Source organism: Nicotiana sylvestris, chromosome 2 (assembly GCF_000393655.2).
Source record: "Nicotiana sylvestris chromosome 2, ASM39365v2, whole genome shotgun sequence".
In the NCBI taxonomy this organism is placed as follows: Eukaryota; Viridiplantae; Streptophyta; class Magnoliopsida; order Solanales; family Solanaceae; genus Nicotiana; species Nicotiana sylvestris.
Window position 1 is genome coordinate 149,253,695 of NC_091058.1, and position 72,089 is coordinate 149,325,783.

The 72,089-nt window shown below is 38.8% G+C and overlaps 2 protein-coding genes across 2 annotated transcripts; one reads left to right on the forward strand and one right to left on the reverse strand.

Annotated features, from left to right (window-relative positions):
* The first annotated feature begins 24,304 nt into the window (after window positions 1–24,304).
* LOC138885772 (uncharacterized) lies at window positions 24,305–26,240 on the forward strand. Its single transcript, XM_070166751.1, has 2 exons — window positions 24,305–24,437; window positions 25,729–26,240. Exons 1-2 carry the CDS (start codon window positions 24,305–24,307, stop codon window positions 26,238–26,240), a joined length of 645 nt encoding a protein of 214 aa, XP_070022852.1.
* Window positions 26,241–34,354: 8,114 nt separating this feature from the next.
* Window positions 34,355–36,945, reverse strand: LOC104212423 (anthocyanidin 3-O-glucosyltransferase 5-like). The gene is made up of 2 exons (XM_009761670.2): window positions 36,080–36,945; window positions 34,355–35,149 (listed from the first exon to the last, which is right to left on the reverse strand). The coding sequence occupies exons 1-2, from the start codon at window positions 36,860–36,862 to the stop codon at window positions 34,493–34,495; spliced, it is 1,440 nt and encodes a 479-aa protein (XP_009759972.1). The 5' UTR covers window positions 36,863–36,945; the 3' UTR covers window positions 34,355–34,492.
* Window positions 36,946–72,089: the final 35,144 nt, after the last annotated feature.

The window sequence follows — 72,089 nt, forward strand, 5'->3', positions numbered from 1 at the left end:
TTACTAGCTCGTCTAAATGGCATACAGAATTCCAAAAATTATGCTACCAGCATTTTCCTTCAAAATCTTGAAAAGGACTTAAAAAGGGGTTATAATGATCTTCTGATGATTGAAAAAGATTATTGGAAAATTAGATCTAGGGTAATGTGGCTAAATGAAGGTGATGCCAATACAAAAATCTTCCACATTTGTGCCTCAAATAGGAAGAAATGAAATAAGATTAATTTTTTCAAAGATGATGCTGCAAATTGGATCAATGATCCCCTTTTAATCATGTCTTATGTCCAAAATTATTTTGAAAATATTTTCACCACTTCACACAACAATACAAGTAGGAGAAATCCTCTAAACCATAGTTCAAATATTGGTCTTGTAAACCTTAGTGCATTAGACAGACCCTTGCTAGACATAGAAATTAAAAGGGCCATTTTTTCCTTCAAACCCTTTAATGCTCTAGGACCAGATGGACTACACCCTTTTTTTTACCAAAAATACTGGAATATTGTAGGCTCTTCAGTTGTAAAACTATGTCATGACATTTTTAATACGCAAGTAATCCCCCCAATAATTAACAAAACCTAGCTTTGTCTAATATCGAAATTCCAAATGCTAACAACATTAGGAATTTTAGGCCAATTGGGCTCTGTACCACCATTTATAAAATTATCACAAAAATTCTAGCAAATAGGCTAAAATCATTCCTTGATCACCTAATTATCCCCTTTCAATCTAGCTTCATGAAAAATAGAAGAGCTTCTGATAATGCTCTCATTATCCAAGACCTTGTTTCTAACTTAAAAAAATTAAAAGGAAAACAAGGCAAATGATTCTTAAAATCGATTTGGAAAAGGCTTTCGATCGACTTAAGTGGTCCTTTGTACATTAGACCCTCCAATATTCCAAATTTCCCCCAAATTTTTGAAAACTCCTACCAAATTTTATCTCACCAAGTTCAATAGCATTCCTAGTTAATGGCTCCATTACAAACTCTTTTGAGCCAAGTAGGGGGATTAGGCAAGGGACCCCATTTATCCCTATATCTTCATCCTTTTGTTTGGAAATGCTATCAAGATACATAAACTATCAAGTAGATATTAGGAATTGGGATCCAATAACCGCAGGGAGGAATTGTCTAAATTGTCCCCACTTATTCTTCGTAAATAATCTCACTTTGATGGCCAAAGCCAATAAAAAATCATGCCATACCATCAATGGAGGACTAGACTATTTCAGTAATATTTCAGGACAAAAAGTTAACCTAACCAAATCAAAAATAATGTTTTCAAAAAATTGTTCTAAAACTATCATAAAAAAAATTACAAACCTATTAGGAATTAAAAAGGCGAGTCCTTTGGTTCTTACCTAGGGTTCCCTATCTTAAATAACTACCCTAGGCCAAGGGACTACCAATTCATTGTTGATAAAATAATATCTAAACTAGCAGCTTGGAAAATAAAACTCATAAATACAGCAGGTAGTGTCGCGCCCCCTTTTTCCCAGCCTCGCAGAGGGAGGTCTGGGTTTCGACATTTACGGGGTGTAATGACTCGTTTCCTTTTGGGAATTGGGTATTTGAAGAGTCGTCACCTAATGGATTATGGTGTGTTAGGGCACCTAGAGCAATTAACTCTTGGGTTGGTTTGCATTACCAGAGATTAGGGTAAGGGCTCGAAATAACCTCGAGGGAAAGGTGTTAGGCACCTCTCTTGGTCCAAAACTATGGGTTCCGACCGAACTTATATTTACAAATTAGTCCATATAAACAAGTAAGTTGTAAAGTTCATTGAACAAGTCAAGTAATGAAATAGAGGTTTGGACAAATTATGCAAACAAAGTTTTAAATAAGGAGAAGATTTAGGGTAAGAAGGGGTCCTAGGTTGTTTATCCTATAGGATCACCCCACGTAATGTCCGGTAAACACTCCTCAATGAGGATCTACACGTGACATTAACACGTAGTCAACATATCTCATGTCTACCCTTCCCATCCCCTTATTGGTCATGCAAAGCGAGTGTTTGGTCATTGATTCCTATTGTGTGTTGCTGCCTTTCCCTTCTTAATAGTCCCGGAGGGAGTTGGGACCTCTACCTATAGGTAGTTCTAGACGTACCCCTGAGGTTTTAAAGGCAAAACTCTAAGGCAATAGTCAAAAAGCATCTAGGACTTTCACATAATGAGAGCAAGTAAAAGGCTCATAGTTTCCTCCGTAAACATGCATGCATGCAACACGACTCAACCACAAGTAAGGTCTTTAGTAATAAAAGTCCTAAAGCAGGATTTCTAAGTGATTATGCAGAAATAATTCAATAAACCACTTTTAGATACAGAAGTCATAACATTATTAGCTGCCTATGACCTCCTCTTTAAAAGCTTATTAGAATTTAGAGACGTCGAGTGACAGAAACAGCTTCAGAGAAATGCAAGTTTTAAAATGCCTTAAGGATTGCCTATATACAGAACTGTGTCTATGTTAATGTAGAAACAGACAAGTTTTCGAAATAGAACCTTTCAATACGTATAGGCAGAATATCTTACGGGATTGAAGCAATTATGAAAGGACCAGTTTTAAAGAGTTATCGCTTGACAAAGCCAGTTTTAAGAAGTAAACTAGGTGAGATAAAATCGACTCATTAGGCTAATTAGATTATCAGACGTAATTGCGAGTAGAAGTCCCTATAGGCATGGTATCTAGGCGTGTTACTGGTTTTAGGCAATTTGCAGTAACTTATTGAATCGAAATTATATCCTATAGGCATGGTATCTATATTTGAATTGATTTAAACATGATGGCTTGGAACCTGGAAACATGGTTTCTAACATGACAAATGCAGGATTTATGAACATGGTTTATATCTGATGCAAATGATATTAAAAGTGAAAAACCTATAGACATGATGTCTATTATACAAATTGAAATCAGATTCAACAAGAGCCACACCCTATAAACATGTTTTCTATTGAGTAAAGCGGACAAATTTGAAAGTAAAATCCTAAGAGCAGGATATCTACCCATATTACCCCACAAAGTATACATCTACCCACCCCTTTTACTAAATTACCCCGAATATTTGTTTGCAAAATATTACAGTCCAACAAATGAATTACATAAATAAAATAAAAAACTAAGAAGCTATTCTATAGGGAGCCTGCAATCAGGCCCAAGTTTCCCAAAGTCTCCAATGGTCTTTCAAACCTCATTTCCACAGACAAATTAGGGTCTAGGTGCATCAAAGTTCCCTAAAGGTCTCAAGGTGCAGTATGGAAAGCCAGCCTCAGTATGCCAGAGTTCCAAGGGTTCTCAAGAGGATCCCAAGGCAGTACACATACTAGAGGAGGGCAGAACTTATTAACTAAGAGTAGAGTAAAAGTCCAGGACACATGTTTGAAAGAAGTTTATTAAAGACTGGACTTAAAGGTCTGTTTTGAAAGCAATTAGTAAAGCACTAGAGGTTGTTTGAAAGAGGTTGGAGTAGTAAAAAGAGTTCAAACACTTCAGGATAAGACCACACACAGCAAGTTCACAGAATCTAAATGCATTTAGTAATCACACATGGGTTAAGGGGTTTGGGGATACACAGGCATTGCCTACAGACACATGACCCCAGCAAGAGTATTAGGACTGATATTGATGTGCTCAGAGATAGCTTGACACTGGCATAATCACAAACCAGTCATGAGGAACATAAACACTTAGAGGGGAATAGGGATTTGGGATTCACAAAATAGTAAGTGCACAGTAGGTAAAGGAAAACAATTATCCAGACATGCTTGAATCACACAAGGGAATGCATGAGCTTAAAGGGAGAGGATTCATACTAGCATGTTTAACTACAAACTCCACAACAAAACCGTAAAAAAAAGCAGGCTAGAAATAAAAGAAACTGAAACAAGAAAAGAAACATGTTGTTGTTTTGGTTGTAAATTAAACTAGGACATACCAGTGAAGATAGAAGTATGCAGAATGAAAGAACCAAAGAGCACAGATGATTAGCATTGGCTTGCAGCCGGCTAATAGTAATAAAATAACACGGAGATTTTAAATAAGAGAGGGATTTTTTGGAAGCCAAGTGTGTCTTGTTTGTGAAAGACTTAGGGTATTTATAGTTGAAAGTAGGTAGTGGAATAAAATAAAAAACTTAGTAGTGTACTAATTTAAGAACTCGGAATCAATCACTTAGAGAATCAAGGATGTACTTCCCTGAGTTAGGGGAATCAAGGTCAAACGGAAAGATTCAGTACCATATAAGGGGAAAACGCGGAATCAGTGCATAATTAAACAAGGAAAGGAGCCAGAGTCCATTAGGCATAAAGTAGTTGATTAGGACCAAATTCAGAAAGACCCAATTAAGGAAAGACTAAGTAAAACCAAGTATCATAGTAAATAAGGTAATAAAATCAGTGAATTCAAACAGACGAGTAGAATTATAGGGTCTTGAAGGAAAATCTTTCAATTACGAACAGTTAAGGAAAATCAGAATCAATCATGAGGGGTTATGATTCTTCATGTTTCAACATATAAATAGAGATGAATGAACATAAGTAGCAAATAAAACAAGGTCAATTATATAGGCAAAAAGAAATAAGAGATGAGCAAGAATAGTCATATAGAGGTGATGTAAGTAGGCTAGAAATTCAACCGGACATATTCGAAGCATGGTGACCATGAGAGGTTAACAAGACCAAAGAAAATCAGGCTAAAATGTAGAGCCAAGGCAAAGAAAATCATGCCAACACATGGAACCAAAAGTGGAGAAAATCATGCTAACACACAGAAGCAAGTAAAGGGAATCATGCTAACTCACAGAAACAAGTAAAGAAAAATCTTTAACACAAGTAAAGAGAATCATGTTGACACACAGAACAAGTAAAGGAAAATCTTTAATTAATAGAGCCTTTTAATAGAGTCGAGTTAAAAAGCAGTAGGAACATAAAATCAGTCAAAATAAACAAGGGAAAATGGTATAATCATAAAGAAATCAGTTGAAACCGGTATAGAAAAAACTCCGAGAAAACCCTAGTTTTAAAAGAAAGTAAGAACGGTTTAGACTAGAGGATCTTTCAGAAGAAAGCTCAAAAATAAGCAAATCATAGAAGGTAACAGGTTTAAAGCATGAAAATAACACAGATCTGAGAGATCCAGAAGAGAGTTAGGGTTTCAAAAGGAAACCTAGGTAGTAATCGAAAGAACCTGTTGTAACTTCATAAATCGTAACGCATATGGTGTGATTTTGCCCAAAATCACACCAGAGAAGACTCGAACAGTAGAATCAAAAACCCTAGGTCCGAATCGGCATGACCCAGGACTCTTGAATTCCTTAGAGATGATGAGCAAGGTGCTAAGAGTGACTATTAGAGGCCTAGGGTTTGAGAGATAGTCGCCGGAGATGACCAGAGAAGGAGGTGAGTGGAGGAGTCTAGGCTTAGGTTTGAGAGAAGAGTGGAGATGAGAGAGAATTTGAAGGCGGCGCCTTTGGAAAAGTGACTTAGGGTTAGGGGTCGTTTGAAAATTAAAAAGGAAAGGAATTATTTGGACAGTTGATCTGGGAGATCAACGGTCAGGATTAAAATAGGTAGGTAGGTTCCGGGTTTGGGTAAGGATTAATAGGGTATGGGTCGGGTAATTTGGGTGTGAAACTGGGCTTGAAAGGGGTCCCATTTTGGCTATAATTAAAAGCCAAATTTGGATATTATTTAAATAACCAATTTTCCCCTATTTAATTTATAAAAAATAGTAGGTAGTTTCTAAAAAATAAATTAAGGTACCAAAAAGATTTAAAATACATAATTAACAATTTCAAAATACAGGATCCAATTTTGTGCATATAAACATAATTATATCTAAAATGGGCTAATATTGCAATTATATGCAATTTACCTTTTAAAAATACTAAATATAATTGTGAAAAAACAAAAAAATTACACTAGCCATATTTTGGCATAAATATAGAAATCCACTAAATGAATTATCAAAACAATAATTTCGGAAATAATTATTGGGATTTTATGGATAAAAGGGAGAAAATAAATTAATTTAAACCCTTAAAATTATGGAAAAAATAATAAAAACCTTGGACATGCTTATGTATGCATATATATGCTATTTTGAAGGCTTTTATGCATATTCAAAACATAATGGGAAAATTGGGTATTAACAGCTACCCCTCTTTACATAGGAAGGATGAAAGAGTTTTCGGGTAAAGAAATGATGGCCAATTTTAACTGGATGAGATATTTTGAAAGATAGAGGCCGATATCCAGTTTCTGAGTTGCCTACATATCCCTGGTTTTACAAGAATCAGGCCCTGGGTAGTTCTGAATTCACCTACGAAGTATGCCGATGAAACTACTACAAGAACAGACACGAGATGTGGAAGCGGCTATGATCGGGATGGTTGGAGGGAACTAGAGCGAGATCACTATTTCTAGGATATCGGTTGCTTACTGGTTACCTGCAGATAAAAGATGCTACAATCGTATTTGTGAAAATTTAAACATGATACAAATTCCCTTTGGACCATGAAGGTTGTCTTCGGACGGTTAAAGATGACGTCCTTAGACCATGATGTCCTGGTCCATGAATTATTTTAATGAGGGATTTGCAGGCCATGAAATGATGTTCTCGAACCATGAAAATGGTGCCTCCGAACCATGACGCATTTGAGTAATGATATGCAAATTTGAGAGATCCTCGGGCCATGGCATGGTGTCTTCAGGCTATGAGGATGATGCCTTTAGACTATGACGCCTTTGGATAGATTGGCAATATTTCAGCCCATGATATGCAATAATATGATGTAACAAGACAAGGTTTAGTCTTGTGAAGCAGAGGGCAGAGCTCAGCCCAATTGAAAAGCAGGTAGATAGTAGTAGAAAATAGAGCAATATTGGTGCAAGGAGGGACAATGCTTAGTTCCATGCGAGTGGAGATTCAAGGATTAGCCTTATGCAAATGGGGAGGAAAGGATCAGCCTTATGCAAATGGGGAGGAAAGGATTAGCCTCATGGAAATGCGGAGTCAAGGCTTAGACTCATGCAGGTATGGAGGCAAAGATCAGCCTCATGCAAATATGGAGTTAGGGATTAGACTCATGCAAGATTGGAGACAGAGCTTAGTCTCATGCAAAGAGAAGGCAACGCTTAGCCTTATGCAAATATAGAGGTAGAGCTTAACCTCATGCAAGATTCAGGATAGGGCTTAGTCTCATGCCAAATGGAAGGCAATGCTTAGCCTTATGTAAAATGGAGGCAGGGCTTAGCCTCATGCAAGATTCGGGACAAGGCTTGGTCCCATGCAAATATGAAGTCAAGGATTAGACTCATACAAATATGGATTCAAGGCTTAGACTCATGCAAATATGGAGTCAAGGCTTAGACTCATGCAAATATGGAGTCAAGGATTAGGCTCATGTAAATATGGAGTCAGGGCTTAGACTCATGCAAATATGGAGTCAAGGATTAGACTCATGCAAATGTGGAATCAAGTATTAGACTCATGCAAATATGGAGTCAGGGCGTAGACTCATGCAAGATTCGGGACAGGGCTTAGTCCCATGCAAATGTGGAGTCAAAGATCAGACTCATGCAGAGAGAAAATAGCAGATAAGGTTAGAGTATATCTTAGCTAGGATAAGTTCAGCGTCTAACGGCCGGTTGGAAGGTGAATTTGCTTTGTGTACAAATGCTATCGTCAGATGTGCCTGCATTCAAAGAAAAGTCGTGAGTTTCATGAGGGGAGGTTGGTTCTTGCTTCATTTGATGGTCTTGCCTCGCCCCATTCTGGAAGCCCCTTTCGAGTTACCCTAGGTAGAACCTGACTATTATGAAAAATAGAATTTTCAAAAATATGCATTCATTGATAAAAAATGGAATTATTTTGGAAGCGTATTGATATATCAAGTAACTTTTGATGAACTAGCGACTGTGACACATTTCAAAGGCATTACATCTCTCTTATGTTGGAATTTTGAGGGTCCTCCTCAAAATTCTGCCCCAATTTGGTAGATGATTTTTAACCGTTTGTGGATGGCGGACCTTGCTAAATCTTCAACGGAATTTTGAGAATCCTTCTCAAAATTTTGCCCAAGTTCTTGACTGATGAGTGGCTTCCTCGCATGTGATGGCGCTGGCTGGACTTGCTCCGGAATTTTGAGGACCCTCCTCAAAATTCTTCCCCAGTTCTGATTTTGGGGGAAATGAAAATTTTATTATGATATGACTGAACCCATAAGGATGCCTACGTATCCCCTCTTAAACGGGAATCAGGTCAAGCGTAGTTCAATTACATCAGAAAGGAAAATGTGAAATAATCTAAGCATAGTATCTCTTGACTGTGTCTGAATTGATTGGTTTTGGCCAGATCTCTCCATCCATTTCTGAAAGTATGAGTGTTCCTCCTGTTAGTACTCTGTGAACCATATACGGACCTTGCCAATTGGGATATAATTTCCCCCTGGCTTCATCTTGGTGTAGAAAAATCTTCTTCAATACCAGTTGTCCTGGTGCAACTGCCTTGGTTTAACCCTTTTATTGAAAGCTCTGGACATTCTATTTTGATAGCGTTGGTCGTGGCATAATACGTTCATCCTCTTTCCATCGATAAGGTCCAATTATTCATAGCAACTTCTTACCCACTCCGCATCGCTGATTTCAGCCTTCTGTATGACTCTAAAAGAAGGAATCTCTACCTCGGTTGGGATAACCCCTCGGTACCATAAACTAGCATGTAGGGGGTTGCCCCAGTTGACGTGTGAACTGTGGTGCGTACCCTAATAGAGCAAAGAGTAACTTCTCATGCCACTGCTTGTGATTCTCTACCATTTTCCTTAGTATCCTCTTAATGTTCTTGTTGGCGGCTTCTACGGCTCCATTCATCTAAGGTCGGTAGGCGGTGGAATTCTTGTGCTTGATTTTGAAAGTTTCACATATAGCTTTCATCAGGTCACTGTTGAGGTTGGCAGTATTGTCAGTGATAATGGACTCCGGAACTCCGAATCGGCAGACAATACAATCCTTGACAAAATTTGCGACGACTTTCTTGGTTACAGCTTTGTAAGATGCAGCTTCTACCCATTTCGTGAAGTAATCAATGGCTACCAGAATAAACCGGTGTCCGCTCGAAGTAGTGGACTCAATCGGACCAATAACATCCATTCCCTAGGCGGCAAATGGTCAAGGTGAGCTTGTTGCATTAAGCTCGTTTGGTGGCACTTTTATCATGTTGGAATGTACTTGACATTGAACGCATTTGCGGACATACTGAATACAATCCGTCTCCATTTTCATCCAAAAGTAACTTGCCCTAAGTATATTCTTGGCCAGAACAAAGCCATTCATATGCGAACCACATGTCCCAGCATGTACGTCCTCATGTAGCTTGGAAGCTTCCTTGGCGTCTACACATCTTAGTAAACCCAAATCCGATGTTCTTCTATACAAATTTCCTCTATTATAGAAAAAGTGATTTGACAACCTCTGGAGCATGCGTTTCTGAATGTGATTTGCGTGCTCCGGGTATTCTCCTTTTGATAGGTACTCCTTGATGTCATGGAACCAAGGCTTTCCATCGGCTTCTTCCTCGACATGAGCACAATATGTCGGTTGATTATGGATCCTCACCAGGATGGGATCAATATAGTTTTTATCGGGATGTTGTATCATTGATGACAAAGTGGCTAATACGTCGGCGAACTTGTTCTGAATTATGGGCACATGTCAGAATTCTATCTTCGTGAACCTCCTTTTTAATTCCTGCACATGGTGCAGATATGGCAATATCTTGGAATTCTTGGTAGCCCATTCTCCTTACAACTGGTGCACAAGCAAATCCGAATCACCGATCACCAACAACTCTTGAATGTTAATGTTGAGCCCTAGTATGCAGGCTTCATATTCTGCCATATTGTTGGTGCAGGAAAATCTGAGTTTAGCAGATACGAGATAATGCTGACTCGTTTCTGACACCAAAACTGCTCCAATGCCTACTTCTTTGAAATTTGAGGCTCCATCGAAGAACATCCTCCAACCATCATATGCTTCAGTAATGTCTTCTCCTACGAATGATACTTCTTCATTAGGAAAATATATTTTCAAAGGGTTCGTATTCTCCTCCCATTGGATTTTCAGCGAGGTGATCTGCCAATGCTTGTCCCTTGACCGCCTTTTGAGTTACGTAGATGATGTCGAAATCACTCAGTAGTATCTGCCATTTAGCCAACTTCCTAGTAGGAATGAACTTTTGAAATATATACTTCAAAGGATCCATCCTGGATATAAGATATGTAGTGTAGGCAAAGAAGTAATGCCTCAACTTCTGAGCTGTCCAGGTCAAAGCACAGCAAGTGCGTTCGAGCAGATAATACCGTGCTTCATAAAGTGTGAATTTCTTACTCAGGTAATATATGGCTTGCTCCTTTCTTCCTGTCTCATCATGTTACCCCAAAACACATCCAAAGGCTCAATCTAACACGGTTAGATAAAGCGACAATGGTCGTCCTAGTTCTGGCAAGACCAGAACTGGCAGTGTGGACAAGTATTCCTTGATCTTGTCAAAATCTTCCTAACAATCCTCGGTCTAACTTGTCTCAACATCTTTCCTTAGCATTTTAAATATAGGTTCACATATTACTATGGACTGTTCTATGAATCGGGTGATGTAGTTGAGCCGCCCCAGGAAGCTCATCATGTCCTTCTTGCTTTTGGGTGGTGGTAATTCCTAAGTAGCTTTGACTTTAGTTGTATCAAGTTCGATCCCTCGGTGACTGATGATGAATCCCAATAACTTTCCTGCGGGAACCCCGAATGCACACTCTGCAGGGTTCAACTTCAAATTGTACCTCCTAAGCCTATCAAAGAATTTTCTCAAGTCTACTATGTGATTCGCGGCCCTCTTGGATTTGATAATGACGTCATCCACATATATCTCTATTTCTTTGTGTATCATATCATGAAACATGGTTGTCATGGCCCTCATGTAACTGGCCCCTACATTCTTCAGACCGAATGGCATCATCTTGTAATAGTATACACCCCAAGGCATAATAAAAGTTGTCTTCTCGGCATCTTCTTCATCCATCCAGATTTGGTGATAACCTGCGAAGCAATCTACAAAGGATTGGAGTTCATGCTTGGAGCAGTTATTGATCAGGATGTGCATATTTCGCAGCAGGAAATCATCTTTGGGACTTGCTCTATTTAAATCCCGACAATTGACACATACCCTGTCATTTCCGTCCTTCTTCGGAACTAGCACAATATTAGCTAACCATGTTGGGTACTCAACCACCCTGAGAATCTTGGTTTTGGTCTGCTTAGTAACCTACTCTTTAATCTTCAAACTCATGTCTGATTTGAATTTTCTGAATTTCTGCTTAACTGGCAGGCACATGGGATTGGTAGGCAACTTGTGAGCTACTATAGATGTGCTCAAACCGGTCATATCGTCATACGACCATACGAAGATATCCTTATATTCCTTTAGAAAATGGATGTACTCTTCCTTTTCTATTGGTGATAAGTGAATGCTGATGCAGGTCTCTTTAACGGTCTCGGCATCTCCCAAATTTACTGCTTCTGTTTTGTCCAAGTTGGATTTAGGCTTGTTCTCAAAATTCTCAACTTCTCTGACAATTTCCTTGGGTATCTCATCTTCTTCATCTGAATCACTATTCTCATGTTGTGTTGCCTCATTACATGTCACAGTCACTGGCTCTTCAGGAAAAGTAATAATAACACTGTAGAAGGGAAAAGTATAAAAAATAGTAATGAATAATGATAAAGTATAAATGCATTTGATTAAAACTAAGGAAATTGTTCAAACAAAGCTTGGCTCGCTAGATCGAGCATTTATTTTAAAACAAAGAAATCTTAAAACAAAATTGCTAAAAAAATTAAAATTCCTAGAACGACTTATAAATTCTGCCAAGCTACTCAGGGACTCGGCGGGCTCGGGATGGTGTGACGGTCCAGTTGCTGAGAACAGCTCCCTTTGCCATGGTCTGAATTAAGAGGCCTTTTTCCTCCTCCTCCTCCTCCTCAATTATGGCACTGCAGTCCATATCCTCATCTTCCAAGAACAAATCCTTCAGCCGAGCTAGTGCTTCTTCTTTGGCAGTTCCCCATATTGTGTCTATCTTATGGAAAGCCTGTTCCAAGTAGGGTATCGGTTGTTTAAGAGGGTAATACAGTCCACTCCATGGAGGAGACCATTCCCTGTACTCCTACCATGTATACTAGTATCCGAACCCAAAGTGGTACCATGAGTTTTTAGTCATATCGGCTTGGTGATACCCTAGAGGTTCTTTCCCAACCCTTTGTCGGGTTCATATCCGGATCATGCCAGTATGCTTTCTATTTTGTTACTCCTCACTTATCTTTCTCGACGGCATTGACCCGTTCAATGTGATGATAAGTTTCCCCTCCTAGCCTCCTTCTATGTCTGATGGCCAGGATGGTTTGACTAGTATAGATGGGATTGCTCCCATCCCCATGAATGACTACCTCCGGACGGTTCCATTCGAATTTTACGACTTAATGTAGTGTGGAGGGTACAACTCTAGCAGTATAGATCCATGGGAGGCCCAACAAAGGATTATGTGAGGCTGGTATATCAAGCACTTGGAATTCAACATCGAACCAAGTTGGTCCCATCTGCAAGCAAAGGTTGATTTCCCCAATTGTGGCCCTCTAGGACCCATCGAAAGCATTCATATTCATCTTCCGGTCCGTATTTTATGGAAACCTTTGTCCAACCTTTTCAAGGTATCTAGTGGAAAAATATTCAGACTAGAACCCCATCAACCAGGACCCTGGCAATGAATTTATCTTCAAATTGTACCGTAATATGCAGTGCTCGATTTTGATTTAGACTTTGGGCGGTAGCATCCTCATGGAAGATAATCTTGTGGCTTTCTAGTACCTGTCCGATCATGTTGGCCATTTCTCCACCAGTGATATTATTGGTACATAAGCCTCACTCAGTACTTTCATCAAGGCATTCTTGTGTGCCTCTAAATTCTGCAGTAGTGACAGGATAGATATCTAAGCAGGGACTTTGTTCAAATGATCGACAATAGAATACTTTTTTGCCTGTACTTTCCTTTACAAGTCATCCGGTCCGGTTTCAATGACAGGCTGCCTAGCAGTAGCATCCTTGCTTGAACCTCCCAGGTGTTCAGGTGTGTAGACTCTTCCAGTTTTAATCATCCCTTGTGTGGTGTTAGATTCCTCTATCTTAGTCTTCCCTTTTCGCCGAGCCTCGGCGACATAATCCCAGGGTATCGCTTTTGAGTTGAATAGGGGTGTGGTTGAAACCGTCACAGTAAAAAGTGTGATCACTTCTACTTCAAATGGAGCGGAGGTGGTTGTGGGTGGAGTTACTTCCACCTCGAATGGAACTGATGCAGTTACCTCAACGTCAATAGGTGCCTGAGTCTGAACCACAATAGGAGTAAGTGTAACTGCCACCTTGAAGTCATTGCCTTCTTGGATAAGCCTGATCGATCCCATCGGGGTCCCATTCTTCATTCATTTCTATAACATGCACACCATCGCCTCTATGATCATGGAAGGGATTGTTGCATACATTAGGTGCAGTTTCCTTTGCTTGTATGACCTTGTTGTCAATGAGTGTCTGAATCTTATCCTTCAATGTTCGGCACTCAGCAGTGGTGTGCCCTTTTATACCGGAGTGGTATGCACAAGTTTTGTTCAGATTGACCCATTGGGATATATTTTCCAACACTACAGCGGGAATATGAGTGATATAACATGTGGCCTTTAACCTTTTGTACAATTGGTCGATGGGCTCAGTAATGGCGGTGTATTCTCTAGGTGGCTTGCGGTCGAAATTGGGTCTTGGTTTTGGATAATTTTGGCGAGTTGGTGGTGATTGGAAGTGGTATGGTTAGGAATTGTAGGTATGATGGACAGTCGTTGGTAGGGAATATCTGGGAGATAAGGGTTGATATGTAGGTGGTGATACTTGGTATGTGGGTGGAGATTCTTGGTATGTGGGTGGAGATGCTTGGTATGTAGGTGGAGGTGCTTGGTATGTGAGTGGAGTTTTTAGGCCATAGGCAACCATTACTGCCATAACATCTCTCTTCTTTGATATGCCACCTAATTGTAGTGCCTTGTTCGTGGCTTGCAGCGCCTCGAAATTTGTTACCATCCCGCTCTTGATTCCTTCCTCGATTCTTTCCTCGAGCTTGATGATATCATAGAATTTGTGATATTTTATGACCATCAGTCTCTCATAATATTGTGGATCCTGTGCTTTGACGAAGAATTTATTCATCTATTCTTCGTCCAAAGCGGGCCTGACCGTGGCGGCTTCCGACCTCCAACGAGTAGCATATTCGCGGAAAGTCTCAGTGGGCTTCTTCTTGAGATTCTGGATGTAGAAGACATCAGGTGCATTTTCTGTATTGAACCTGAATCGGTCCATGAAATCTGACGCCATGCTTACCCAATTGGACCATTTCTTGGGATTCTGGCTGATATACCAAGACAATCTGTCCCTAGTAAGGCTCCTTATAAAGAGCTTCATCCGAATCTTTTCATCTTTTCCATCCCCAACCAACTTATCACAGTAAGTCTTTAGGTGAACCCTGGGATCACCTGTACCATCGAACATTTTGAACTTGGGAGGTTTTATACCCCTCTGGCAATTCTACATTGGGCTGTATGCACAGATCTTCATAGTTTAAACCTTTTATTCCCCTATCGCCTTCGACACCTTGAACCTGGTTTGTTAACTTCTTGAGTTCTTCAGCCATGTTCTTAATGAGCAGGGCCTTTTTAGAGGGTTCTGTTGCATAGGAGATTGGATGAGTAGAATGTGGTATAGTTTCCACGTATATGAGGTTGCTCTGATAAGTGCTAGGAACTTGGGTATAGTGATGGTCATTGGTGGAGTTTTGTGGATCTGGAATGAGTGGTAGTGTATTTTGGGTATTGTGGTAAGTGGTGGTTGGTAGGTATGGAATTGGTTGATGTTGTGGTGGAGTTGGTATCAGTAATGGATTGACATTTTGAGGTGAAGTTGCGTATTGATTTGGTATGGTAGGGTTTTGTGGCTATTGGTTTGGAGAAGGTGTTGTGTTTTTTGCGTTCTGTTGGTGGATATCAGGGACATTGAGGGTGAGTGACAAGTTAGCCAAATTGCGGACCTTCTCAAGTTGTCCTTGCAGTTCTAGTATCTTTTGTTCAAGTCACAAAACCAAGTCTTTCGGGGCCGGATTACTACAGCCATCGGAGGTCTCTACGTTCTCAATGTTTTCCTTTCGAATTCCACTTAAGTCATCCATCTTTGCTTTCCCCCTGCCTTTTGTGTTGCTTGGAGGAGGAGGAGGAGGTAGAGGGCCTCTGGATCTGGTATAATATGTTGATGAGGCTAGTATGGATGAACTAACCTATGGGGATGAGAATAATAATAAAAAAAAAATAAACAAAACAAAAAGGTAACAAGTTAGCGAGGATCCTGAAATGTTTGCAGTATTTAAACACACATAGTGCGAGATATAAATTCGTATCCTAATTTGGGAGCCTTTGTGCCCGAGGTAGGCCTAGTGACAAATAAATTTGAAGAACTTAAAATGCCAATAAATGCTTCATTTCATAATATAAAATAGACGAATCCAAAACGACACTAACATAATAACAAAAACAAGTCACTACTAACACTTGGCCTTATTACATTTTAAGAAAAGCAAGTAAATCTAATCTATTTGGTCCCAGAAAGACCTTCCCCAGAGTCGATCTTCTAGACTCTATCAAACAGATCTCCCAGCTCGCGCAGTCCTAGCAGCAAGTAGGCTCGGGCCAGATGTCCTCCCACGGCTCCTTCAGCATTCTGACAGATTTCAGTCCTTTTTATGACTTTGTCCTCTAGTTCCACTATTCCTCACTCCAGGTATTCCAATTTTCTGTCGGAAGTGACCGCCATCTCTTTCCATTCCTCGATCAACCTCATGTTTCTCTCATGTATCTCCCGATGCTCATTCTTAGAGTCGTGGACTCTCTTGCGCAGCCTGTTGTACTTGACTTGGGCTTCAGCTTCCTCATCTTTGATTCTATTCCCACGACCAGTCCCCGGTGTCACCGCTCCTTTCAAATTGTCCTCCAACCATGCAGGCTAGAGAGGCTCACACCCCACGTGATATCTGTCTGGCTCGATAGTGCTTTTCTCCACAATGATTTTGCATTGCCACATGTGCTGAGCTTGGCACTTGTAAGGTATGTCATCGTCTTGGAAATCTGCCCTGAAATGACTCATCTTGACGACCCTTGGTATAACCTGCTTTCTGCCTGCTTGCCTCATAACTCGTATAGGAACATATGGATATATCCTTCTCAACCCGATTAACACCAAATGCAGAGCATCTCTAGACCTAATAATGAACTCGTCCATTGGAAACTATTCAACCATCCACTGCACCTGTTCCTCGGTCAGATTGTCGAAGAACTCTACCTATTAGCTGACACTTTCCAGATGAGCAAATCTGTCCGGAACGTAGGTCATCTGCTTAGGGTGATGGAAAGAGATGTGGTCGTTCTTAGCCCTTCGCGACAATTCTTGGCGATAGAGACCCTTTTGGAGATGTTCCAACAACCATAACTGTAGCAGCAAGTTGCAACCCTCGAAATGTTGGACCCCTCTTTGACAGTGTTCCAGGACCCTATAGATACCAGCTATGATCATGGGGACTATGGTATACATCTTCCCATTAATCCCCTCCATCAGAGTTTTAGCGACCATAGCCAACCTGGTGTGGATTCTTCCCTTTTTCATTGGGAACACTATCATCCCCAGAAAGCACACGATGAACACGAACACTCTACGGTGGATGTGACCTAGTAAAGTGAGGGTGATCTCATCATGATAAGTGCGAGAAGGACTTGCTATGGCCATACCTCTTGTAGAGATATTCAAAAGGTATGTAGGAGTCCTTCAGGCACACTAAGTCGACATTCTTTTTCAGTCCCATCATTTTCAAAAATCCCCTGCCTATACGGTTTTTTGGTACCAAAAGCCCGGGACTGTCCCAAGTCGACACGGCAAGTCCTCCTATTTCCTCTAGGAGTAGTGTCATTTCTATATCGCCGAATTGGAACATGACTCTTTCACTATCCCAGAATAGGGTGGCAGCCTCGATTAGTTTCTTGTTTGGTTCAATATCTAGTAGGTAAGGCAAATTACCCAGATACTTTTTCACATGTTTCTTGTCACTTGTGGAAAGATCCTCCCACCAATTTAGCAACAATGGAGGGATATTGCTAATCGTACCGAATCTGGGGACTTCGTGCCTCATTTTCTGCAAAATAAAAGGGTTAGGCCTTACCCCCACCGGACTTGACTACTTATACATTTACGATCAGCATATCGGCATTTAGTTCTCCAAATTAATGCATAGAACACGATTGCGTTCGGTGGGATTATGGAAAACCCGATGGACTTTGAATAAGGCTTATCTTAAAGGATCATTATGTGGAGAACATATTTGATCCAACTAGGTTTGACCATGATGCATACACAATTTAAATCGAGTAAGGTTTCTATGGGGTTTTAGACTGGTACCCTCAAGCGGACAACTTGAGGGGGAAGGCACAGAACCGTCGACTGCACCGCTGATCGACTGGTTTTACCACAAATAAGCTTTTCCGAATTTAAGGTTAACAAATAGGAAGAATGAAACCACTCATTAAAGCGTTGCAATAGGATTTGAGACGCACGAGTGGAATATGATATGGAGCATGATTTATGCAGTAGTTGATAACATGTAGGCAAATATTTTTGCGTAGGAAAAAAATAAATATAACATTTAAATAATTGAAAAGACAGTTACATAAAAAGCCAAACAAAGAGACAAGTCAATTTTCAGGGTAATAAAGGAATCATAAACGCTTGAAAAAAATAGACAATTAAATCCAGATAAGGGAGTAGGGTGTGGGATAAACATGCTTGGAATAATTTGTAAAAACAAGTTCATTATGGTAAGAGCCTAAAAATATCCCCAGCAGAGTTGTCATGCTGTCGCGCCTCCTTTTTCCCATTCTTGCAGAGGGAGGTCCAGGTTTTGACATTCACGGGGTGTAATGACTCGTTTCCTTTTGGGAATTGGGTATTTGAAGAGTCGCTACCTAGCGGATTATGGTGCGTTAGGGCACTTAGAGCAATTAACTCTTGGGTTGGTTTGCATTACCAGAGATTAGGGTAAGGGCTCGAAATAACCTCGAGGGGAAGGTGTTAGGCACCCCTCTTGGTCCACAGCTGTGGGTCCCGACTGAACTTATACTTACAAATTAGTCCATATAAACAAGTAAGTAGTAAAGCTCATTGAACAAGTCAAGTAATTAAATAAAGGTTTGAACAAATTATACAAACAAAGTTTTAAATAAGGAGAGGGGTAAGAAGGGGTCCTAGGTTATTTATCCTATAGGATCACCCCACGCAATGTCCGGTAAACACTCCTCAATGAGGGTCTACACGTGACATTAATGCGTAGTCATCATATCCCATGTCCACCCTTCCCATTCTCTTATTGGTCATGCAAAGCGAGTGTTTGGTCATTGATTCTTATTGCGTGCTGCTACCCGTCCCTTCTTAATAGTCCCGGAGGGAGTTGGGACCTCTACCTATAGGTAGTTCCAGACGTACCCCTAAGGTTTTAAAGGCAAAACTCTAAGGCAACAGTCAAAAAGCATCTAGGACTTTCACATAATGAGAGCAAGTAAAAGGCTCATAGTTTCCTCCGCAAACAAGCATGCATGCAGCACGACTCAACCACAAGTAAGGTCTTTAGTAATCAAAGTCCTAAAACAGAAATTCTAAGTGATTATGCAGAAATAAACCACTTTCAAATATAGAAGTCATAACATTATTAGCTGTCTAGGACCTTCTCTTTAAAAGCTTATTAGAATTCAGAGACGTCGAGTGGCAGAAACAGCTTCAGAGAAATGCAAGTTTTGAAAATGCCCTAAGGCTTGCCTATATGCAGAACTGTGTCTATGTTAATGGAGAAACATACAAGTTTTCGAAATAGAACCTTTCAATACCTATTGGAAGAATATCTAACGGGATTAAAGCAATTATGAAAGGACCGGTTTTAGAGAGTTATCGCTTGACAAGGCCAGTTATAAGAAGTAAACTAGGTGAGATAAAATCGACACATTAGGCTAATTAGATTATCATACATAATTGCGAGTAGAAGTCCCTGTAGGCATGGTATCTAGGCGTGTTACTAGTTTTAGGCAATTAGCAGTAACTTATTGAATCAGAATTATGTCTTATAGGCATGGTATCTATACTTGAATTGATTTAAAACATGATGGCTTGGAACCTGGAAACGTGGTTTCTAACATGACAAATGCAGGATTTATGAACATTGTTTATATCTGATGCAAATGACATTAAAAGTGAAAAACCTATAGACATGATGTCTATTATGCAAAATAAAATCAGATTCAACAAGAGTCATACCCTATGAATATGTTTTCTATTGAGTAAAGCAGGAAGATTTGAAAGTAAAATCTAATAGCAGGATTTTTACCCATATTACCCCATAAAGTATACATCTACCCACCCCTTTTACTAAATTACCCCGAATTATCTGTTTACAAAATATTACAGGCCAACAAATGAATTACATAAATGAAATAGAAAAGTAAGAAGCAATTATATAGGGAGCCTGCAATCAGGCCCAAGTTTCCCAAAGCCTCCAATGGTCTTTCAAACCTCATTTCCACAGACAAATCAGGGTCTAGGTTCATCAAAGTTACCTAAGGGTCTCAAGGACCCCGGTCAATGCTTACACCTAGACTTAGTAGCCAAGCATTGAACTAGTGCAGTGTGGAAAGCCAGCCTCAGTATGCCTGAGTTCCAAGGGTTCTCAAGAGGATCCCAAGACAGTACACATACTAGAGGGGACAGAACTTATTAACTAAGAGTAGAGTGAAAGTGCAGGACACATGTTTGAAAGAAGTTTATTAAAGAGTGGACTTAAAGGTCTGTGTTGAAAGCAATTAGTAAAGCAATAGAGGTTGTTTGAAAAAGGTTGGAGTAGTAAACAGAGTTCAAACACTTCAGGATAAGACCACAAACAACAAGTTCACATAATCTAAATGTATTCAGTAATCACACAGGGGTTAAGGGGTTTGGGGATACACAGACATTTCCTGCAGACACATGACCCCAGCAAGAGTATTAGGAGTGATATGGATATGCTAAGAGATAGCTTGACACTATCATAATCATAAATCAGTCATGAGGAACATAAACACCAAAAGGGGAATAGGGATTTGGGATTCACAAAATGGTAAGTGCACAGTAGGTAAAGGAAAACAATTGTCCAGACATGCTTGAATCACACAAGGGAATACATGAGCTTAAAGGGATGGGAGTTAACTAGCATGTTTAACTACAAACTCCACAACAAAACCATAAGTAAAAGCAAGCTAGAAATAAAAGAAACTGAAACAAGAAAAGAAACATGTTGTTGTTGTGGTTGTAAATTAAACTAGGACATACCAGTGAAGATAGAAGTAAGCAGAATAAAAGAACCAAAGAGCACAAATGATTAGCCATGACTTGCAGTCGGCTAATAGTAATAGAATAACATAGAGATTTTAAATAAGAAAGGGGTTTCTTGGAAGCCAAGTGTGTCTTGTTTGTGAAAGACTTAGGATATTTATAGTTGAAAGTAGGTAGTGGAATAAGGTAAAAAAACATAGTAGTATACTAATTTAAGAACTCAGAATCAATCACTTAGAGAATCAAGGAAGTACTTCCTTGAGTTAGGGGAATCAAGGTCAAACGGAAAGATTCAGTACCATATAAGGGGGAAAGGAGGAATCGGCGCATAATTAAACAAGGAAAGAAGCTAGAGTCCATTAGGCATAAAGTAGTCGATTAGGACCAAATTCAGAAAGACCCAATTAAGGAAAGACTAAGTAAAACCAAGTATTATAGTAAATAAGGTAATAAAATCAGTGAATTCAAACAGACAAGTAGAATTCTAGGGCCTTGAAGGAAAATCTTTCAATTACCAACAGTTAAGGAAAATCTGAATCAATCATGAGGGGTAATGATTCTGCGTGTTTCAACATATAAATAGAGACGAATGAATAGAAGTAGCAAACAAAACAAGGTCAATTATATAGGCAGAAAGAAATAAAGATAAGCAAGCACAGTCATATAGAGGTTATGTAAGTAGGCTAAAAATTCAATAGGACATATTCAAAGCATGGTGACCATGAGAGATTAACAAGACCAAAGAAAATCAGGCTAACATGCAGAGCCAAGGCAAAGAAAATCATGCCAACACATGGAACCAAAAGTAGAGAAAATCATGCTAACACACAGAAGCAAGTAAAGGGAATCATGCTAACTCACAGAAACAAGTAAAGAAAAATCTTTAACACAAGTAAAGAGAATCATGCTGACACACAGAACAAGTAAAGGAAACTCTTTAAAAAATAGGGCCTTTTAAAAGAGTCGAGTTAAAAAGCAGTAGGAACATAAAATCGGTCAAAATAAACAAGGGAAAAAGGTTTAATCATAAAGAAATCAGTTGAAACCGGTATAGAAAAAACTCCAAGAAAATCTTAGTTTTCAAAGAAAGTAAGAACAGTTTAGACTAGAGGATCTTTCAGAAGAAAACTCGAAAATAAGCAAATCATAGAAGGAAACAGGTTTAAAGCATGAAAATAACATAGATCTGAGAGATCCAGAAGAGAATTAGGGTTTCAAAAGGAAACCTAGGTAGAAATCGAAAGAACCTATTTTAACTTCATAAATCGTAACACACATGGTGTGATTTTGCCTAAAATCACACCAGAGAAGCCTCGAACAATAGAATAAGAAACCCTAGGTCCGAATTGGCATGGCCCAGGACCCTTGAATGCCTTAGAGATGATGAGCAAGGTGATGAGAGTGACCATTGGAGCCTTGGGGTTTGAGAGATAGTCGTCGGAGATGACCGGAGAAGGAGGTGAGTGGAGGAGTCTAGGGTTAAGTTTAAGAGAAGAGTGGATATGAGAGAGCATCTAAATGCGGTGCCTTTGGAAAAGTGACTTAGGGTTAGGGGTCGTTTGAAAATTAAAAAGGAAAGGAATTATTTGGACCGTTGATCTGGGAGATCAACGTTCAGGATTAAAATGGGTAGGTGGGTTCCGGGTTTGGGTAAGGATTAATAGGGTATGGGTTGGGTAATTTGGGTGTGAAATTAGGCTGGAAAGGGGTCCAATTTTGGCTATAATTGAAAGCCGAATTTGGTTGTTATTTAAATAGCCAATTTTCCCTTATTTAATTTATAAAAAATGGATGGTAATTTATGGAAAATAAATTAAGGTACCAAAATGATTTAAAATATATAATTAACAATTTAAAAATGTAGGATCCAATTTTATGCATATAAACATAATTATATCTAAATATGGGCTAATGTTGCAATTATATACAATTTAGCTTTTAAAAATACTAAATATAATTGTGAAAACACATAAAAATTAGATTAGCCATATTTTGGCATAAATATAGAAATTCAATAAATAAATTATCAAAATAATAATTTTGGAAATACTTATTGGATTTTATGGATAAAAGGGGAGAAAATAAATCAATTTAAACCCTTAAAATTATGGGAAAAATAATAAAACCTTGGGCATGCTTATGTATGCATATATATGCTACTTTGAAGGCTTTTATGCATATGCAAAACATATAGAAAAAATTGGGTATCAACAGGTAGAACAACGCCTTCACATTCTTGTTTAAATTCAATACCAAACCATTTTATGCAATACACTTTACTGCCCAGAAAGACCCTTAATAAAATAGATAAAGTACAAAGAGATTTCATCTGGGGGTCTACAAATGAGAGGAAAAAAATTCACCTTATAAATTGGTCTACCATTTGGCAATCAAAAACAAATGGAGGACTGGGTATCCATAATGCAAATTCAAAAAATGCACATTAGCTAGTATCGTATGGAGAATGCTCACCAATGCTACCTCTCCTTGGGCTACTCTATTAATCTCTTCCTATGCATCTAGTAATGCCAAGAATAAAAATTCTTTCATTTGGAAAAGCATTAAAAAGGGATGAGATTTATGCTCTAAAGGTATTATTTGGTCTCCTCACATTCTCTCCAACATGAACATGTGGGAAACCAATTGGATCCCAAAGGTAGGAAGTCTTAGGGAAACAGTGGAAGGACCAGTCCAAAAAAAGGATCAAACTTTAAAATTAAAAGACTTATTTAATGGGGAAAACTGGGACTTTGATAAAATTTCTCTTAATATTCCTAACAATATTAAGGAAACCATCAGTAAGGTTAGAATCCGGCTAAAGAGACCAAGAAGTGACATTCCTATATGGTCACTAACTACTAAAAGTTTGTTCACATCCAAATCATGCTACAACTTATTAGAGTCTCCAAAAACAACCTAGTAGATTTCCAATGGGTTTGGAACCTTAATTGTGCCAATAAAATAAAATTCTTTATGTGGCAATATCTCCATAATAGGATTCCCTGTAGATAATATCTGGCACGAATTAGCTTAAACGTCGATCCAATGTGCTCTATATGCATAAATAACGAGGAAGAATCTATAGCCCACATTTTCTTTACCTGCAAAGCGACCAAATATTTTTGGGATAATGTTGGGTGGCATCAATACTATAAAGCACCAGGTGACCACTGGCTGAACCAATTGAAAATTTTTAACTATCCAATTAGAAATAATTTTATTAATTGGGACCTCTTCTTTTCTTTTATTATATGGTACACTTGGATGAATAGAAACAATAATTACCAAAATAATACGACTACTCTCATCAATAGTGAATTTATTATTCAAAAGGCTACTGAATATAAACTCGTCACTGAAAAAAGTATGTACACTCCTCCAAAAATCCACATCAAAATTGCATGGCAAAAAACCACCAAAAGGATGGTCTAAACTTAATGTTGATGCTAGTTTTGACAGTGTTACACAAAAATGTGGATTGGGAGGTATTTTCACGGATGCCAAAGGACACTGGATTGCGGGCTTTGGTTAACAATCATATGCAGGCGGATCATTAGAAGCGGAGATAAAAGCTCTACTATAGGGACTCAAAATGGCTAAGGATGGAGAATGTACCCGCTAATAATAGAGATAGATTCTGTGGAGGCTATCCAATCCATCCTACAGGACAATAGGTTATATGACGATATTGTTAATGAATGTAGGTGGTTAATGCACCAACATAAGGAGATAATCCTCCAGCACACATTCAGGCAAGGGAATAGTGTAGCTCATGAAATGGCAAGAAAGGCTAAGGATCAATTGGAAGACAAGAACACTTTTGTTGAAGCTCCACCCTATGTAAAATGTTTTGTGGAAAAGGAACTACTAGAACAATATGTTTTTGAGAAATTTCTATCTTGTGATGCTTGTAACACTAGAGCAAGCCTATGTAATCAAAGGGTCCTTAGAGATATCAAGTATGCATACAATGTATTGAACCCTACTTAATTACTAATATATATATTTTCTGTTTCCTAAAAAAAAATTCACACACCAGAAACTCAAATTCAAAACCTACAAGTTTCTAAAGACTAATATATGCAACATGATCAGCTTACACTATCAATTTATTAATTTTTGGGGTACCTGTTCGTGCATGCCATGAAATATTTATCTATAATTAATTTAATTAAGTCATTTTACAATATAATCTTTTTTACAATTTTGATACATATGAGTTGTACTCTACGAATTTACATGCACAAGTACCCTAAGGTAGTACATTGTTATCATCATGACAAACAAGAAAATAAATAATAAAAAAAAAAAACTGATTGTAGGGCCTTTGGTTTTTCGCCCCTACGTTCAACTATGGGGTGGGGGTTAGAAAGTAAGCTAAGATTTTGGTTGAGTTTAATAGTTTTAATCCATAATTTATATTTGTATTACTAAATTTATTGAATATATATAAATATTAATTCAAAATTGTTATGATAAATATCACATTATGGTGGATGTCTACTCTTCTTCCATGATTTTCATCTCAAATGTTTAATGATATATTTTGTATGTTCAATGACATATTTTCTTCACTTTTTATGCCTATATAAAGGCCTTGTAATAGATAGGAAAATACACATAATTGAAGAAGAAAATCTCTTCCTTCTCTCTATCTCCATTTCTTCTTCATGTTTTACTAAATTGCTTTATTTTCTTGTTCCATATTGTTACTTTGAGTTATATTTCATAACACGTTATCAACACGATTCTAGCCTTGTCGAAAGTTAAGTGCAATTCTTCATCCGAAAGGTATAACAGGTTATCTTCTACATTTCTTCTTCTCTTCTTGCCATTCTAGTGGTATTGTATTGTATGAATTAAGTCAAATTGTTATCATGACAAGTGATCATTACGAATCAATATGAATCACACTACACTGTGGCAAACATGATAAATTGCTAGTTATTGGCATTAAAATCCATCACATTAAACCTATATTATTATGTATATTTTGTCTTCATTTATAGAAATTGTTGTTTGATATAATATGTAACCTTTCATTCTCAAATCTGCATAAGTACTAATAAATAGATTAATGTTATCATTATCACTATATGTTTTATATGGCAACACAATTTAAACATTCGTAATGTTTATATCCATTTATTTATTTTCACTATCATCTTAATCATTTCTAATTCATTTATTTTCTTTGATAGTTTTTACTATGTCAAATTTGTCAAAGCTTGAGTTTGTGACACTTGATATTTCTGGAAAGAATTACCTATCATGGGTTCTCGATGCTAAGATTCACTTAGCCGCTAAAGGCCTTGGTAACACCATTACTCAGGGTAATGAGGCATCAAGCCAGGACAAGGCGAAGGCCATGATTTTCCTTCGTCATCATTTGGATGAAGGTTTGAAGGTTGAATATTTAACAGTGAAAGATCCACTTGAATTGTGGACTGGCCTGAAGGAAAGGTATGATCACCTTAAGGCTACGGTATTGCCAAGGGCTCGATATGAGTGGATGCACTTACGATTGCAAGATTTTAAAACCGTAAGTGAGTATAACTCTGCTGTATTTCGAATAACTTCCCAATTGAAATTATGTGGGGAAGTTATGAATGATGAGGATTTGCTGGAAAAAACTCTTACAACTTTCCATGCCTCAAATATGGTATTACACAACAATACCGTGAAAGGGGTTTTAAAAAGTATTCTGAATTGATCTCATGCCTTCTGGTGGCTGAGCAACATAACACCCTTTTACTGAAAAATCATGAAGCTCGTCCCACAAGGTCAGCTCCGATTCCTGAAGCAAATATGGCAGCTAGACATGATAAGTCTGAAAAAAGACAGAATAATAATCATGGCCATATGAATGTACGTGGGTATGGCAATGGTAAGAGACGATATGATAGTCGTCATCGTGGTGGTCATGGAAAACGAAAGAACAATATGGGTTCTCAAAACAATCCTTCAAGAGGCAAAAGTGGTAACTGCCACCGCTGTGGCATGAAAGGTCATTGGAAAATTGAATGTCGTGCACCTGAGCATTTTGTCAGGCTTTATCAAAACTCCATCAAAAGAAAGGCAAATAATGTTGGAGCATCTTCTGCTAATGCCCCAGTGGAGTCACACTTGACCTTTAAAAATGATTTTGAGGCAGGGCCTTCAAACAAAAATGATGACAATGCCGAGGAAAATCTTGCTTTGAAAGATGATGATTTTCAAGGCCTCGATGATCTTACTCATTTGGAAGTTGAAGATTTCTTTGGAGATCAAAACTAAAGTTTGATCATTTTATTGGGAAATGCAATTATGTTGTTATTTTCAGTGTTTTTATCTCATCTAAAGTTGTTTTTATTTTTAAGTAGTACTTAAGTTGTCATATGTTATTGTTGAAGATGTTTGTTTTCCGTATTTTTCATGATGTACTTTTATTCTTTTTTTTATGAAGAAATTAAAATTCCCCAGTCTTCAATTGGATCCAAGATGAGTAATGAAGATTTATATCTTTTGGATAGTGCTACAACTCATACAATATTAAGAGAAAAGAAATTTTTCTCTTATTTGGTTATGAAAAAGGCCTATGTTAATACAATATCCGGTAGTACAAAGTTGATTGAGGGCTCCGGAAGAGCGGCCTTATTATTACCCGAAGGAACGATATTAACTATTGATAATGCATTGTATTGTAGTAAGTCTCAAAGAAACTTGTTGAGTTTCAAAGCTATTCGCCAAAATGGCTACCATGTTGAGACATCAAACGAAGGAAAGGTTGAATACCTTTATATTACTACAATAAAAGCGGGTAAAAGATATGTGCATGAAAAATTACCCGCATTTTCTTCTGGGTTGTACCACACAAACATTGGTGTGCTTGAATCACATGCCATAGTAAACAAAAAGTTTACTACTTCTAATGATTTTATCATTTGGCATGACCGGTTGGGTCATCCCAGTTCTAACATGATGCGCAGAATAATAGAGAATTCAAATGGACACACATTGAAGAACAAGAAGATTCTTCAATTTAAGGAATTCTCCTGTGTTGCTTGCTCTTAAGGAAAATTGGTTATTAAACCATCAGCAGCTAAAGTTGGGATTGAATCCCCTGCATTTCTGGAACGTATACAGGGTGATATATGTGGGCCTATACACCCTCCATGTGGACCATTCAAGTATTTTATGGTCTTGATAGACGCATCTACAAGATGGTCACATGTGTGCTTATTGTCAACTCGTAACATGGCATTTGCGAGATTGTTGGCCCAAATAATAAGATTAAGAGCACAATTTCCAGATTATGCAATTAAGACAATTCGTCTTGATAATGCTGGTGAATTTACATCTCAAGTCTTTACTGATTATTGTATGGCCACTAGAATAAAAGTTGAGCATCCGGTTGCTCATGTTCATACTCAAAATGGTCTAGCAGAATCATTGATTAAACGCCTCCAATTAATAGCTAGACCATTACTAATGAGGACAAAACATCCCATTTCAGTGTGGGGACATGCTATTTTGCATGCAGCAGCACTTGTGCGTTTAAGGCCAACCAGTTATCATGAAGTCTCCCCATTACAGTTGGTTTTTGGTCAGGAGCCAAATATTTCCCATCTAAGAATCTTTGGATGTGCGGTATATGTTCCAATGCTCCACCACAACGCACAAAGATGTGCTCTCAAAGAAGGTTGGAAGTATATGTAGGTTATGAATCTCCTTCTATTATTAAATATCTGGAGCTTATGACAGGAAATTTGTTTACAACCAGATTTGTTGATTGTCATTTTGATGAATCAGTTTTTCCAACATTAGGGGGAGAAAATATACAGGTGAAAAAAGGGATAGATTGGAACGTATTATCTTTATCTCATTTGGATCCTCGTACAAATCAATGTGAACAAGAAGTTCAAAGAATCATTTATATGAAAAATGTTGCAAATCAATTGCCAGATGCATTTACTAACTTTCCACGGGTTACTAAATCGCATATTCCAGCTGTAAATGCTCCAATTCGAATTGATGTCTCAGCTGGACAGTATGATAATGAAAAAGAGTATAGGCCACGCCTTAAACGTGGTAGACCAATCGGTTCCAAGGATAAGAACCCCCGAAAGAGGAAAGGAGCGAATGATCAAGTTGATCATAACATAGAGGCAATTGCTCAAGAGGAGCATAAAGACATAATAATTGATAAGACCTCACAGGAGGTTCTAGTACCTGGAAATGATGAAAATGAAGAGATCTTAATAAGTTATGTCTCTACGGGAAAAAGGTGGAACCGAAATAACGTTATTGTTGACAACAATTTTGCATATAATGTTGAAGTTGAAGTAATGAAACAAGATGGGGATCTTGAGCCAAAATCTATCGATAAATGTAGACGGAGAAATGACTGGCCAAAATGGAAAGATACAATTCAAGTGGAATTGGCTTCACTCGAAAAACATTAAGTTTTTGGACCAATAGTCCAAACACCTGAAGGTGTCAAGCCAGTGGGGTACAAATGGATTTTTGTGCGAAAACAAAATTAAAATGGTGAAATCATAAGGCATAAAGCACGACTTGTGGCACAAGGGTCTTCGCAAAGGCCTGACATTGATTATATGGAGACATATTCTCCTGTGGTAGATGCAATTACCTTCAGGTATTTAATAAATTTGGCAGTCCATGAAAAACTTGATATGAGGTTGATGGACGTTGTCACAACCTACTTATATGGCTCACTAGACAATGAGATTTTTATGAAAATCCCTGAAGGATTTAAAGTTCCTGAAGCACATAAAAGTTCAAGAGAAACTTGTTCCATAAAACTTCAGAAATCCTTATACAGATTGAAGCAATCAGAGAGGATGTGGTACAATCGCCTTAGCGAGTATTTGTTAAACCAAGGGTACAAAAATGACCCTATTTTCCCTTGTGTCTTTATTAAGAGGTCTGGATCTGAATTTGTCATCATTGTTGTATATGTTGATGACTTGAACATCATTGTCACTTCTAAAGAGCTTCCCAAAGCCGCAGAATGTTTAAAGAAGGAATTCGAGATGAAAGATCTCGGAAAGACAAAATTATGTCTCGGTTTGCAAATTGAATATTTGGCAAACGGAATTTTTGTTCATCAATATGCCTACATAGAAAAGGTATTGAAACGGTTTTACATGGATGGAGCACATCCATTAAGTACTCCGATGGTTGTTCGATCACTTGATGTGAATAAGGATCCGTTCCGACCTTAAAAAAAGAATGAAGAGCTTTTTGGTCTTGAAGTACCATATCTTAGTGCAATTGGTGCACTAATATATCTTGCTAACACTGCAAGGCCTGACATAACTTTTTCGGTTAATGTCTTAGCAAGATATAGCTCTGCTCCTACAAGGAGACACTAGAATGAGATCAAACACATATTGTGATATCTAAAAGGGACTACCGATATGGGCTTATTTTATGGCAATGATTGCAATCCCGATCTTGTTGATTATGCCGATGCTGGGTATTTATCTGACCCGCATAAGGCTCGATCTCAAACAGGTTATGTGTTTACATGTGGCGGCACTACCACATCTTGGCGATCGACTAAGCAATTAATCGTGGCTACTTCTTCTATTCATGCTGAGATAATTGCTATTCATGAAGCAAGTCGAGAATGTATTTGGTTGAGGTCTATAATACATCTTATCCAAGACAAATGTGGTTTGAAGTGTGACAAACTACCCACAATTTTGTATGAAGACAATGCAACATGCATAACCCAATTGAAGGGAGGATTCATAAAAGGAGATAGGACAAAGCACATTTCACCAAAGTTCTTTTTTACGCATGATCTTCAACAAAATGGTGAAATTAGTGTTCAACAGATTCGTTCATGTGAAAATTTGGCTGATCTGTTCACTAAGGCATTACCAACCTCAACATTTGAAAAGTTGAGACAAAAGATTGGAATGCGCCGTCTTCGAGAAATAAAGTGATGCTTTCATGAGGAGGAGTAAGATACGCGCTGTACTCTTTTTCCCTTAGCCTAGGTTTTGTCCCACTGAGTTTTACTGGTAATGTTTTTAATGAGGCAGCAAATAAAGCGTATTACAGATATGGGTACTCTTTTTCCTTCACTAAGATTTTTTTTCCCTACAGGGATTTTTTTCTTAGTAAGGTTTTAACGAGACACATTATCTATGGACATCCAAGGGGGAATGTTATGATAAATATCACATTATGGTGGATGTCTACTCTTCTTCCATGATTTTCATCTCAAATGCTTAATGACATATTCCATGACATATTTTCTTCACTTTTTATGCCTATATAAAGGCCTTGTAATAGATAGGAAAATACACACAATTGAAGAAGAAAATCTCTTCCTTCTCTCTATCTCCATTTCTTGTTCATGTTTTACTAAATTACTTTATTTTCTTGTTCCATATTGTTACTTTGAATTATATTTCATAACAAAAACCAAATTACTAATATTTGATACTACTATTCTTAAATTTTAAAACTCATATAATTCAAATTCTGCCTCCGCATCCGTGAGCCTAGATGACACCACGTTGGATCCTGCGTACTATTTGTCGAGAGAAAGCATACTTGTGCTTGCATTATTACATGCTCCTGCAGCAGCCGCTAAGAAACAAGGATGACAATTTTGAGTGTAGTTATTAGTTGAAAAAATGGGAGAAACATCGTTTAAATTTAGATGAGGTAGTTTGATTTGATACGGAGTTTAAGAAAATTTTTGTTTTTTGAAACTTGTGATCTTAAAAGCTTAAAGGGTAAAAGTTTTGTGGGGCCATGACATTTGTGTGGTTATAAAAAATTCTCATTAAGGGTAAAATGAGTAAAATGATGAATTTAAAGTTGAATTATTTCCAAAAGTAGAAATGTGTCATTTATTTTGGAACAGACTAAAAAGGAAATACTTAATCCAATTTGGAACGGAGGGAGTACTATATATTACTCCCTCCGTTTCAATTTATGTGAACTTGTTTGATTGTGTATGGAATTTATGGAAAAAATGAGAATTTTGGAATGTGTGGTGCTAAACAAGTCAAAAAGGGGTTCAGCGTATTTTTGTGGTTATAAAAGTTTCTCATTAAGGGTAGAGTTGTAAGTTTAAGCTAAATTGTTTTTAAATTTAAAAGGGGGTCATTCTTGTTTGAACTTACCAGAAACGAAATAGGTTCATATAAAGTGGAACGGAGGAATAGTTTATTTGGGACAAAATGTTACTATATATTTCTAGTTCTCCAACGATGAACTTATTAGTGTCTTGTAATGTGCACAGTTATTCCACTCTTGTGCATCACTCATATTGTCCCCCATCATTTCCCCATTCCTCCTCACAGTAGAAAACTGATTACCCAACAAAAGAGTGAGTTGAAATATGAAGGGACAAGTATCTAAAACCAGATCTAAATAGATTAAAGTATGATTTTAAATTTTAATGATAGTTGCTCTATGTCATTTGAGAAGGATGTTTTCAACAGTTAGGTGCTAAAACTGTAGATGACAAAGGTAGTTTAAACTTAAACGTTCCTTGAGAAGGAACAAAATACATGAATTTAATTTTTGTACACTCACGATTTAAAATTTTTTACACCATTAATTAAGTTAAGATGACTTATAACACCATATAATTGCGTATTATTTTTCTAACCGGTAACGTGAAATGTATTCAATAGTGTGCTATAACTGGTTAAAATATATGAATCTGATGTAAAAGTTTTTTTAACCTGTACGAGTATATATATAAGTTAAATCTATGGACGTTGGCTCTAACTTCCTAAGGAAAATCAGACAACTATTCCCGTTTATTCAATTTTTTTTTTTTGGGCAATTCCTCAAACTTTCTTACTTATATATATAAGTAACTGAGTAAGAAAGTTTTCTGTAGATCATGCGCCTAATAATTATTTTTAAAAAGGAAATTGAATTATAAAATAAAATAGGATGTTAACAAAGTCATAGTCGCCTCCAGTAAAAAGTTTGAAGCGGTCATTAACAAATTCGCGAATATTGCCTCTTTTGTTAGAACTTAGAAGTCACGTAGTTTTTATTGGGATGATTCGTTATCATTATATCAACTTCAAATAATTGTTACTCGCGTTAGCCGTCTTGGTTGATCTAAAAGTGAAATTCATAACTATTCCAAAATTTTAATAATTTTGTGGCCTTGATTGAACATGTGTCTTTATTGTTTAATTTTCCTCAATCCTTAAGAGTGTAACAAAAATTTAGAGGGCAAGTGCACTAACCTTTTGTGGGTTTGGGGAAGGATCAGATCACAAGAGTCTATTGTACACAATTTTACTTTGCATTTCTGCAAGAGACTATTTTCACATTTCAAACTCGTGATCTCCTAATAACATAACAACAATTTTACCAATTACGTCAAATTTCCTCTTCAATTCCAACAAAAAATTAGGGAACATTCCTTTCAAATTTGACATCCACACAGTGTCAAAATAATTTCGTGTGAGATCGATCATGGGATATAATATTTTCCACTGACAATCAAATTACAAGTGTACCACTAGCTAATTTTTGACAAAGACATCGAAGTGGAGTTTTACTACAAGTCAAGAAAATAGAAAGAAAATGTGAAGAAGCAAGTAGTAGGGCAAACATGCAGGCCCCAGTTGCAACCTAACCCTTAGACCACACCCCACCCCCTCCCCTCCCCCCGCAAAAAAAAAAAAAAATTAAATAAAGAAAATTGATTGTTAGACAGAATGAAAATAACGGATTGTATCGTTGAGACAGAAATCTCTCCTTCTGGTCAAGATAATTACTAGTTTTTTGTTTTATTAGTTCATTCAAAAAAGAATTACACAGTTATATATTTACAAAATAACTTAATTTTAACTTTTTATTTTACCCACTTTAATCTTAATGAGAAGCTTTGATAATTAGGGGTATACAAAGAAAACCGATATAAACCACACCAAATCGATAATCCAAATCAAATCGGAAAAAAATGATTATGGTTTGGTTTGATTTGGTTTGATATTGAAAAAAAAATCCAACCATAATTTGTTTTGTTTAGTTTTAACTAAGAAAAAGTCAAACCGAAACCAAACCAACCAAATAGTACATTTATACAATTTTAAAAAATATATTATACATATAAATATTTAACATAATATAATTTATAAATATTTCGTAAACTTTTTCACAATTTTATCTTTTAACATATTATTTTAAGTTTAGATTTAACATTCTTGAATGATAAATAAATTTTATAGCCCGTAAATGTAGTAACTCAAGTAAAAGTCAAATCAATACTAATGCTAACAAAAGAAATTCAATTCAACACAATGCATAACTTAGTTTATCTTTTCTTTAATTAGTGCTTAATTAATTATATAATTAATAGTACTTATTAGCTATACTTACTTTAGCATACCTATATAGTACTTTTAGAATGTATTAATGGCTTATTGATTAGCAACATTTGCTTTATGTAATTTTATCAACTTTGTTATTGAATAGTTTAGTATAATGCTATGATTTCACATATTAGTGCGTTATTTTCTTAGAAAATACATTATATAGTTGTATTTTACTTGAACTAATTTGGAGCACAAATTACATATTTTATGTTATGACGACTTTACCGAAAAAAGATCCGTAAAACCCGGATTGAAACCCGACTTTGCTGGTTTGGTTTATAGATTTAAAATTCGACACCATTGATTTAGTTTGATACACCCTTATTTATACTCACACAAATATTATGGCCCCACAAAAGCTTTGTCCTTTAATTTTTAGTATCACAATTTTTTCCTTTTTTAAGTCAAACTAAATCATTTAAATTTGATATCACGTCAAATTCGGTCGGGATTGTGTAAAGATTCATTAACAAATTAAATATCATTATTAATACACTGCTAAAGATCGGTTATCAACTACTCCTGTCCAACATGCATAAAAGGCATTTTATTTGGAAAAAGCAAAAGATTTCACAAAGAAATGACGGACTTATAACAATCTACTCCGAATATCCTTCACAAGCTCATAAATGGAATTGTAAGATGAACCTCCATCACTTAGTGCATTTTCCGCACTCTTCTTTAATTTCTTAGCCTTTTCCCTTATAGTCTTTCCTTCTTTCGTGTACATCAACATTCTCACCATTCCCTCTATCTCCTCTCTCTTCACCACCTTCGTCGGCAAAACCTCCGGCCGAATCGCCACCCCTAGCTCCTCCGTCAACATGGCGGCGTTCATTTTTTGTTCAGCATATAATGGCCATGCAATCATAGGAACTCCATTGGTCAAGCTCTCCACCGTTGAATTCCATCCACAATGAGTCAAAAAGCCACCCACCGATGAGTGGCCCAAAATTTCGACTTGTTTGGCCCACATAGGCACTACTAAGCCCATCTCATTAGTCCTAGTTAAGAACCCTTCCGGCAAGTATCCCGGCATGCCACGTGTCTCTTTTCCGGTAGAGTTTAGATAGGCACTATCTGCATCACCGTCGGACGGGGGACGTACAACCCAAACAAATTTCTGTTGGCTTAATTCTAAACCCCATGCAAGCTCGGTCATTTGCTTAGTTGAAAGTGTTCCACCACTTCCAAAAGATACATATAGAACTGACCCATGATTTTGCTTGTCTAACCATTTAATCACCTGTTGGGTAATATGAATGAATTGAAACACGTTAAATTACATTATACATATAGAATTGAGTTAAGATTTTGCTTTTCTTACCATTGAACCTATTTTGAAAATATGAACGAAGAACACAAATAATGTACAGGCTTAGGCTAGAAACATAGGAGTAAATACGTCAATATATGTATAACTGATTGAAGATTTTAAGGTGACATAGATTTAGTTGAAACTTGAAAAAATAATTTTTGAAGTAGTTTTGAAAAATAATTTTTGGAAGTTGAAATTAAGTTTGGACATGCATTTTATTTGAAAAAAATTTGAAGTTTTGTGAGTGGGAGAACAAGTTTCACCCAAAATCTACCCTAAACTAGATTTTGGGAACTTGAAAAATAATTTCAGAATTTTTTCAAAAATACATCATTAATCTATGAACAAACAATATTTTCAAAAAAGATTTGAAAAATCTTTGCCAAAATGTATGGCCAAACGGGGCCTAATTGTCTAGTGATCATCCTTTGAGAAATATCACAAACGATTTAGAGTTGAAGTATGTTAAATGAGTAAAACAATTTGCAAAACTGATATTTGCCTATCTTAGCAAGATTACTATGAGATCGAAAGCAAATAGCTTTACTGGACAATATATACACCTTTTAAATTATTGCACTAAGCAAATAGTGGAAAATTCTAATTAAAAAAGAAAGAATTTTTTTGATTTTAGGTGCATGACTCTGGAAAAGAAAGAATGTATTGGAGAAAAATAGAGAAGATGTTTGATAATACATGAAAGATTAGAAGGTACTATCTTTTTTTATACAAAGTAAACAACAATTAATAGGGAAGAAAAACAAACTCATTAGGACGAAAGGACGCCATACTTAAATCTTAATGAAAAATAGTTTATCTATTTTTTTAAAAAAAATTTTAAAAAAAAATTAGCGTTACCTCATCACGTTCAGTTGTTTCAACTGTTCTCCTCAAGGGACCAACTGGAAATATTGGAAAAACAGGAACCTTTAGTACCGATCTCAATTTCTCATTATTTCGAAGTGCTTTAATAGTCTCAGGTTCTAAATCTTCCCAAGTATTAATCAAGATTCCATCAAAAGCTGCGTATTCCAATCCTAGCTTAACATACTCTTCATACTGCTGATCACTCCGATCAAGCAATGGATCCACCACGTCATCAGGTCGCAGTGCTTTGCAACCTGGAATTTTCAAAGGCTCTTTAAGATCAACATATTCACCCTCAATTTCTTTGTCAAAAACTTGACAATATAGAGCTAACGCTAATGTCCACGCAGTAGTTGGATGGTACGCGTACTTAAAAATGTTAAATTCTTCAGCAATCGGCAATATTTGTGTGCAAAAAATGTCGACAATTAAAGCATCTGGACGATGAGTCATGGAAGCTATAGTGCAATGAATTTTGGGCAAGGCTTCGCGGACCAATAGTCGTAATTGAGTGAAAACTTTAATGCTGGAATTTATTAGGTGGGAAATATCGACTGAAGGAATAGGGATTATTTCTATAGTTTTTTTCTCATTGGTGAGAGTGGATTTCTTGAGAAATTCGGTTTCTGCTGAAGAAGAGCTGGTTGTGATAGCAAGAATTGTAATTTTGATGTTATGGTGAGTGGCTAATCGGTTGCCTAAGACTAGAACTGGGATTAAATGACCCATTCCAGGGCTTGAGAGTATAGCAATATGAAGCTGTGATCTATCCATTAGAGATATTATTTCAGAAAAGAGAGAGAATTTTTGAAACACTGGCTAGGACAAGTATTGGAGAGGAAAATTTGTTGAATTGTACAGAGTAAAAATCATTTATTTGTGGGCTTTATAGGAACCAGAAAGTTTGGAAAGCAATAAATAATTTGTTGAATCAAATGGAACAGAAGTCTAATGCGTGCGGTTTCAAAGGGACATGACATGAAACTCTTTTTTTAATTTAAGGGAAAAAAACAAGAAACAAACGAACATAATTGACAATTCTTTAGCCAAGTAGGGTCAGCTAACCACTAACATTGACGATAAAATGTGGGAGACCAGGTTGAGATGGTTTGGGCATGTTAAGAGGAGAAATATAGAAGCCACAGTTAGAAGGTGCGGACGATTAGCCTCGATGGGTAGCATGACGGGTAGAGGTAGGCCTAAGAAGTCTTGGGGATAGGTTATTAGGCGAGACATGGCACAGCTGGAGCTGATTGAGGACATGGCCCTAGGCAGGAGGGTGTGAAAGTCAAAGATTATGGTAGAAGGTTCGTAGGTATAGCCGAGCATTTCTCTTTGTCTTACTCAGTTCGCTAGCATTAGTATTAGTATGATATCTTTTATTCATACATGACTATTACTACCTAGAGTTTGATTGATTCTTGGATTCGATCTAATTTTCCTCTTGCTGTTATTCCTACTTGTTGCAGTTGCCTTTTCTTTTTAAGTCGTTCTTTAGCCGAGGGTCTATCGGAAACAGCTTCTCTACTCTTCAAAGGATAGGGGTAAGGCTCCGCACATCTTACTCTCCCTAGACCTCACTAGTGGGAAACTAGTGAGCTTGTTGTTGTTGTTGTTGTAACATTGAGGGATGAAACCTATGTGTGAATATTTGAGTGATCATAATATTAACTACCTATTTTTTAGGACCAAAGATCTAGGTACGGACGGAGTTTAATTTATAGGTTTGGTCGACGTCAAGTGTGGTCCAAATTTTATATTATTTGTTTTAAGAAATAATAGAATATATATAAATTATTAATTTATGGTTAATAATTTAAAGGACTTAGAATCCTAACCTTCGTAAACTTCAAAACCTAACTCTCCAAGTATCACATTTCATAGGGATCCTCGTCAAATCCAATCAACATAAACTAGAAACGATATATCATAAATAATGTAATCCCTCATTTTATTTTTACTTGTCCACTATGGATTTTGCACATCTTTTAAGAAATAATAAATGAAGTGCATTATTTATCGTGATCCCATATTAATTGATGCATATTTTTAATGAATTTGAGAAAATAATTTGAAATAAGTAATTAATACTGTGAGTATAATAGGAAAAAAGAAATTATCTGGATGGATCGGGGCTATAGGGGTCCCACGAGTTATTTGGAGATCATGCGTTGAGTTCCGGTGTCTCCGGGGGTGCTGCCCCGGATGTAGGTCATCTTCGGGTACCCCGGGGTCCTTATTGATCTGGATGTAGATGGTCCGCCTAGGCTGTATGAGATAGACTTCTTCTGAGGAGCGGGTATGTATTTGGGGCGCTTTCTCAGGCCTTTGTGTAGTTTTCGCGATCGGAGCTTCTTGCATTTATTCTTCCCTCTTAGAGAGAGTGATTTGTGAGATCAGTTGCTTGCCTTGCACTGAGTGCCGGTCATTGAGAGCTCATCGTGGCCTGACCTCTCTAGGCTGGGGTTTCTTGTCGTAGAGTGCTGCCCCGAGCATGGAGATAATATGAATGACTCCTCGAGTTATGACTCCTCGTTGGAGAATGTTTCCGGGGTCGAGTATCGATCCGTCGATCTGTATCGAGGCCGTTGGCTTCCCGGGGCTTGCCTCGGGCGGGTGAATCGTCGCTGCTTTTCGCATATATGTGGAGTGGCCTCGGTTTCTTCGCAAGACTCTACTATTTTCAAATAGCCGTCTTTCCGTTCTGGTATAGGGGACTACATATTTCTAGGCGCGAAAGTATTGGTGCGTACCTTTGTTTTGGCCTGTTAGCTCCACCATAGCCATGGAAACTACTTTAGGGCCGATCCGACAAGAGGCCGGGGGTGTTGCTCCTGGTGCTCAAGAATCAAGGGAGTTCGCTTTGGAGAGGGAATCTTTGCTAAGAGGAGAACATCTGGAGATGGCGAGGAGATACTGTGGGTGGATCGAAGGGGTAGTCCTGAAGGCGCTTTCCCCCAACGAGGGTATTGCGGATTCTACTGATGGATTCCTGAATGTGTATTTATATCCTTTCGCCTTTAGCCCTCCTGATAGGATAGTGCTTGAATTATGTCTGAAGTATCGGGCCACCCTGGCGCAGATTTATCCGTCGTTTTGGCGAACGGTGTTGATGATGAGGTTCTTCGCGGAGAAGGCCGAGCTCGAATTCACGCTCGATCACCTTGTCAGGCTACATCTACCCTTCCATAATCGGGGCCTGTTAACTCTGAGGTGCCGCTCATCCACACCCTTTGTCATAGACGATAAGAAAGGTGGGAATCGAGAGTGGGACAATTGGTTCATCCGGGTTCGGACGGCTGACATCATCCCTGCAAAGTTCTTGCCATTTCCTGAAGGGTGGAATCACGCTCGTAAGTGAGGCATTTGGAGCTTTTTCAGATCTCGTCTATGGCGAAAATCAGCTGAGTAATAATGTTGTTTTTTTTATTTACAGCAACTTCATGAATGTCGGGTGAAATTCATGATCTGCCTGGCTGGGTCCGGAAGCTGGTGACCCATTCGTCCTGTGATGAACGCAGGTGGCGAGCTGTGCTTTGTACCGAATGGGGGACGGAACATCGAGGTATGTTCATATGTAGCTTTTGCTCTGCCTTCGTAGATCTGAGGAAACACTTTTCCCTTCCATTTGTGCTGGATTCGACGCTTGTAGATACCGGGCGGTTCCTTGGGACGAGGCAATGTTCCTCTGAATAAGGGAAGGAGCCGTTGGCCTCTGGCTCGAGGGATGATGACAACGAGGGGGATCAGAACTTGCGATGTGAAGGAGCTTTCATCGGTGCCAGTTGGGCTCGTATCTTTGAAGAGGGTGTGCTACCCGAATCTTCTGCTCCCGGAGTGCCCGATTCCCTGGCCGGTGGTTCCTTTGAGTGAGCATGCCGTGCCTGAGGTTGGCTCTTCTAAGGCCACAGGGGAAAACTCAACAGGAGTGTGTTTTGACTTCGATGAAGTCCGTCGGCTCCATTTTGCGGTGAGTTTCTGCATAGTTCACCTGTATCCCGTGTCCTCCTCCTTCTATTGATCCTTCCTTGCGCAGGCCTGTGATGGGATTAGGTCTGAGCTGCTCCATCAAGGGGCCAAGCTCCAGAAAATTCGGGATGAGGGCGAGTCTCATAGGCTCCTCAGCGAGGACAAGGAAGTCGAGCTACAACGTTGGCGATATGAGGCGCATCGGTGTTCAAACTATGAGAGCTATTTGGCGGAGCAGGTCCAGTAGTGTTCGCTCCTTTCTGGCCTTGAGGTTGATTCCTCTTTGCTATATCAGCTGCAGAAAAAGTCGGAGACTCTGGATTACCGCAATGGCGACGTCAACCGCGTCAGAATTGCTTGCGAGGAGCTAAGGGCTCAAGCGCAGGCTCGAGCTTTGGATGAGATGAATGCTTCGGCCAAGGTCCCTGCCTTCGAGGTCCAACTCTACTTGACTCGAGACAATGCCAAAGTTCAAGCAGATATGATTAGGAAACTTATACGGATCTCTCAAAGGTCAGAGCCGAGATAAATGATGCCCGAACGGAGGCGGCGCTGAACCGAGCCAAGGCCGATCGTGAGATGGCGATTTGTGTGAAGGATGTCGCTGACGCCCAAGCTGAGCTGAAGAAAACCCTGGACCAGGAGCGGAGGATCGAGGAATATGTTCGCTGTAAATCCCAGAGAGAGGTGTTCGAAAAGATCGGTGCAATGGGCTTCGTTCTCTCGAAGGAATTGGCTCGAGCACGGGTGGATGAACGCAATGCTCGGTCGCTTCTCGTCGATGCTACAGAGGGCGATTTTGGCAAGCTGTAGTTCTTTTAGTACAAAATGTAGATTTTGCCGTTTTGTTGCTTTGCTCCGGATATGTGTAGAGTATGCCTGTATAAGAAGAATACGCTTTTTTTTGTGCATATGATATATATAAGGAGAAGTTTTTTTTTCCTTTTTTGTTGTTGCTTTCGATCAGGCGGGCTGGTTTTGGCATTTAGCAAGGTCCTCCTCGGTCCGGAACTGATCAGACGGGCCGGGGACTCTTAAGTGTGATCCTTGGCGTGAGCAGGTGCTGGGGTCTCTATGCTCGGTGTGGTCGTTTAGGCTCAGTTTTTGAATCGGGCTCTGGCTCGATCTTTCCCGCCTTCTTGTGCCCGTGCGGGTGGATGGGAGCTGCTTTTATCTTTTGCCCTTGGGCATTTTGTTGTTCTGACCGCTTTGGGTCCAGTCTTTGAGTCATGCCGCAACTCGAGCTTCAACTGACCCATAGGTTTTTTCCTACCATCATGGGCGGATGGTGACGGCCCTTTGTGCTTCTGGGTTGAAGTGATCTTGCGGGCGCGTGGCCTGAGGATTTAGTTGGCTGATGACGGTATCATATGAGCCATGCCCTTAGGCATATTGCTTTTTAGCTATTTTAGTGACCCAGTCTCCGAGTCGTGCTGTGACTCGAGCTGTAATTGACTTTCGAATTACATTAAATTTCCGGTTGGCGATAGTGTCTTCTTATTTCCTGCCCTTGGGCGTTTGGCAATTTTCGGGCCCAGTCTTTGGATCGCATTGCGATCCGGGCTGTAATTGGCCCTTACACTTCATGGAGACCCTGGCGACAGTAGTACTTGAGTTGTGCCTGTAGGCGTATCGCAATCTTCGGGCCCAGTCTCCAGGTCGCGTTGCGATCCGAGATGTAATTGACCCTTAGATTTTACTGCATTTTCGGCGATGGTGGTATTTATGTTGTGCCCTTTGGCATATTGCACTTTCCGGGTCCAGTCTCCGAATCGTATTACAATTCGAGTTGTAGTCGTCCCCTAGCTTTTATTGAATTTCCTGCGATGGTATGGTGGCACTTATGCCGCTTGGTCGTAGAGACCTTTTGATATGTGGCCCGTAGGCTTGTATATTTAACTATTTTGGATCCGGTCTCCGAATCGGGTTACGATTCGAGCTCATTTTAATCCTCAAGTTGTCAAAATGTTTTAGCTGGCGACAATGGCTCTTACGCTGTTTGGTCGTAGAGACCTTTCAGTATGTGGCCCGTAGGCTTGCTTAACTGGCGATAATGGCTCTTACGCTATTTTTTTCCCATAGGCTTTGTATCCACTCATTAAGGTCTTTTAGTAATATTTTTCCTGACCCGTCATCGGTTCTATAGGAACCTCGATTTCAAGTCATTGTCGGCGATGATTCGAGCACCTCGTAAGGTTCATAGCTCGTAGGTCGAGTAGATCGACACTTTGCATTTTTTGGAGCCGACATTGTCAGGGCTCATTTTTGCCTGTGGAGGGAAGCCTGCTTTAACCGGTTCTTTTCGAAGTATATCAGAGTAATGGCCTGCGATTTTTTAGCAACAGTCGAGCATCCCCGAGTCACACTATTTAGGTTGTATCAGCCGTTTCGACCGTAGTTGTATGCATTTGGCCGTAGCCATTTTTGATTCCTTAGTGATGGTTTAGGCATCTACGTCGAGGATATGCCCTTTAGGGATTCTTACAAATGCGACGTATAGCCTAAATATCGGGATTTTCATGCCTGTTGAGGTCTTACAGTTTTATTATGCTTGTTGAGGTCTTATAGTTTGTCATGCATGTTGAGGTCTTACAGTTTGCCATGCCTGTTGAGGTCTTACAGTTTGTAGAATATATCTGGTTGTGCCGAGGCTGCCCGTTAGGGTCTTACAATTTTGGATTTTTCTAGTTGTGTGGTGATTGATAGCAGTCTCTGAGTCATCGAGTATGTTTAAGCTTGAAGAATGCTTCTCGTGAGCTCGGAGTTGCCTTCCAGGGGCTCGATGAGCCCGGAGTTCCAACCTTGGGGTCGTGCAAGTTATTGAATTGCTTATATTAATTCTCCGAATATATCAGGACCTATCCGATAGAGAAGCATTTGTCATGAATATGCCGAAATAATCTTCCTCGAAATGTGAAATACCAAAGAGATGTTCTTTATTGCTTGGAGTAGACATAGGTAGTGATGGAATGCCGAAAATACACATATATTCTTCATTGCTCGGCGTAGATACAGGCTGTAAATACATGTTGTCTCGTTGTCATGAGCTCGGCCCGCACGGGCTCAGCTCCCCCGATCATCTGATCTGCTTGTATGGTTTTATTTCGAAGCCTAGACTGCCATTTGTTGGCCCTTCCGAGGGGACGAGTCCCTTTAAGAAAAATCTGTCGTATGTCGCCTGACTATAGAAGGAGGGCCAGTGATCTCATCAGATCCTCTTCTGGAGGGTATGCTGCTCTACTAATAATCTTGCTGGAGAGGCCCTCCTTCGGGCTAGCAACCCGTTCGATGATAGAGAGTTTGGTTGGTCCTGTAGAGACCTCGGGTCTCCGAACGGAGTTTAGGATTTCTGAATGCCTCGGTTGGCTGCCTGCACGCAGGTTAGTAAAATAGGAAAGGAACAATAAAGGGACAAAGTAATCCTCCCCTGCCGCGGGGTATGTAGGCAATGTTTTCGAGGCTTGGTCCTTTCCCGCCGTTCCGGGGCGCGAGTTCTAATGCAACCTTTTGTCGCGTTCAACTAGGCTTAGTCGAATATGCGGTTCCGTTTGCCTTTAGATCCCTCAAAAGGATGAGGAGTCAACGTCCGCAGCTGGTTATATGGTGTGGGACTTCCTGCCACCGCCTGTGGCTTTTCGTCGGATGCCTTAGTTCTACCTTTGTCGGGAAATCCCATCCGTTTGGTAGAGTGGTGTTGAAATCGCCTCCGGGCAGTGTACCCGTTGTCATTCGAATAACATGTCCGTACTTTGCGGGCTCGGCATCCCGGTACGAACTCAAGCGAGCTGTATAGAGGGAAGCTGCTTTCCTGATAGTTGTGGCGACCGGCGTCTGGAGTCCATCAACGGTTTGAAGTGTGGGGGTGATTCGGTTCGTCAGTTCGAACTGCCCTATTGGCTTTGGCCCGATGCCATTGGCGTGATTAGTCGAATCGCCTGCACTCACGGTCATGCTTCAATTTTAATAATATAAATAAGGAAGAAAAGAGGTTACCAGAGTGTCAATACGAGCCTGAGGCGGAGTCTAGGCATCCCTTCCTTTGGATGTAGGGGTACTCTTTAGGTATATTTCTTGGATCTGCCGCCCCGGCGGTGGATACTTTCTTTCTGCATTTTTCGGACCTTTGAAGGGTGCCGTCGCCCTTTTACTATAGTGGCAACACGTTTGTCACACCTCCTTTTTTCCTATACCCGCAAGGGCATAAGGGAGTTTTTCCTATTAAAGGACAATCGAAACAGGATTTATTATTAAAGATTTAGAGTCGCCACTTGGGAAATTTATGGTGTCCCAAGTCACCGGTTGAATCCCGAATCGAGGAAAAGATTGATTCTGTATTACAGTCCGCGAACCAGAAACTTGAGTAAGGAGTTCTGTTAACCCGGGAGAAGGTGTTAGGCATTCCCGAGTTCCGTGGTTCTAGCACGGTCGCCCAACTGCTATATTTGGTTTAAATTATCTGATTTTAACAATTATGAACCTATGTGCAAATTTTAACCTTAACCGTTTTTATTCATTTTTAAAGAAAATTGCAATGTCATTAAAACAAGTCTTGAACCACGTCACATGAATGCACCCGTGGTTTTTGGACATACTTTAACATTGTTGGGATTTGGATTTGGGTCACATAAATGCGCACCCGAGTTTAGGGAGGTAATGTTATTAAAATACGCATCTAAAGAGACTAACGCGTTATTATTTTGGGGAAGGCCGTGAAATTCTCTGAATGGCCCGTCCCGAAATCTAAGTATTTTAATACAAATATCTATTGGGGCCCCCACAATTTTGCATTTTTATTCGGCTCATCTCATCTCATTTTATTTAAAGGCCAATCCTAAAGAGACTATGATTTTCTACCTTTATTGTCTCTACTGATAAAAGAAAGGTCCTAATTAATTTGTTGTTGGACTGAGGCAAACCACATAATAAATCTGCACCAAAGCCATCGGGCTCTAAGACAAGCCCAACGAAGAGAGTGTTACGCTAAGGCCCACGCTAATGATGGGCTATGCACTGATTTCAGCCTGGACCCAAATATACACGGCCATCAGAGATGGGCCTGGGCTGCTCATTCAAAGACTGAAAACTATATTGAGTCACAAGTCCAGACGCAACAATTCGAATTGAGCAATTACTCCTGAGTTGTCTCAAGTTTATTCACTTATTTCAAGCTAGTATTGATTGTTTTGATTGTAGCTTCATACTCAGGCATGCAAATAACTAAAGCTATTTATTTGAAGGTGTTGATCAAATTAAGGGAGGTTATTAACTAAAGCAAGCTACTAAACTCAATGAACCAATTCCATGAATCTGAATACTCACAAATCCTAATGTTAATTTAACGATAACAATTCAAATACACACATTAACTAAGTCAAGGACACTTATTCTCATGTATATGTTAAAACGGTGGATAGCCATATTACCGACCTAGTCCAGTTAAACTATTATCACATCTGAGCTGGCCTCAACATTAAATCATGACTGGGCTCAAATCGATTTTCAGTAGCTTCAATTAACATTCAATAATATCAACTGGAAGTTTAAATCGGATCCAATTATCACCTAATGACTACAAAATTCGCATCAGAAGACCTTGAATCAGCTAACAGTCCATGAATAAAAATAAATCCAAAGTTTATATACAACAAATTACTGCTCAATTATGCTTAACAATTCTAACATCCGTTTAAATCCAACAGCCAGCAGCAGTTCTCAGAACCAAGCAAGTGTGCAATTTATTCCATGTTCAAGCTCATAATTACATCAGAATTTCGAATGTGTACCTGATTACAGCAATTAAAATAAGGACAAATGAGCTTGCAGTTTAAGAAGAAAACAGCAGCAGCAAGACGGTAGCAAGACAGTAGCAAGCGCAGTGATCAACAACAGTTTTTAATCAATTTCCAACCCAGAAAAGTGAAATACCAGCCCAGGAAAACACTTTCAATTCAAACAAATGAACAAAAAAAGACCTTAACCTGACTTGACTTCAACTTATTTCAACTATCAGCTAACCAGAAATTGTTTCAGCCTTAAGGAAACTTTAGAAATCACCAATCACTCAATGGAACAGTGTTACTCCTTAGAGTTCTCAGAATGTTCTCCTTTCAATCTCCTAAGCTCTCCAACTCTCCTCTTTTTCTTCTTTTTCCAAATCCCCCTAACTCTATCCTATGTCCCTCCATTTATACCCAAACACTGACCCTGCCAGCTCGTAAGAGCACTCAGGCAGAATTAAGAAACTAATTATGTCCATGATATCCTTTAGAACTCCACTAGAGTATGTTTTTTCCCATTAACCCTTGTCTTTCCTTTATTTAAAGTTCTAGCAGGTATGGGCAACATATTTTAATCAATTCCTTTTAAGACTCCCCATACCATCATGTCTTGTTCCCCACTATCATTAAGCAAATAGAATAATTTAATGGTCCATTAGTACTTCCTGACAGAATATTCAACTAAGTCATTTTCTAATTTCAAACTTCCCAATTACCCCCTGAGTTACCAGGAATTCCTATCCTACCCCAGTTATGACCAATTCAACTAACCATTAACTACACTGATTCCTAATTCAATTATCTAAATGAACTGAATTTAAACTCTAAACACCTCAGTTATAACCAATCCAGCCTATCAAATGCCTAACAACTGAATGACTAAAGCTGAATTCTAATTGGAACAAATTCACTGAATTTAAATCAAAATCATATTAACACCACACAGAACCCAACAGAATCATTGAAGCTGAAGCTGAAACTGAATCAAAATCACGTTGATACAGGGATTAAGCTAACACAATTCTAAGTCAAATCTATACAAAATGCAGGATCACTGTCAGTATATTGACAATGAGCCCTGAAGCTAAGTGTCTAAGGATCAGTACATACAACACTCGACATCAAACCATTTGACGAAAACTACTGGTCTACAAACAAGAATGAATTAATCGACGAAACTATTTATAACATATGTTATTAATTGACAGAAGAAAACTGGACTAAGTAAATGGTCTGATGGAGAAGGGAGAAAATAACAGACAAAGACGAATTACAACGAACCTAATTTAGGCAAACGAATAATCAATTGAACTACTCAAAGGAACATTGGAGTATTTAATCTGACTAGAATCAGAAAAAGAGGCGGAATATTTACTAGATTAAGAATTAACTTAAACTGAAAACCTAAAGAAGCGACTAATTACTACTTAACGCAGACTAATAAACATATAGGAAAAGGAAAAGAAGAAGCTAAGAAGAACTTACTGTTCTTTTCATCGGATCCCACCAACATGCCCTTTCGAACTTGAGTTCCAGTTAGCATTATACGTCTATTTCGTCAGAAATAGGCTTATAATACTAACTAGAACCCATTCAACCCTGACAGCTTCGAAATAGTCTCGAACCGTTGAACCCTAGATCCGCCATTCGACGAGTTTTACTCGAATTCGAGCCAATTTGGTTAGGGATTAGCGACGAGGAGGTCAAGGGGATTATTGTGTGTGATTTTGGGGTTAAGCGGACAGACTAGGGTTTGGGACGGGGATCTTAGATCGAAGATTCGAGAGGTTATAGGATGATTCGAGGTTAATGGAGTGTGGAATTGGAATGAGGAGGTGGAAGGGAGGCTAGGGTGTAACTTTGAGACGATTTGGGCCACCGGAACCGCCGTGAGGCGATTTCCGGTGGGCGGAGGGTGGCGGTGCAAGGTGGTGAGAGACAGGGATGTCTCTGTGTTGCTAGAGACGAGAGTAGGGTGGGGGCTCTAAGGGGGGTGGGGTTCGTTTGGATCATTTATATACTCGGCAAGAGGTTGAATCCTAGCCGTTGGATCAATTAAGATCAACGGCTCAGATCAACTCACTTAACGAAATGGTGTCGTTTAGACACTTTTGAGATCGGATCAATCTCTGGTAAACGGGTCGGGTTTGGCTTTTGGATATGGGTACTGAGTTGTGTCCGTTGGATGAGGGCTAGATGGACGGCTGGGATCGATTGATGTTGAAACGACGTAGTTCCATCACCATACTACGTCGTTTTGCATGTTTGTGAGATTTTGACGACTTGGGCCGGGTATGGAGTTGTTTTGGGCTAGATTTGGTCATTTTGGCATGGGCCTGGTCCGAATTTCACTTCCCATCTTTCTTATTTGTTTCTTTTTTTTTCTTATTTCCTAACTAAAATTTTAGATTAAATTACAAACCCAAATTAAAAATACTAATTATCTTCTAATAACATTTATCACATATAATTAAATACCAATTAACAATAAAATCACACAATTCGACATCAAATGCTAAAAAATGCAAAGTACATTATTTTTTGTGATTTTTTCATTTTCGTAAAACGAGTTACTTAATTAATCCTATCTGTAAAAATTAGATCCTAAATGCACATGAAACATGTAATTTTTGTATTTTTCATTAATTAAAACAAAACAAACACGCACAAACAAATACAAATAATTAACCAAAAATGCCACGAAAATTCTCAAAATTGCACACAAAGGAAAGTTGTTTTATTTTGAATGTCTCGGAGTAATTCTCATAGGGCAAAAATCACGTGCGCACAACGTTGTGGCCTGTCGGCTTTATTTTTCCTGGTTTCCTTTCTTCTTGACCGCTCGATGATACTTTGTGGAGATCCCCGTCAAACCGCACGGTCGTCGTTCTCCCGAGCTGGCGGCCTCATGCTCCCTGTGGTTCCTGCACCGGGTCGTATTTCTTTTGCAAGGGTTTTTGTCGAACAGGTCCGGGCCGCCCGAAGCTCCCGGCTTGGCTTGTGGTGATCACGATGTTTGGTGTAGCGATGCTAAAATTGTGCCCGGCTGGGCGGGGTTTCCTTACCAGCTGTGTCTTATTGAACCTGGTTCTATTAGAGGTTCCTCGAGGATGCTGCCCTCGGGCTATCTTCCTGCCGTTGCAGGGTGGGTTACATCTTAGGTCGCTACCTCCATTCGTCGCTCATAGATGATACCTCTATTTGCTTTGCATCAGCTTCTTTGCTGGGAGTCTGCTTAGACATACTGAACCCGAGGAGGCTCCCAGATAGTTGTCCATAGGAGACGGTCGCTGTAAGAGTTTCCACGAACCCGATTCGATCCTTTGACGAGGTCCTTGAGCATTTTTACGATGGCGGGATCAGCCATCGGTCCGTTGTTGCTTGACCCTTCGAGTATTCGCTCGACGGGGGAAATCGTCTCTGGTGCCGCTGTGCTGGGGGTCCTTGAGCGGCTTTGCAGCTGGTCTATAGCCGATTGTCGTGCCTGCAACATTTCAAAGATATCATGAAGATTAACTTCCTGTTCTTCCCGAGCCAGGATTTTTTGAGCTTTCCGTCGGTCATCGAGTTATATGCTATCATCAGTGCACGAGGCTTTGTCGACCTGTTGCGCGCCTCACGAGCCCGAGTCTGCTTGAATCGACCCAGATGCGTTATCAGGGTCCTGTAGTGTCTTGTCAACTGGTAGAACAACCATATTGATTCCGCCATGGTTCTCGGGGTAGTTGTTCTCGATTTTGCTTACCGAACCAGACATTAACCTAAAATCGAATGATCTTGGACAAGAAAAGTGTGAAAAGATAATGTGCATTTGGGTGACGAAACCAGCAAGAAAATAATCACTATTATTTTTAGCCCCACGGTGGGCGCCAAACTGTTTACCGTGAAAATGGTAACAACAATTAAATTTGTAAATGGGATTTTAAAAATACGTGATCTATTCCTGAGCTGGTTTTAAGGCAGTTGGTGCTTGAAATGCTAAGTGCGAAGATAGGATGTGAGCTGAGACGAGGCAATAAACAAACTGAAGGGGCCCGTTGCTCGAGCGTGGAGCAGGTCGATGGAGGCCTCATGACCGAGGCTCGAGCCGGGATCGAGCTATCGAGGACAATCGGGGAAGGGATAACAAGCAAAAGTACGATTAAGTGAGGCTCTTTATGGCCATTGCACAGCTACACGGGCGTAGAACAAGTAAGAAAATAATAAACGCGAGGTGGCCTCAGGCCAATAGAAACAAAATGGCTTAGAAGAAAGAAGAGAGAGATATTATTGCACTTGTGGAGAGACGGAGCAACAACAGTGGTTTACAAGGTGGAGCGAGCCCCCTTTATATAGAGGGGAAGACTCGGCTACAAGTATGTGGGGGTTAGCTACAAAGTACGGTGATGGAATGGCTTGACGTGATGCTTCAGCATAGGCGTCGGGTAGGCCGCGTTCGTCAGGCGTAGACATATGCCTAGAGGGCTTCTTCCTCTATCCTGGCTTCTTCCTTTGCTTCCTCCGAGTTGGGCCTCGACGAACCCCGGGGTTGAGGACGAGGTCACAATCTCCTACCCTCGAAAAACTGAGGCATGCTTCCGGAATGTCTAGACAGCGGGAAATTGAATCCTCTGATTTCACTGTGTACAATTTCCAAGTATATTAGGAGAAGAGTTCTACTATATTTGACCTAATTTTCAGTAACATTATGAAAGTAACTTGTGATGACCTTTGCCAACTTTTGTTCCACAACTCGCTTGACTTCAAAACATAACACAGGACTATCATAAGACTAAAATAAATTATAACATAACCTCTTTATCATGTTAATAGCCTTAGTATCGCCCCAAAAGTACATTTTTTAACATTCGCAACTTGGCGACATTCGACAAAACTTATTTTCTTCAATAAGTTTAGTTGCTAAGCCTTTCAACCATATTGGTACTTGTTATCCATGATCGTAAAGATTTGTAACCTCTTGTAGGTAACATGGTTAACTTGCTTTATGTACTTTCAAAAATGATTTCATTTCTGAGCTTACATCAATTGTCTTACGACGTACTCTTACGTACAAAAATATAGGGTGTAACATCATTCCCCCTTTGGAAAATTGGTCCTCGAATGTTGATTGATGCAATTACCAATCTCATAACCTATAGCTCTTGCGAATACTGTAGTATTATCCTTTCTATCTAGGCAATTGTACTATGAAAAAATTTAAAAGCAAGGGCATTTCCCCCTTTAGGCCTCTTTTTCACACCACTACTTGTGGTCGGAATCCTTCTAATATCGTAACTGTTGCTACTTTCTAATCATGCAGCTTGTACTACTCTGACCTTGTAAGTGTACCTATGCGACTCTTCTCTCATTTTTCCTAAACTGTTAGCCAATATCTAGGCCCCGCTTTGTGAACATATACAGAACTATGACAAGCTATTTCTTGGGGCTTCTATAGGTGTACTGAAGTTCTTCTCTTGGTACTTTGTCGAACCTACGACCATTGCTATAGCTTATTTCATAGACTCAATTATCTATGCTTATGAATTTACTACATTTAGGTATATCATACTATACCATAACACTTACTTGGGTTTATTATTACTGAGGTCTGCTACTCAACTCCAGGTTACTCTCTCGCTGCTCATCCTATATATATAAATCTAAGTCCTTTAGTTCTTCTTCATTACTATTCATCTTAAGATTGACGGCCTAATATCATCTCATACTTTGTAGCTTTTATCCATCCGTTGTTGATTCACCTTAATGTTGATCCATAATCTACCACAGATAACTTGAAACCTCTTATGTAATACATTGTTACCAGGGCCCATGTCTTATCGTGGAACATCTGTATTTATTTGCCCAATCCACCTAGGGATAATACTATACTTCAATAACCGTATTTCACAGCGTCCCAATGTGATTCATTTCATCGGGTATTCTAATCCGTGCAATTCATGAAATACCTTTTCTTTAAATCATTACTCAATCAAAGGCCTAAGCGTAATCCTTTTAAGCGTCATCCTCTTATCTATCACAATTACACCCTTATTTTACTACCAACGAAGCATTCTTCTCTTCTAAATGCACCTATTATTAGACTCCTCCGAGTTAATTCAAGCTATACTGAGCTTTCTATAACTTACAAAAACCATCAGCTCTCCTATTTTGATGGGCTTAATTCTGAGGCCCTACATATTCTTGTCACCTTCTCACTCACCTTTTCTTATCCTTACTCCTATCTACCAAAAAAATTACCGCTCTACCATACTTAAGCTTGCGAACTACACATATCTACTTATATTATTCGCAGTCTTCCTTTAACTTGCTAGCTCCATAGATTTCCTTTTTGCCTTCTCAGTTATTTTTAAATGTAAGCAATTACTTTTATTGGTCGTTCTGCCACTTACTGCATGAATGCTTGTCTTATCTTAGTGCCCACAAATACTAGAATTTCCTATAACTCATATGATTTCAAATATCACTTTTGATTTTTACTTCCCGTTCATTAGCCACGATAGGTGCCACTTTTTTATGGAGTGCATACAATATTGTAGTGAGACTGTTGTTACAAGATCATTTCCTCTTTAGGTCACTATAATTAGGTTTAAGCCTTCTTCTTTATTTCCTCAGCTAGACTTTTATTTTAGTACATAGGGGAGACCCTCTGGCTCTTGTAAAGCTATGAGCTTATTACATCATATACCCGATGGAATTTTTGATATTCTTGCTCGACTATAATTATCCCTAGTTACTTACCTCTGAGCCCTTGTGCTCGTAGGGTTGCTTCTGAACTGAAAGTTTTGACTCTTCCTAGTAGTAGTCTTTTTTATTTTCGTAACACTCATATGGTACCTTTAATTACCCCAACTCCTATCTGAATATTTCTCAAGGATTACGACGTCATATCTGCGAGACTGAATTCACTATTTTAGGGTTATTACATTTATCATGCATAATCTTTTGATTTGTCTGTATCCTTTTGTCTAGACATAACTAGGCTCTTCCTGAATCAACTACTAACTACTCGTTGGTCCATTCTCATATCTATATCCTACATAATCTCTCTTGGGTTATGTCATTTGTCTTAACTTACCCCTCGCACTGGCTCCTTAAGTATTAAGTGTTATTTTGCACTTATTTATCAATAACATCTATTGCTGGAACCCGTACTGCCTCTCCCCGACGTTGTGCTTGCATAATATTCTGGAATCGTATCATATCTGCAGGATGTGAATAAATGCAATTTCATTCCTTTTGCCTTTCTACCACATTCTTCCTTTACTATTCCATAGTTACCTATAAATGTTTTACATCTTCATCTTTGGCATCTTTTCACATCTTCACGAACTCTTACTCGCCTTGCGGTAACCCTTTTGTACTGGGGATAACTGAATTTCTTACGTACAAAGGTGACACCTAGTGTAACTGGTACACTTAGTCACTTAAACTTAACTTTACTCATATTGCTTGCTTTAGGGAAGCATCTTCCTGAATGACCTTTAAAGATTATTCTTTTGTTGTCCATTCTATTATTACCGGAATGCAGTCTTTGAAATTGTCATGATGTCGACTATTATCAAATCCTCCAATCCCTAATTGATGTTCGGTTTTTTCTTGTTTATTAGACCATACTAATTTTGGTTACTCCGGGGGTCTAACTTAGCCTTCTAGTAATCACGTTAGAGTCACAAACTAATTTCTCGAAATAAGGATATGACCTTTGGCCTATACTCTTTTATTGTCTCAAGGCCTGTTACCTCTTGTCTTTTCCTTCACTTGACTATAGACTCTGTTATCGTGTCATATTTTTATTTACTGTTATCACCTATTTATCACATCTCACTCATAATTCTTCATTTACAATATTCTTATTCTCCTACTAATATTTCTGTCTATCACCTTATTTTGAAAACATTAACAAAACATTCTTTCGCTTTTAGATCCCCTTGCTCTATCTACTAGCTCTTCGGGTCAACTAGCATTCTCTCTTTACTAAAGTGGGAGCCATACAAAGGTAAATATTTATCCCTTCCAGGATTCCAGTGCCAATCTTCTAAATATTTTCTGGACATTGTAGTATTTCATATCTAGATGTGCTATTCTAGAGTGCACCATCGAGGTGTCTCACAAGGAGAACTATTACCACGTTTGCAAAATCCTTCGAAAATGTCAGCTAATGCTAACAATCTATCCATCATTTTGGGTTACTCTAACCCCAACTGGATACTAATATCCCATCCTTCTCTTAAACAATATATGTTACCTCCCATAGGGCATAACTCAGATGGGTGTGGCCAATTGTACATATCTCTATTACTGTTGAAGGTAACTCATAATACTTATATTTCTCTGCCTGAATTGTAAATACTGATAATCATCACTAACTGGATACCTCGTACCCTTCTTCACCTTCTTCTTTTACTTATTGAAACTTGTATCCACCTTCTGATTCTCTAATTGCTTTTAACCATATGGGTGGATAGATATTCATACCTCAGGGATCCTTATCAAGAATCTTACATGTCTTAGTATACACATGATCTGCTGAAGACTTCACATTTACTCATCATAAACATGATGCAAAATCGAGTTCCTCTAACTCAACTCCTCCACAACCACATTTATCTCTTACCAACTGTCTTTGTGGATGTAGGTATCGTTGTATTATGAATAAAGTAGAATTAAGGAGTTTAAATTCTTACAACTGAGCTCTACCACACGATCTAGAGTAAGAAGAAAGAGTGACAATTGTAAATGTCCTGTATCCTCTTACTTATAAGTGTGGTGCACAACACACCCATAAAAAAGACTCTACTAGACACGACCTGTAGACTCCTCAGGAAAGAACTACTCCGATACCAAGTTTGTCATGATCCAAACCGCAGGGCTGTGACAGTCACCCGGTACCTTACTCAACAGAGTACTAATGTAACATATCTTTCTTATCATACCATCAGGGGTAAGTAGACCAGAAGGGCCGTCATAAGATAAACAGAATAAAATGTAAGGGAATACTCGACATAGAACGACCCAACATGATATACAATTATACATGTGATAAGGCTGACATGATCATTTGTACACTCAAACCATAGGCCGACAAGGCCTTACAAGTATCCATACACATGACCTCTATATACAAGCCTCTAAGAGTACATAAACGTCATAAAGGTCGGGACAGGGCCTCGCCATACCAATCTTTGCATCTCCAAAGCATACTGACCAAATAGGTAAGTCCGGAACAAGTGGAGTGCGCCAACACCTTCCACTAAGCTAATAGCCTGCTAAGAAGACTGTCATCTTGTCTATCAAAACCTGCAGGCATGAAACGTAGCATCCCAAAAAAAAGGACGTCAATATGGATAATGTACCGAGTATGTAAGGCATGAAAAGCAGTATATAAAGGACATGCAAGAAACATAGAGTAAAGGGCTCAACCTATAAATCCAAGTATCTCTTTAAATCATGAAACACTTATAATGTCATGCATATATGTATAAATGACATACCATGCATAGATACGCATACATAACATCATCAAGCCTCTAAGGGCATCCCATCATATCATCTCGGCCTTTGTAGGCGAAATCATCAACGTATACCAGCTGATCAGGTGGTGGTTCGTATATAACACTATAACCTTTCACCATACCCTATATACATATAATATATGCGTATATAACGTCATGTGGTCATGGGTAAATGCGCATATATAAATGAATGCAATGTATAATGGAGTAAGTCAATAAGATCTCTCGGAATGTCTTAAGATCATTATGCCTTCGGATGAACCTTACGAACTTACGTATTTTCTAAGACCCATGAACAGACGATATAATAATAGGACACATGGGGAATCAAGAATATAGGCACCCCGAGTACTTCTATGAATTGAGTCATTTATGAAAGTTGCGCGTTTGCCCATTTCGTTTTTATCATATGTATCATGCCAAAATGAAAGAAGGGATATCCTTAACATACCTTTACTCCGTTGAGTCCTTAATAACTTTTAAGAAATTCTTCAAACAAATAAACTCAATCTACCATAGCATAAGGAGATTCAAAATTAGTGCTGAGTAAAGGCTAAGTCCACAACTTAAACTAGCAGCTCGTTTATATAAATTTGGGCAGCATCTCCCCTGCAACAAGGGCCTCTTCTAATACCATATAGCAACAGCAACAACCAGAGCAATAAAATAAGAATAGCATCAACAATAGTGTATAAAATATTTCATTAACAAGTCATCATCACATCACGACGAGCGACAAGCTCGGATTAAATTCCTTTAGCACCCTTCAACCCCATTATCCATCATTCTTGAACTTAGTAATATATCTAGTTTAATAACCAATACCTTTAAAGGATTTTCAACCTTGTACTCAATTTCAAAGTTACCTGAAATAGCCTAATACAAGATAATATCATTATGGACAACTTCCAAGTGCTTTATAGTCATTTCTTTTCTAGTTACCAATTTCCTCAGTAAGATTGACATGTAAAACAACATAATCTTACTAACAATATTATAGCCAACTTATTTTCCATTACGTCCAATCACTTAAAATCCATAAGAGCAACTTTCAAATTAATTCTCAAGAACAACAACATCTCAAACTAGTTCAAGTATTATCTTGTAGTTTATCATCCTAACAACTTAACCAACATAGAAGCAAGCTTAAGAAAAATTAGTAGGCTGTTATACTCACCTTAGCTAGTAGTAACAACTTGAAATTTCAGCCAAACACATCCCACAATTATCCTTAGTGACAACACAACCTCAGAGAGGTGTTGTTCTTCACTAGAAATAACTTTTTATGTTAAAATATGGTGTAATCACTTCAAACTCTTAAGGTATTTGTTTAGGAGGGTTAGGAGGAGTGTGGGGATGAGGTTGGGTTGAAAAATGAGAAATAAACATCGTCCAAATCATTTTTAAAGTGAAGTAAGCCGACCACCACCACCTAAGTGGGTCCCATTGGGAGCTGCTTGTGCAGTCTAAAAAATGTGAATATCTCTCTACTCTAATGTCGTATCAATAAACGGTTTAATAATATAGAAACTAGATCGTAGATAATCAATTTTGTATGTGGATCATCGTGTAATTCCATGTATATTAAGAGAAAAGCTCTGCTATATTTGACCTAATTTTCAGTACATTATGAATGTAACATGTGATGATCTTTAACAACTTTTGTTCCATAACTCGCTTGACTTCAAAACGTAATACAAGACTATCATACGACTAAAATAACTTATAACATAATCTCCTTATCATGTTAAGAACCATAGTATCGCCCCAAAAGTACTTTTTTAATATTCCCAACTTGTCGACATTCGACAAAACTTATTTTCTTCAATTTGTTTAGCTTCTAAGCCTTTCAGCTCTCTTGATAATTGTTATCCATGATCGTAAAGATTTGTAACCTCCAACGTACCATGCTTAACTTACTTTTTGTACTTTCAAAAATGATCTCATTTCTGAGCTCACATCAATTGTCTTACGACGTACTCTTATCTAAAGCACTCAATCAACTTCATACGAACCAGAACTTCATTGGTTTCGCTATGAACAAAAGAGGACCATAGATCAATCACCTTAGTTACGGTGATGACATTATTCTCTTCTTCTCAATCCATAAGAAGTCTATTAATCTCATCATGAATCAACTAAGATAATATCAGGATGCTTCAGGTCAAGATATTAATAAAGAAATGAGCTTTTTCCTCACTCACAACAACATAGATCCTTCTATAAGGGGTAGATTGAAGGGATGGAAAGGGTACAAACATCAACATTTTCCCTTCACTTACCTGGGATACCTAATTTACACAGTATGGAAAATATTAGCTATTTTTCAGATTATGCAACTAAGATTCTCAATAAACTGGAGGGTGGTAAGGCAAAATGCTCTCAGCTGGTTGTAAATCTATAATCATCAACCATATTTTGCAATCTCGGGCTCTTCATTTAATCTCCGCAATGGTACCATGTATTTTTTTTTTGCCCAAATGAAAAGGTATTTTTCTAACTTCTTTTGGGGCCAAAAGGAAGAGAAAAACAATTATCATTGGAGCTCCTGGGAGAAGATGTGCTATCGAATTGACGAAGGTGGTTTGGACTCAAGTTTTGATAAAAATAACCAAACCCTCATTTTTGAAACGTTATATTCTGCCAAGGCAAATCCTTCTTCGCGAACACGACCATACCCTCGCGTTCGAGTAGAACAAAATATCACTGACCACAATCCCTCCTTCACGAATGTGAATGACCTCTCGCGAATGCATGCCTTCCACTTTCTGATGCTTCACGAACGCGATCTCCACTATGAGAACATGTAGAACAAAGCCTTGGGGTCCCAACTGCTCTACTTCCTCTACATGAACGCGATGATCTTTACGCGTTCGCGATACACTACCTAACAAACCTTCGTGAACATGGCCCCTATTCGCGAACGCGAAGAATAATCTTCCTCCCGCCTCCAGCTGCTCTTCGCGAACGTGGTGCTCTTCTCGCGAACGCGAAGAAGGAAACCAGCAACTGGAAACCAAAAAAGTTCTGCAATTCTCCCAAGTCCAAAAATGATCCGTTAACCACAAGAAATCAACATGAGGCCCCCGGGACCTCCACCAAACATACCTACTAGTCCTAAAATACAATACGAACTTAGTCGATCCCTCGAAACACCTCAAACAACAAAAAACAGGAATCACTCTCCAATCCAAACTTAATAAAGTTGAAACTTCAAATTTCCACCATCGATGCCGAAACCTATCAAACCTTGTCTGATTGACCTCAAATTTTGCACACAAGTCATATTCAACATTATGGACCTACTCCAACTTCCAGAATTGGAACCCTACCCCGATATCAAAAATTTCACTTCCAGTCAAAATCTCCAAAAATTTATCTTTCGCTATTCAAGCCTAAATCAGCTACAGACCTCCAATTCACAGTCCGGACACGCTCTTAAGTCCAAAATTACTCAACAGAGCTAACGGAACCGACGAAACTCCATTGCGGAGTCATCTTCACACAGTTCTTACTACAGTAAAAATCTTAATGCTTAAGCTTATGTTTTAGGGACTAAGTGTCCCAAAATACTCCAAAACCAAAAATAAAACCTCTCGGCAAGTCACATAAGCAAAAAAAGATACGGTGGAAGCAGTAAAGAGGATATCAACGCTATTACTCTCAAAACGACCGACCGGGTCGTTGCATCCACCCTATCTTAAAATAATCGTTCATCCTCGAACGAGCATAGATACATACCTGAAGTGGTGAAAAGATGAGGATAATGACTGCGCATATCATGCTCGATCTCCCAAGTCGCCTCCTCGACCGACTGACCCCTCCACTGAACCTTCACTAAAGCAATATTCTTAGACATCAACTTTCGAACCTACCTGTCCAAAATAGCCACCGGCTCCTACACATAAGATAGATCCTTGTCAACTGGACGGAGCTAAAATCCAACACCTGAGATGGATCATCGTGCTACTTTCGGAGCATAGAAACATGGAATACATATGAACTCTTGCTAGACTGGGAGGCAAGGCAAGCTCATAAACAACCTTCCCAACTTGCCGCAACACCTCGAATGGGCCAATAAACCTTCAGCTCAGCTTTCCCTTCTTTTTGAACATCATAACGACCTTCATAGGTGAAACACGGAGCAAGACCCGCTCTCCAACCATGAATGCAACATCACGAATCTTCCAGTCCGCATAACTCTTCTGTCTGGACTAGGGTGTGCGAAGCCTATCCTGAATCACCTTAACCTTCTCCAAAGCATCCTAAACTAAGTCTGTACCCAATAATCTAGCCTCGCCAAGCTCGAACCAACCTATTGGGGACCGACACCACCTACCATACAGAGCCTTATACGGTGCCATCTAAAAGCTTGACTGATAACCGTTGTTGTAAGAAAACTTCACAAATGGAAACTGATCCCAAGAACCTTTAAACTCCATCACACATGCACAAAGCATATCCTCTTGTATCTGAATAGTGCGCTCGAACTGTCCATCCGTCTGAGGGTGAAATGCTATGCTCAACTAAACTCGAGTACCTAACGCATGTTGTACGACCCTCCATAATCGTGATGTAAACTGCGTACCCCGGTTAGAGATGATAGATACCGGTACGCTTGAAGCCTAAAAATCTCGCGGATATAAACTTGAGCCAGCAGCTCGGAAGAATAAGTAGTCATCATAGGAATGAAATAAGCCGACTTGGTCAGCCTATCCATAATCACCCAAATTGCATCAAACTTCTGCTGAGTTCATGGGAGTCCAACAACAAAATCCTTTGTGATCCGCTCCCATTTCCACTCTGGAATCTCCAACTTCTGAAGCAATCCACCCGACTGCTGATGCTCATACTTCATTTGATGGTAATTTAGACATCGGGCTACATATTTCACTATGTCCTTCATCCTCCACCACCAATAATGCTGCCTTAAGTCCTGATACATCTTCGTGGCACCCGTATAAATGGAGTACCGCGAGCTGTGAGCCTCTTGAAGAATTAACTCCCGCAATCCGTCTACATTGGGAACACATAGCCTGCCCTGCATCCTCAATGCACCATCATCACCAATAGTGACCTCCTTAGCATCACCCGACTGAACTGTGTCCTTAAGAACAATCAGATGGGGGTCATCATACTGACGCTCCCTGATACAATCATAAAAAGAAGACTGGGAGATCACACAAGGTAAAACTCGACTGGGCTAAGAAATATCCAATCTAACAAACTGGTTGACTAAGGCTTGAACATCCAGTGCCAATGGCCTCTCTATTGCTGGTAAATATGCTAAGCTCCCTAGGCTCTCTGCCCTGCGACTCAAGGCATCGGCCACCACATTGGCCTTCCCGCGATGGTACAGAATAGTTATATCATAATCCTTAAGCAGCTCTAACCACCTCTGTTGACGCAAGTTAAGATACTTTTTCTTGAACAGATGCTGCAAATTCTGATGATCAGTGTAGATCTCACAAGGGACAACGTACAAATAGTGCCGCTAAATCTTCAAGGCATGAACAAAAGCTGCTCACTCAAGGTCATTGACAAGATAGTTCTTTTCATGCACCTTCAGCTGTCTGGACATGTCGTCAATCACCCTACGGTCCTGCATCAACACCATGCCGAGAACAATCTGCGATGCATCTTGAATCTAACCGGAACTCACACTTTGAGAATTTTGCATATAACTTATTTTCTCTGAAGGTCTGAAGCACAGTCCTCAAGTACTGCTCATGATCCTCACGACTATGAGAATATTGTCATAAACACAATGACGAAAGAGTCAAGATAGGGCCGAAATACACTATGCATCAAATGCATAAATGTTACTGGGCATTGGTCAGCCCAAATGACATCACAAGGAACTCGTAAAGACCATACCGAGTCCCGAAAGCAGTATTCGGGATATCTGTCTCCTGGATCTTCAACTTATGATTACCTAAACGCAAGTCAATCTTGGAAAACACTCTAGTACACTATAATTGATCAAATAGGTCATCTATACGAGGCAAAATATACTTTTTCTTCATTGTAACTTATTTCAACTGGCGATAATCAATGCACATGCGCATAGAACCGTCTATTTTCTTCACAAACAAGACCGGAACACCCCAAGGTGACACACTAGGTGGAATAAATCCCTTATCAAGCAATTCCTGTAACTGTTCCTTTATCTCCTTCAACTCAGGAGGAGCCATACGATATGGAGGAATAGAGATGGGTTGAGTGCCCTGCAACAAATCAATACCAAAGTCGATATCTCTATCAGGAAACATACCTGGAAGATCAGCTGGAAATACATCAGGAAAATCCCTCACTACTGGGACTGACTCAACTGTAGGGGTATCATTACTGACATCTCTCACATAAGCTGGATACGCATCACACCCCTTCTCAACTATTCGTTCGGTTTTAGGAAATAAAATAACTCTGCTAGGAGTGTAATCTAAGGTACCCCTCCACTCTAACCACGGTAATCCTGGCATAGCCAACGTCACAGTCTTGGCGTGAGAATCAAGAATAGCATAATGGGGAGACAACCAATCCATGCCCAAGATAATATCAAAATCTACCATACTAAGCAATAATAAATCGGCTCTGGTCTCAAAACCACTAATAACAATTAAACACGACCAATACACATAGTCCACAACAAATGAATCTCTCACGGGTGTAGATACATGAATAGGAGAACTCATAGAATCACGGGATATGCCCAAATACGGAGTAAAATAAGATGACACATAGGAATAAGTGGAGCATAGAGCAAATAAAATCGAAGCATATATTTGATAGACCAGAACAGTATCTGTAATGATAGAATCAGAAGCAACAGCCTCTGTACGAGAAGGAAGATCATAGTATCTAGCCTGGCCTCCCCCTTTAGGGCGACCTCTACTTCCCCGACCTCCACCTCGAGCTGGCTGAGCAGGTGGAGTAGTAGCTGGTGCTGGAATCATAGCCTAAGGACCTAGTAAAGCACGCGGGTCCTGATAAGTCTATGCAGGTATACCCCTCCTAAGTTTGGGGCAATCCCTCACCATATGGCGAGTGTCACCACACTCAAAACAAGCTCTCGGAGAGCGTGGCTGGTGTGGCTGACTTGGGCCAAATCTGCTGGACTGACCGCTAAAAGCACCTCATGTAGGAGGTACACTAGATACTAGTGGTGAATAATAAGGCCCCTGGGGCCTAGGAGTAGCCGGAATACCACTACCAGCTGGAAGTACTGAATGAACAGGGCGTCTCACATAGCCCCTTCCATGTCGAACTACAGCTGTGGCATGAGCACCAGAATAAGTGCCAGTCTCCCGAGACCTCTTGTCCTCTCTCTCCTCCATCTCTCGAGTAAGCATGCCCTCCACTCTCCTAGTAATACTCACGACCTGCTGTTCCAACTCCCGGGCCATGCTAATCCTGAAGCTGGGATGGAGCCCCTTAATAAACCGACGAACCCTCTCTCGAACTGTAGCAACCAAGGTCGGTGCATGTCTAGCCAAATCATTAAAGTGAACTACATACTCTGACACAGTTATAGCACCCTGGCGCAACTTCTCAAACTCGGCGCGCCATGCATCTTTGAGGCTCTGGAGAACATACTCCCTCAAAAACATATCCGAGAACTGAATCCATGTAAGTGAAGCTGCCTCAGTCGGACTATCTAACTCATTAGCACTCCACCACTGATAGGATGCTCTTCTAAGCTGGAACACAATAAAAAAATTCCACTCAACTCCGCTATGCCCATAGTATGAAGGATGCGGTGGCATTCCTAGAGAAAACCCTGAGCATCCTCTATCGCCAAACCGCTGAAAGTAGGAGGGTTGTACTCCTTTTACCTCTTGAGCCTACGCTTCTCCTCCTTAGAAATTGCTACCCTACCCTCGGGCTGAACTGGGGCTACAGGGGGCACCGGTATAATCTCTGAAATCTGATCGACCAGAACTCGCTGCTTTGGGGTGCGGGCAGCGAGAGTCTGTTCTCCTCCCCCGGCCTGAGATGTGGTAGGAATTAGGGGAATCAATCCTGCCTGATCGAGAGTACCAAACAAGCTCAGGGACTATGCAAGGGTCTCTTGAAGAGCTGCTGTAGCAGTAGGCATCTCAGGGGCTTGCGCACCGACTGGAGCTACTAGTGGCTCCTCTGTAGCTACTCGTGCGGGTGCTCTGGCTGCAACATGTGAATGTCCTCGGCCTCTACCCATCCCTAGCCTATGGCGGCTCTAGCAGGGGGCTCAGGTGCCTGGTATTCTGATCTGGCTGTACATGTCCTCACCATATGTTAAACTATAGAAGATAGAAGTTTAGAATTTTGAAGTCAACAATTTTTCGCACGACAAGGAATCAAAATAAGTGAAATTCTCCTAACAGTTCCATAGCCTCCCGAAGATAAGTACAAATGTCTCTGTACCGATCCGCGAGACTCTACTAAACTTGCTTCTGACTCACAACACCTATGAACCTAGAGCTCTGATACCAACTTGTCACAACCCAATCTTAGCTTCATGAGATGTCGTGACGACACCAAGTCTCTACGACTAGGTAAGCCTAACATTTGCAGAAATATCCAAATACTAAAAGCAAAACCTTAACAACTAACAACAACATATATTAAATAAATGATAAAGATGCCGCTTGGCATGTACAATAACCAACTCTTGAAATATATGCACAAAATCTCCCAAAGACCTGGAACACCATAAGTCACAAGCTTCAAAGATTTTTCTAAATGTTCTATACATCAATATCTAGAATAAGTAAGGAATGACAACACAAAAGAGATTGAAGGGGACTCCGAGGCCTTCAGACGCGACAAATATACCTTGAAGTCTCCGGAGCAGCAGCAGGTATGCAACTAAAAGCAAGCCTGGTAGGAGCTGTTGATACCCAATTTTTTTCAATAGTATTTTAAAGTGCATATCTACTTTCAAAACTATGCATTAGCGTCAATTGATATTTTTCCATAGTTTTTATATTTTTCAAATTAATTTATTCTAGTATTTTATTTATATAAATAATTACAAAATTGCATCACAAGTGGCTATACAACATTTCATTGATTTAATTTTGCTATTTATAGCCATATTAAATTCAAATTATTTTCACAAATGGCTAGATTTACACCTTTTGGTTACAATTGCAATAATTTTGCAATTTTAGCCCATGCATACATCACTGCATTATTTTATTAGAAATTGGTCCATTATATTTTTAAAATATTGAATAATTATTTTAAACTACCTTTGTGCATGAAAATTATTTTTTTTATTGTTAATTATTTTATAAAATATGTTTTATCAATTATTTAGGTATTTGACAAATAGCCTTTTAATTTCTCTAATTTTCGGACCTAACCCACTAAGACCAGGCCCAAACAAATTGAACCCAACCCCAATTAAACCTAACCCGACCAGGGCCCCTCCTAACCCTGACCGTTGATCTTTGAGATCAACAACCCTTATTTGTTCTTACCTTTTTTAATCAAACGAGATCAACAACCCTTATTTGTTCTTACCTTTTTTTAATCAATTGACCCCCTAAACCATAACCATTATTACCAAACAGCCTCCATAGAATCCCTAATCCTCTCCGTCTCTCTAAGATCCAACCTTAACCCTATCCGCTGCCACCCAAAACTAGCCCTAATCCCTTTCATTCCTGTTCGATCTAAGGATTTCCATGGTTGTGAGACTTCTACTTGTCTCCTATTTTCCCTAGTTACTTGATTTTGTGATTTCTTGGAGGGACCCCGAAGATATCTAGTCCAGATCTTGTTCAAAACTCTCCAAGAGTCTATCTATGGTCTGTGAGTGCTCTCTATCGATGTTTTACGGCTCAAATCTCTGATTCAAAGACCAGATTCTCATTTCCCTTTCTCTTTTCTTCAAAACCTAATGTTTTGACTTGAAGCTGTCCAGATCTTATTTCTTTACTGATTAACCGATTTTTTGTTTCTTTACTTCTCTACTACTAACCTATTTTTAGCACGCTACCTTAGGCTTTTGATTTCTCTAACTTTTGTTGTCCGAATCCCTGTATGTTTGATGTGCTTTCAAGTTTCCATGGCTGTTTTCTTTAAGGGTTCTTTGACCTCTATACTGTCAATCAACTCTAAGTTTTTTCAAATTAAGGTTCTTCTACTTCTTCTGTTTTCGCAAAAGGGTTTTCTGAGATCCTCATGTTTTATTTAATCTTTCTCGCATGATTATGTTTCTGGTTCAATTGACTGACTATTCATTGTTTGATTTCAACCTCTTGTCTGTTATTTTATCTGGGGTTTCATTTGTTTACTGAAGTATTTTTCTGATTTCTGTTTGTTTCCCTTAGCTTTGAAGCTCATAATTTGCATCTCTTGCCTATTTATGGGTTACATACCTTTGATTGGTCATTGATTATCTTTGATTGTCTTATTCGCGTGATTGATTGCTTGATTTATGGGCTCTAACCCTAAATGACTATTAAACCTACTTCTTGCCTTATTTGAGATTCAATTAGAGCTATTTTTTGTATAATTCCCTAATTTCCTATCCCCAATCAAGCATTGATTAATTACTTCCATTACCTTATTTGTAATATTTCACCTACCTCGCCTTAATAAGCTATCCGCATGGTTTTGTGGATTCTTACTGATTCCTTTACATGGTATAATTGGGATTCTTTCTTTAAATAGACCCCTGTTATTACCAATTGATCAATTACCCCTAACTAAAGGAGTTTATTCTGAACTACTTATTCGATGGGATTCTGATTGCCCTTAATTGCTGATTTATGATTCTTTTACCTTATTGGCTTTACTCTTGAATTGATATATAAGCACTCTCATTCAGTTCCTTCAACACAAGAACACTATTCAGAATACACACACATACATTCAAACTCTCTCTTCTTTCTTTGCTACTTGTGCTGACTGTTGGTCTAGCCGGCTGAAAATCAAGGCTAGATAGTGGAACTGCCCTATTTTTTACATTTTGCATTCTCTTCTTTAACTAGTATGTCTTTAGTTAAATTCTGAAATTCAACTCTATGTGTTCCATGTCTATACATCCATGCTTACTCCTATACTAGTTACTCAATTATTTCCATGTTTACTGCTTTAGTCAGCATGTTTAAATTTTGCCTTCTCTTGTTAAATGTGTAGTCAGCATGCCTAAGTCTCACTTGATTGTATGATATTCTAACAACATGTTATTCATCCCCTGTTCACCCTCTTTAATTGATGTAATCATGTTGATAATTTAGTTGTCTAGTATACTTGTTTGATGCTAATGAACACACACTTTGTATTCAACATGACTATGTGCTTCTTATCATGACTAGTTATTAAGTCTCTGAACTATTAGACTCTTGTTTATTCTGTACAATTGTTGATCTAGATGTTCCCCTAGACCCTGTTGTATGTTTGAACCCTATATGTTTCCAAATCCCCTTCACCCCCTTGTTTGCAAGTCTGCTTGTTAAGTGAATCTGGGTATTTTGTGATTAATTAGGTTGTTTGCTGAGTATGTTTTTCCTCAAAATGATTTCAAACTGCTGCTCCTACTCCTAGCACTCTCCTAGTATCTTTCAAATTATTTCTGAATCTTTCCACTTCTAAATTGTTTCACTAAGTCTTTCAAAACTATGTCAAACACTCTAACCCTACTCCTAGATTATTAAGTTCTGCCACTCTGGTATGTCTACTACTTAGGGATCCCTGAGATCTCTATGAACTCTGGCATACCAGGGCTGGCCCTTCCACACTACACATAACCAATCCCCACTTTATGAAATGGTCTTGGTGTGAGCACTGCCCGGGATCCTTGAGGCCCTCAGGAAACTCTAACATACCAAGGCACACATTATTGGTTGTGAGATCTTTGGCTTCTGAGATTCAGTTGAAGGCCTGGCATCCCAAGGTTTACTTTGGGCCTGATTTAGGCTCCCTATAATATAGTTTCATTTACTTATGTAATTCATTTGTTCCTGGTATGTTATAATATTATTTATAAACAAATGTTGGAGTGATTACTAAAAGGGAGGGATCATATATGATGTTTGTAGGAAATTGGGTAGATACCATGCTTTAGGTTATTGCATAATAGAAATCATGCTTAGTTTATATATATATATATATATATATATATATATATATATATATATATATATATATATATATTTGCAACAAAAATCCTGCTTTGAGTACATGTTATGATACAAATCATGTTCTAGGCCGATATGCTTTGTTGCTTGCATCAAAACATGTCATTAGTCCATAATATTTGCATTAGAAAGCCTGCCTTAGGACACTCACGTTTATATTTCGCATTTTAGAAACGTGTTATTAGTTCATCACTTCTTTCTCCGACTCTACATAAGTTGTTATCACCTGGAAATCATGTCATTAAACTGCTTAATAAAAATGGTCATCTCTATGTGCATTAGAAAACCTGATTTAAGACTTTGTTTGCATTGGGCTCTAAAAAAACCATGCCTACGTCGTTTTGAATAGATAACTGTCTATAAAAAGGTTTAAAACAGTCCAACACATAGATATCGCATCCTAGTGTAAACGTGCATAAAATCAGTTTTTTATAATATTGACACTTAGATCAGCATGCCTATAAGACTAAATAATTTCAAACTATTTAATTATTTCCCAGATTATGACTGCATATAGACCCACGCCTAGGCAAGCGTTAGGCCATTAAATAAATGTGAAATCAGGTTCTATTTATGCATGAAATTATCCAGGTTTAACAGGCTATAAAATCAATAGACAAGCTGACTAAAGGTTCTGCTACTTTGCTTTAAACATTGTTGCATATTCTGTATCTGTGATGTTCATCTAGATATCATGGTCTAAGGCTTTCTGATTTTCTTTAAAAACAGTTTGTTTTGAGATGTGCTATGTATATGATTATGTGTGGAGGCAAACATGAGCCCCCTAATTGTTTCCTATTTGACAGTCCTATGTGTTCTTTGTTGTCACTTAGATTTTACGTTTTAAATACCTTAGGAGTGTCTAGAACTGCCTAAGTATAGAGGTCCTAAATGCCTCCGGGACCACAAGGAAGGGACGGGTAAAGCACGCTTAGAGTTCATTAATTAAACTCACTTAAATAACTAGGTGTGCATTCGATTTATCGATTCGATTTTGACCCTTATCGATAATTACTTATCGATTATCGATTTGTACATATGCTTATCGTTATCGTTTCAATAAGGTTTCGATTTTTTTGATTTTAATTTATTGATTTTTGGGGCTTATCGATTCAGTTATCGATTACACCAATAAGAAAATTTGCGAAATTTCACCGAAAGTATATTGCTATAAACACGCCTAACTAATATGGACAAAAAGAAGCTAAAATAAGACGAACACCATTTATAACATAAAAATTGTGTCAACAAGCACATACAACGAAACTAAAGTAAGGAATCAAATGTATGTCATCAACACTCCAACGGTTTGAAAAAATAAAAATACATCATCACGGCTAATTCTATTTTCCATTAATTTGAACTTCATTCCCTTGAGCTTTAAATATGATCATTCCTTAAATGTGGTAGATGACATAATAGGGTTAGGGACTTAGAGTAAAGGAAAGGGTATTATAGAATAAGGGTAAATATATATATATATATATATATATATTGGAATAACTTATCGGTTTATCGATAAACCGATAATCGAAGAGGACAAAATCGAAATCGATAAATTGATAAACCGATATCGATAAACCGATAACAAATAATCGATTCGATTTATCAATAGACCGATTCGAATGCACACCCCTATATATAACCACTAAGGGGAGGGTAATGGGTAGTAAAAGGATATGATGACCTGCGCGCTAATGTCACGTGTAGCCCCTCTAGTTGAGGAGGATTACCGGGTATTGCACAGATTGATCCTATAGGCTAATCAACTTAGGACTTCCCTTCCCCAATTCACATATGTGTACTTAGACTACCTAAACTTCTTGGTTTATGTATGCTTGGACTGTTCAAACCTCCTTAATTTATGTGTGCTTAGACCATCTAAACTTTCTTGATTGTATATGCGTTTAGACTGTGTAAACACCTTTATTTGCAAATGTATGCTTAGACCGCTTACTTGTTAAATGACTAATTCACATAACTAAGTTCGGTCGGGACCCACCATTGTGGACCTCGAGGGGTGCCTAACACCTTCCCCTCAAGGTTATTTCGAGCCCTTACCCTAATCTCTAATAATGTAAACTGATTACATGAGTTAATTGCCCTAGGTGCCCTAACGCACTTTAATCTGTTAGATGGAGACTCTTCAAACACCTAATTGCCAAAAGGAAACGAGTTGTTCTGAATGAATGTTGAAACCCGGACTTTCGCAGAAGAAAAAGGGGGCACGACAGCATGGCGACTCTGCTGGGGATATTTTAGGCTCTTACCATAACGAACTTATTTTTGTGAATTAGTCTTAAGAATGCTTTATCGCATGCACCCTCCCCCTTATTTGGATTTAGGGCTTCTATAGGTGTACTGAAGTTCTTCTCTTGGTACTTTGTCGAACCTACGACCATTGCTATAGATTATTTCATAGACTCAATTATCTATGCTTATGAATCTACTACATTTAGGTATATCATACTATACCATAACACTTACTTGGGTTTATTATTACTGAGGTCTGCTACTCAACTCCAGGTTACTCTCTCGCTGCTCATCCTATATATATAAATCTAAGTCCTTTAGTTCTTCTTCATTACTATTCATCTTAAGATTGATGGCCTAATCTCATCTCATACTTTGTAGCTTTTATCCATCCGTTGTTGATTCACCTTAATGTTGATCCATAATCTACCACAGATAACTTGAAACCTCTTATGTAATACATTGTTACCAGGGCCCCTGTCTCATCGTGGAACATCTATATTTATTTGCCCGATCCACCTAGGGATAATACTATACTTCAATAACCGTATTTCATAGCATCCCAATGTGATTCATCTCATCGGGTATTCTAATCCGTGCAATTCATGAAATACCTTTTCTTTAAATCATTACTCAATCAAAGGCCTAAGCGTAATCCTTTTAAGCGTCATCCTCTTATCTATCACAATTACACCCTTATTTTACTACCAACGAAGCATTCTTCTCTTCTAAATGCACCTATTATTAGACTCCTTTGAGTTAATTCAAGCTATACTGAGCTTTCTATAACTTACAAAAACCATCAGCTCTCCTGTTTTGATGGGCTTAATTCTGAGGCCCTACATATTCTTGTCACCTTCTCACTCACCTTTTCTTATCCTTACTCCTATCTACCAAAAAAATTACCGCTCTACCATACTTAAGCTTGCGAACTACACATATCTACTTATATTATTCGCAGTCTTCCTTTAACTTGCTAGCTCCATAGATTTCCTTTTTGCCTTCTCAGTTATTTTTAAATGTAAGCAATTACTTTTATTGGTCGTTCTGCCACTTACTGCATGAATGCTTGTCTTATCTTAGTGCCCACAAATACTAGAATTTCCTATAACTCATATGATTTCAAATATCACTTTTGATTTTTACTTCCCGTTCATTAGCCACGATAGGTGCCACTTTTTTATGGAGTGCATACAATATTGTAGTGAGACTGTTGTTACAAGATCATTTCCTCTTTAGGTCACTATACTTAGGTTTAAGCCTTCTTCTTTATTTCCTCAGCTAGACTTTTATTTTAGTACATAGGGGAGACCCTCTGGCTCTTGTAAAGCTATGAGCTTATTACATCATATACCCGATGGAATTTTTGATATTCTTGCTCGACTATAATTATCCCTAGTTACTTACCTCTGAGCCCTTGTTCTCGTAAGGTTGCTTCTGAACTGAAAGTTTTGACTCTTCCTAGTAGTAGTCTTTTTTATTTTCGTAACACTCATATGGTACCTTTAATTACCCCAACTCCTATCTGAATATTTCTCAAGGATTACGACGTCATATCTGCGAGACTGAATTCACTATTTTAGGGTTATTACATTTATCTTGCATAATCTTTTGATTTGTCTGTATCCTTTTGTCTAGACATAACTAGGCTCTTCCTGAATCAACTACTAACTACTCGTTGGTCCATTCTCATATCTATATCCTGCATAATCTCTCTTGGGTTATGTCATTTGTCTTAACTTACCCCTCGCACTGGCTCCTTATGTATTAAGTGTTATTTTGCACTTATTTATCAATAACATCTATTGCTGGAACCCTTACTACCTCTCCCCGACGTCGTGCTTGCATAATATTCTGGAGTCGTATCATATCTGCAGGATGTGAATAAATGCAATTTCATTCCTTTTGCCTTTCTACCACATTCTTCCTTTACTATTCCATAGTTACCTATAAATGTTTTACATATTCATCTTTGGCATCTTTTCACATCTTCACGGACTCTTACTCGCCTTGCGGTAACCCTTTTGTACTGGGGATAACTGAATTTCTTACGTACAAAGGTGACACCTAGTGTAACTGGTACACTTAGTCACTTAAACTTAACTTTACTCATATTGCTTGCTTTAGGGAAGCATCTTCCTGAATGACCTTTAAAGATTATTCTTTTGTTGTCCATTCTATTATTACCGGAATGCAGTCTTTGAAATTGTCACGATGTCGACTATTATCAAATCCTCCAATCCCTAATTGATGTTCGGTTTTTTCTTGTTTATTAGACCATACTAATTTTGGTTACTCTGGGGGTCTAAATTAGCCTTCTAGTAATCACGTTAGAGTCACAAACTAATTTCTCGAA

Excerpts from the sequence above, each read along its gene's own strand:
- LOC138885772 (XM_070166751.1), top strand. The coding sequence starts at position 24,305 with ATGGCAAGAAAGGCTAAGGATCAATTGGAAGACAAGAACACTTTTGTT. Across the intron at positions 24,438-25,728 it reads ATTTCTATCTTGTGATGCTT|TTTTTACTATGTCAAATTTG; the intron begins GTAACACTAGAG and ends TTTCTTTGATAG.
- LOC104212423 (XM_009761670.2), bottom strand. The coding sequence starts at position 36,862 with ATGGATAGATCACAGCTTCATATTGCTATACTCTCAAGCCCTGGAATG. Across the intron at positions 35,150-36,079 it reads AAACAACTGAACGTGATGAG|GTGATTAAATGGTTAGACAA; the intron begins GTAACGCTAATT and ends ATTACCCAACAG.